The sequence below is a fragment of the Pongo pygmaeus genome, chromosome 2 (genome assembly GCF_028885625.2).
Source record: "Pongo pygmaeus isolate AG05252 chromosome 2, NHGRI_mPonPyg2-v2.0_pri, whole genome shotgun sequence".
Classification (NCBI taxonomy): Eukaryota; Metazoa; Chordata; class Mammalia; order Primates; family Hominidae; genus Pongo; species Pongo pygmaeus.
The window spans coordinates 205,948,740-206,002,307 of NC_085930.1; the positions used below are offsets into that span (position 1 = coordinate 205,948,740).

At 48.9% G+C, this 53,568-nt stretch overlaps 3 protein-coding genes, 1 long non-coding RNA gene and 1 pseudogene across 5 annotated transcripts; all 5 read right to left on the bottom strand.

The window, feature by feature from the left end:
• Positions 1 to 14,009: 14,009 nt before the first annotated feature.
• LOC129032995 (putative uncharacterized protein FLJ44672) lies at positions 14,010 to 15,019 on the bottom strand. Its single transcript, XM_054480886.2, has 2 exons — positions 14,989 to 15,019; positions 14,010 to 14,833 (listed from the first exon to the last, which is right to left on the bottom strand). The coding sequence occupies exons 1-2, from the start codon at positions 15,017 to 15,019 to the stop codon at positions 14,010 to 14,012; spliced, it is 855 nt and encodes a 284-aa protein (XP_054336861.1).
• A 1,920-nt stretch (positions 15,020 to 16,939) lies between these two features.
• LOC129032762 (putative uncharacterized protein FLJ46235) lies at positions 16,940 to 19,550 on the bottom strand (annotated as a pseudogene).
• Positions 19,551 to 20,193: 643 nt separating this feature from the next.
• LOC134737568 (putative uncharacterized protein FLJ44672) lies at positions 20,194 to 20,931 on the bottom strand (the record flags this gene model as incomplete). The annotated part of the gene is made up of 1 exon (XM_063661428.1): positions 20,194 to 20,931. A coding segment is annotated over one exon (738 nt), but the record flags the coding sequence as incomplete, so codon positions are not given.
• LOC134739105 (putative uncharacterized protein FLJ44672) lies at positions 20,928 to 21,579 on the bottom strand. Its single transcript, XM_063661387.1, has one exon. The coding sequence runs from the start codon at positions 21,340 to 21,342 to the stop codon at positions 20,932 to 20,934; it is 411 nt and encodes a 136-aa protein (XP_063517457.1). The 5' UTR covers positions 21,343 to 21,579; the 3' UTR covers positions 20,928 to 20,931.
• A 10,051-nt stretch (positions 21,580 to 31,630) lies between these two features.
• Positions 31,631 to 52,620, bottom strand: LOC134737574 (uncharacterized). 2 transcript variants are annotated; one of them, XR_010125613.1, is made up of 9 exons: positions 52,034 to 52,620; positions 51,131 to 51,195; positions 45,367 to 45,487; positions 44,430 to 44,620; positions 42,214 to 42,856; positions 41,311 to 41,375; positions 35,536 to 35,656; positions 34,599 to 34,789; positions 31,631 to 32,590 (listed from the first exon to the last, which is right to left on the bottom strand). It is a non-coding gene; the product is annotated as an uncharacterized LOC134737574 (long non-coding RNA). The 2 variants fall into 2 exon arrangements; XR_010125612.1 differs by lacking the exon at positions 31,631 to 32,590 and adding an exon at positions 32,875 to 33,025 and having other exon boundaries at positions 42,214 to 42,421.
• Between the last annotated feature and the right edge of the window lie 948 nt (positions 52,621 to 53,568).

Below are 53,568 nucleotides of genomic sequence, written 5' to 3' on the forward strand. Positions count from 1 at the left end.
AAACAAACAAACAAAAAACAAAACAAAAAAAAGACGTTCTTGATCTATAATGTGTTTCGTCTCTTGCTTCTCCAAATTCTTCAGCATTTATCATTATGGTGAATCTAAAAAAAAATCACTAACATAATATACTCATTTTTGATACATATTTGCACTTTATAAAACATAGATTTTCTAACTCTCCTATGTTCACTTTGCTTGTTAGAGTATACCCTCCACCACCATCCCCATCTCAGCTTTTTTTTTTTTCCGGGTGTGGTGTCAGGTGCCTGTAATCCCAGCTACTCAGGAGGCTGAGGCAGGAGGATTGCTTGAACCTGGGAGGCAGAGGCTGCAGTGAACCGAGATCGCGCCACTGCACTCTAGCCTGGCGACAGAACAAGAATCTATCTCAAAATACATAAATAGATAAATAAATAAATACAGTCAACCAAAGGAGTGGGGAAACATTTATTTAAAAACAGAAAAAAGTCTCATGAGACATACAAACGAAGACAGTGTTTCAGAAATTACAGAGATTATGGTTACAACTCTGAGAAAGATAGAGTGTAGGAGGAAAAGAGAGAAAATGTGAAGATAATCCTTGAGAATAGCTTCACTGAGAAAGCAGTAATAAGACCAAGGAAAGGTGCGGCCAGGGAAGCAAGACAAGGTGGAAAGTGAGTAGCGTCATAGAAGCCCATGCAGTGAAAGAAAGCAGGGTCGCTATTTGGAGACTTCAACTATCCTACACTTGCATTAAGAAAAATGAAACGAAAAACCCACTGCTTTTAAAGTTTCTTCCATGACTTCAGAGAGAAATTCTTGTGGACTCTCTGGGAAATGTCATGACTCAAGGCTTGAGCTAATTGATGGAAGAGGATAGCAGCTGGAATAAAATACAAATTATTTTAGAAGTTTTACTGTCAAAGAGAAGGGAATTCAGTGAGGATGGGAGTTACAGAAGATAACAAACATAAGAAAAGTTACTTTATGTAGTTTTTGTGTTTTGTTGTTAATGAGGAAATATTAGCATGTGTGTCAGAAAAATGCTGGTGGAAATTTAGAGATTAAAATGGAAAAAAATAGGAGGGAAAATACTTGGCTTTTTAAGTGGATGTTTTATTTATTTTTGATTGTTCAAAGCCTGATAATGTACACACTTACATGCTTGCCAAATATAGTTCATTTGTTTAAGTAAGAGGGAATAACATTTATTAAACTGTTGAATGTTTACTATATTCCAGCAAAGTTACACAGGTTATCTCATTTGGTGATTGAAAAATTCCTAAGAATATCTGCTTCAAAATGTTGTCATGAGAATGCAATTATCAACATGTAAAATGCTTAAAATAGGTCCTAGCATGTTATAAGCAGTACTACTATAGTTATAATTAATAGCAATTGTAGAAACAATATTTTACACTGCTTTCTTTTATACAAAACTGGAGTTCAAGTAATTTAATAAATGGATCTGCATTAATGAAAGAAAGTAAATTAGAAATTACTTTGAAAGAAACTAAATTAGAATTCTGTCTCAGGTGTGTCTGACTCCAAACCCCACTGTGTTTCAGGAGGAACGGATTCTGTTAAACATCTTAAGGAGAGTGTCACAGTCATAGGCCTAGTTCACGGACAGGGACAGTCTTCTACAGACTTAGTAGAGGAGTTGAGTTTATCAAAAGCAATGAATAATTCAAAACCCAATTCTTAGATAAGGTTATGGTTATTAAAAGAGAATACAAGGTAGGAACAAAATGTCAGCAGCAAAATGGGTAACCAGGATGAGCACAAGTTGGAGTCATTAGTAGTCAGGGTATTGCCTAATATTGGTGAGGTGCTCCTTAAATTTCTTCTGCTAAAATGTTAGATTTTTTTCCTGGAGGCTAGAACTATCCTACACTTGCATATGGGAGGCAAGCAAATTTAACTTTTAGAAAGAATGGCATGCAAATGGTAAGAATCAGGTAAGGCATTTAATACTAAAAACTCAGTTATTCAATCAAGTTAAACAGAATAATCCTAAATTCTTTAAATGTTTATGTAGTGCAGTTTGCAATATACTGAATCACTGATCCTTGGATCTTAGGGCATTATATCAATTTATATATATACAATCAATCAATCCATATATGGTCAATTTTTCATAAAAAAGTAATTGTTATTAACCACAGAAATAAGCACTCAAATAGAAACCACATGTAGTTACTGTATTCTTAATTTTGGAGACTTTAATGACTTTGAAATATTAATTTATGTATTTATTTATCCTTCACTTCACAAACATTTATTATAAAGTACCATTCAGAAGCCAGTATGTTTGGAAATAAATAATGAGCTGGCTCTCACCTGTAATCCCAGCACTTTGGGAGGCCGAGGCAGGCCAGTCACGAGGTCAGGAGATCGAGACCATCCTGGCTAACATGGTGAAACCCCATCTCTATGAAAAATATAAACAATTACCCAGGCGTGGTGGTGGGCGCCTGTAGTCCCAGCTACTCGGGAGGCTGAGGCAGGAGAATGGCGTGAACCTGAGAGGGAGAGCTGGCAGTGAGCCGAGATCGTGCCACTGCACTCCAGCCTCGGCAACAGAGTGAGACTCCATCTCTAATAATAATAATAATAATAATAATAATAATGAGCTGTATACCTGTAAGAAAGATGGAGTATTCCAGAGTGAAAAAGCCATGCACTTCAGAATTAGGAATTATATACCATCACATAACATATAGATTACAAAAGTAATACAAGAAGGATTTGCAAATGAAGTAATGTATTCTTTCACACTGAATCTAAGATTTGTATATATAATTATATAAATAATTATATCCAATTAGAAAGGTTAAAAAAGGCAAATATAACAGTTATTTTAAAATCCCAGGGACTGTGTATATACGTGTTTATTAAAGAAGCTGTCAAAATTAACCTTTTAGAATTGTAACTGAATGCAAGTCCAGCTGCTCACTGCTCGAGGGCCAGAATACAAGAAGCAAAGTGTAGTGAAAGGAAAGCAACTTCATTCAAATGCTAGCAGTTGGGAAATGGTCAGGTTCTTGCCTCCAAAAGACCATTTCAAATGTTAGTCTTGGGAGAAGGGGTTTAAAAGGGAGAGACTTGGTATGGAAACCAGCAGGAGAAACGCAGGGTGCAGGTCTGAATATCTTGTTCCAAAGGCTATCTTGAGTCACCGTCCACCTGGAGTGCTGGCTGGACCATCTCGGTTGTGGCTGGGTTGTAGATTATCTGTCCTGAGGCAATCTCCTTGTTGGGGAGAATTCCGCAGCTGGGCCTCCTTGCCTGGCTTGTTATAAAATTAGACCCTGGAATTTCTTAACAAGCATGCAGTTAGATAAGTGTGTATGGTGCAAGGGACTGTCTGCTGGGAAACAGGGAAGCAGAGTTTCGAAGTACATTTCAAGGCTTTATCTCAAGGCTAAGAAAAAATATTTCTACAATCTGTTTCAAGGTTACATCTTAAGACTTGAGAGGAAAAAAAGGGAAAAAAAAGGTTTAAAATGAATTTCAAAGTTAAAATACTTGGTTACAAAATTAAATAAAATGCATTCACATGGGAACATCATCTTCGATATACGCACAAACACATATGCACATAAATTTTCACTGCTATTGATGTTTACTATCTACTCATTTAGTATAAACGCTTGTTTCAAGAAAGATTAAGTGTTAAAAATCATAACTTTATCTGAGAGATGAATGGGTTAAGGCTAATTAAGTACTTCATTAAAGAAAGAGAACATACTAAAGTATTAATTATATTTAAAGCCTCAAACAATATACTTAAATTATGTGCTGAGCAGTTTTTTTTAAATGAGTAAGTTACAAGGCTTGTTTAGAGTAAAAAATAAGAGTGTTTTATCTATCGAAATCAAATTTTGCTAAGGCAGTTTCTAAAAATGATGAGCCAAGAGGCTGTTATATATTTTAGCAAATGTTATATTTATGAAACAATAACAATGCCAATTTATGTTCTTTTCTGTGCTTAAGTACTAGATATAATGTCATGTAGGTCAGATGAAGGATATTTATATTTAAAGGGTTCTGGCATCTCACTGGTTCTCAGTATAGATAGAAAGATGTTAACTAATTCTAGACTTTTAAAATTAATTCAGGGATAACCAACCATACAACAACTATTGAGTTTATAATTTCCAATTCAGCAGAGAAAAAAAATAATAAACCTAATAATTGGAAATTGACTAAATGTCTTCATAAAGACAGAGATTTGTGGAATTCAATTTTTTAAAAAGTTCAACTATATAGTTGCTTTTTATAAGGAGTATAACTAAAATGTAAGGACATGAAACTCAGCTGCCCACCTGAGCTGCTCATTCCCAGCACATGGCCAGTGAGGACATAGCGAGTGACGAGGAACACATGGTCATCCATGAGGAGGGGGTGATGATGTCATTGCTGATGACGGCTTTAGCACCACTGACACTGATCTCAAGTTCAAGGAGTGGGTGACCGGCTGAGAGTGGGGACAGCTCTGGGGAGGAGCCAGAGGGCAACAAGGGCTTTGGTGGGAAGGTATTTGCACCTGTCATTTTTTCCTCCTTTACTCCTGCCGCCCCTTGCTGGATCCTGAGCCCCCAGGGTCCCCCGATCCACCTGCAGTTTTTGGCAAAGTCTATGGTCCCACCCCGTCCTCCTCCTACACATACTCGGATGCTTCCTCCTCAACCCTGGCACCCACCTCCTTCTTACTGGGCCCAGGAGCCCTCAAGCCCAGGAGTCTGGTCAGGGCAGCAGAGCGGGCCCCCTACGGCCCCTACCCCTGGGGATGGGGGCCCAGGGACGCCTTCCAAGGCGACCTGTTTCCTCCCAATGGATCCTGCCACCTTCTGGTGCAAGAGACCTGAAAGTGTGGGCGACCTGGAGCTACCAGGCCCCTCAGTCATTGCGGTCCCTCCCAACACTAAGGCTTTCCTAGGCAGGAGCTGGGCTGAGCCACCCAGGGGGCAGAGCCTGAAGAGGAGAAACTGACTGGGCTTTGGGGGTCAGGGCAGAGGGAACACCACGGACATGGATCCCACACTGGAGGACCCCACCACGCCCAAATGCAAAATGAGAAGATGCTCCAGCTGCAGCCCAAAGCCCAACACCCCCAAGTGTGCCATGTGTGATGGGGACAGCTTCCCCTTTGTCTGTACAGGTGGAGAAGCTGAGGGCAGGCTCAGGGAACCGGAGACCGAGAAGGCGCTGTCCTCTTCACTGCACACGCCCTGGACCAGTGCCGGCCCTGATCATGCAGCTCTTCCAGGCCCACTGCTTCTTCCGGTCCACTAGGCCACAGCCGCCCTCCAGGCCCACTATGCACACATCTTCCCCTCCAAGGTTTGTTCTGCCCCTGCCCTGACTCCCAGCCCTGCGGGGGTCCTGACCCCACCTCACCTGGCTCAGACTCTTGACGCTGCCCTGGCTGCCCCACCACTGCCTCTGCCCGAGAGTCACGTGAGGCTGACAGTAGGGGCAGGGGCAGCAGTGGTGCCAGTTGGGGGACGGTCCAGTGGGAGAAGCCTCAGCCTCGCGGGCTGCTCTGTGGGATTGATGACTACATGATCTTCTGGGCACCTCACGGATCTTCAACTGCAGATGAAATGGATGCTGGTGGTGGGTGCAGGGCCGCTGGGAGCCACTGCATGGGTCCCAGAGGCTGGACTAGGGCAGGTGCCAACTGAAGCTGCTGGGGCAGCATGGGCAGGATGTTCTGCACACAAACCTTGGAGAAGAAGATGTGTGCATAGCGGGTCCACTGCTGCTGCCCCTGCCCTGACTCCCAGCCCTGCCTGACCCCATCTCACCCTGCTCAGGCTCTGGCGCAACCCTGGCTGCCCTGCCACTGCCTCTGCCCCAGAGTTGGGGCCTGGACAGCCTGGCTGGAAGGGGACACCCCAGCCCTGCCTCAACACCTGGGTCCCTCCATAACTACCACAGGCAGGTGGGTGACCCCAAAGAAGATCCCAGGACTCACAGTACCCCCTGAGAACAGGGACAGTATGTGGGGGTAGCAATGGAGGGCAGGATGGTTATCTTCTGCCGGGTAAAGCCATTTAATCCTTTCAGTTTGGGTGGGATGGAATAAGGCCTGCTTCAATTTTTTTTTTTTTTTTGGAGACACAGTCTTGCTCTGTCGCCCAGGCGGGAGTGCAGTGGTGCAATCTTGGCTCACGGCAACCTCTTCCTGCCAGGTTCATGCCACTCTCCTGCCTCAGCCTTCCGGGTAGCTGGGATTACAGGTGCACGCTACCACATCCGGCTAATTTTTGTATTTTTAGTACAGACAGGGCTTCACCATCTTGGCCAGGCTGATTTTGATCTCCTGACATCGTGATCCGCCTGTCTCCACCTCCCAAAGTGCTGGGATTACAGGCGTGAGCCACCATGCCTGGCCAAGGCCTGCTCCTCTTATATACACCCCCCACCCCTGCAGCTGTGCCAGGGGAAAGCTGGGCAGTTTCCCTCCTCTGAGCCCCTGTACATACCATGAAGTGTGGGACCTTCAGAGCTTTTCACTTTTCGGAAAATAGCTCCTGCTGGGGCTACAAGATGGAGTGTGAAGAGGGCCTTGGGCCACAGGGAGGCACCTGTGGAACAGGGGGAGTTCATGCATCCCTTCTTTCCCCAGAGGGGCTGGACTCAGGTGAGTATGGGGGTGGGGGCTCCTGCACTTTGACACAGGCAGCGGGAGGGTTTTCTCCCCATTCCCTCTGCACTCTCAACTTGAGTTGTACTTTTTAAGAAAGTGATTCACCCTGCCTTTGCCCCCTTCCCCAGAACAGAACACGTTGATCACGGGCGATATTTCTTATTGTGCCAAAAAGTTGCCATGACCGTCATTAAACCTGTTTAACACCAAATAATAAGGAAAATAAAATAAAAAATTCGGGCTTGGGGCAGAAACTCACTCCAAATAAGTTACCTACCAAAATATTTATATAATGGTGGAAATATTCCAAAATTTCATATTTTGGGATTTATACACAAAAGATAAAAAAATTAGAGGCCAAGAGGCTGCCGGAAGGGAAAAACGGGGCCTGGAAAGGCCGTTGTGAGGAATGAGCTGGGCCTAAAGAGGCCACTGGCAGGCGGGAGCTGGGCCTGCCGAAGCGGCCGAAAAGCAGGAGCTTGGGAATGGGGAGGCCGCAGTGAGGCGAGAGCTAGCTGGGCATGGAGAGTCTGCCGTGAGGCCAAGAGCGGGCCCGTGCAGGCCTTTGGGAGGCAGGAGGCCGGGCCTGCAAAGGCCGACTGGAGGTCAAGTTCTGGGCCTGAAGAGGCCGCTGAAAGTCAAAACCAGGGCCTGGGAAGTCCGCCGAGAGCCATGAGCTGGGCTGGGCCGAAAGAGGCCACTGGGAGGCAGGAGGAGCTGGGCCTGGAGAGACTGACTTGAGGAAGTTTTTTTTTCTTTTTAAAAAATTTTTATTTTATAGTGGCAAGAAAATTAGCATGAGGTCTACCCTCAACAAAAATTTAAATGTAAAATACAGTGTTGTTCACTATACGAACAATGTTGGGTAGCAGATGCCTAGAAATTTTTCAATTTGCATAACTGAGATTTTATAACCATTGATCAGCAACTTTCCATTTCCCCTTTCCCTGGCCCTTGAAAACCACCGTTTATTCCATTTTTTTTGACCTAATTGACATTTATAGCATGCTTCATACAACTGCAGAATATACATTCTTTTTTTTTCTTCTTCTTCTTCTTCTTCTTCTTATTATTATACTTTAGGCTCTATGGTACATGTGCGCAACGTGCAGGTAAGTTACATATGTATACATGTGCCATGCTGGTGCGCTGCACCCACCAACTCGTCATCTAGCTTTAGGTATATCTCCCAATGCTATCCATCCACTCTCCCCCCACTCCACAACAGTCCCCAAAGTGTGATGTTCCCCTTCCTGTGTCCATGTGTTCTCATTGTTCAATTCCCACCTATGAGTGAGAATATGCGGTGTTTGGTTTTTTGTTCTTGTGATAGTTTACTGAGAATGATGATTTCCAATTTCATCCATGTCCCTACAAAGGACGTGAACTCATCATTTTTTATGGCTGCATAGTATTCCATGGTGTATATGTGCCGCATTTTCTTAATCCAGTCTACCATTGTTGGACATTTGGGTTGCTTCCAAGTCTTTGCTATTGTGAATAATGCCGCAATAAATATACGTGTGCATGTGTCTTTATAGCAGCATGATTTATAGTCCTTTGGGTATATACCCAGTAATGGGATGGCTGGGTCAAATGGAATTTCTAGTTCTAGATCCCTGAGGAATCGCCACACTGACTTCCACAAGGGTTGAACTAGTTTACAGTCCCACCAACAGTGTAAAAGTGTTCCCATTTCTCCACATCCTCTCCAGCACCTGTTGTTTCCTGACTTTTTAATGATTGCCATTCTAACTGGTGTGAGATGGTATCTCATTGTGGTTTTGATTTGCATTTCTCTGATGGCCAGTGATGGTGAGCATTTTTTCATGTGTTTTTTGGCTGCATAAATGTCTTCTTTTGAGAAGTGTCTGTTCATGTCCTTCGCCCACTTTTTGATGGGGTTGTTTGTTTTTTTCTGGTAAATCTGTTGGAGTTCATGGTAGATTCTGGATATTAGCCCTTTGTCAGATGAGTAGGTTGTGAAAATTTTCTCCCATTTTGTAGGTTGCCTGTTCACTCTGATGGTAGTTTCCTTTGCTGTGCAGAAGCTCTTTAGTTTAATTAGATCCCATTTGTCAATTTTGGCTTTTGTTGCCATTGCTTTTGGTGTTTTAGACATGAAGTCCTTGCCCATGCCTATGTCCTGAATGGTATTGCCTAGGTTTTCTTCTAGGGTTTTTATGGTTTTAGGTCTAACATTTAAGTCTTTAATCCATCTTGAATTGATTTTTGTATAAGGTGTAAGGAAGGGATCCAGTTTCAGCTTTCTACATATGGCTAGCCAGTTTTCCCAGCACCATTTATTAAATAGGGAATCCTTTCCCCATTTCGTGTTTTTGTCAGGTTTGTCAAAGATCAGATAGTTGTAGATATGTGGCATTATTTCTGACGGCTCTGTTCTGTTCCATTGATCTATATCTCTGTTTTGGTACCAGTACCATGCTGTTTTGGTTACTGTAGCCTTGTAGTATAGTTTGAAGTCAGGTAGCGTGATGCCTCCAGCTTTGTTCTTTTGGCTTAGGATTGACTTGGTGATGCGGGCTCTTTTTTGGTTCCATATGAACTATAAAGTAGTTGTTTCCAATTCTGTGAAGAAAGTCATTGGTAACTTGATGGGGATGGCATTGAATCTGTAAATTACCTTGGGAAGGATGGCCATTTTCATGATATTGATTCTTCCTACCCATAAGCATGGAATATTCTTCCATTTGTTTGTATCCTCTTTTATTTCCTTGAGCAGTGGTTTGTAGTTCTCCTTGAAGAGGTCCTTCATGTCCCTTGTAAGTTGGATTCCTAGGTATTTTATTCTCTTTGAAGCAATTGTGAATGGGAGTTCACTCATGATTTGGCTCTCTGTTTGTCTGTTATTGATGTATAAGAATGCTTGTGATTTTTGTACATTGATTTTGTATCCTGAGACTTTGCTGAAGTTGCTTATCAGCTTAAGGAGATTTTGGGCTGAGACAATGGGGTTTTCTAGATATATTATCATGTCATCTGCAAACAGGGACAATTTGACTTCCTCTTTTCCTAATTGAATACCCTTGATTTCCTTCTCTTGCCTAATTGCCCTGGCCAGCACTTCCAAAACTATGTTGAATAGAAGTGGTGAGAGAGGGCATCCCTGTCTTGTGCCAGTTTTCAAAGGGAATGCTTCCAGTTTTTGCCCATTCAGTATGATATTGGCTGTGGGTTTGTCATAAATAGCTCTTATTATTTTGAGATACGACCCATCAATAGCTAATTTATTGAGAGTTTTTAGCATGAAGGGTTGTTGAATTTTGTCAAAGGCCTTTTCTGCATCTATTGAGATAATCATGTGGTTTTTGACTTCGGTTCTGTTTATATGCTGGATTACATTTATTGATTTGCGTATATTGAACCAGCCTTGCATGCCACGGATGAAGCCCACTTGATCATGGTGGATAAGCTTTTTGATGTGCTGCTGGATTCTGTTTGCCAGTATTTTATTGAGGATTTTTGCATCAATGTTCATCAAGGATATTGGTCTAAAATTCTCTTTTTTTGTTGTGTCTCTGCCAGGCTTTGGTATCAGGATGATGCTGGCCTCATAAAATGAATTAGGGGAAGAGCCTCGCTCTTTTGCCCAGGCTGGAGTGCAGTGGCGCTATCTCGGCTCACTGCAAGCTCCGCCTCCCGGGTTCACGCCATTCTCCTGCCTCAGCCTCCCTAGTAGCTGGGACTACAGGCGCCCGCTACCGCACCCGGCTAATTTTTTGTATTTTTAGTAGAAACGGGGTTTCACCATTTTAGCCGGGATGGTCTCGATCTCCTGACCTCATGAAACGCCCGCCTCGACCTCCCAAAGTGCTGGGATTACAGGCGTGAGCCACCACGACCGGCCTTGACTTGAGGAAGTTTTGCACCTGGAGAGGCTGCCGAGAGGACAGAGCTGGGCCCGGGCAGGCTGACTTGCGGCTCTTCCAGGCCCACTTCCAGGCCAACTTGAGGATGACTTGTGCCTGCAGAGGCTGCCGGGAGGCCGGAGCTGGCCCTGGAGAGACCGACTCAAGGGCAGTCTGGGCCTGCAGAGGCCGCCAGGAGGAAGAGCTGGGCCTGGAGAGGCCGACTGGAGGAAGTCCAGTGCCTGGAGCGGATGCAAAGGAGCAAACGCTAGGCCGCGAAATGCCACCGTGACGTCCCAGCTTGGCGTCCGGGAGGTAGGAGCTGGGCCTGCTGAGGCCGCCCCAAGGTGGGAGCCTGGCCCGAGGAGGCCACGGCGCCAGGCAACAGGTGGGCCTGGAGGGCCCACTGTGAGGTAGAGGCCGGGCCTGTAGAGGCCAACGGCAGGCAGGAGCTGGCACCAGAGGGGCCCTCATTGAGGACGCGTTGCGCCTGGAGAGGCCGCCGGGAGGCCAGAGCTGGGCCTGGAGAGGCCGACTTCAGGACGATTTGGGCCTGCAGAGGCCGCTGGGAGGCCCAAGCTGGGCCTAGAGGAGCCCACCAACAGGACGCCGTTTGGGGCCTGGAGACGGTTTCGGAGGGCAGGAGCTGAGCCTGGCGAGGCCACCGTGAGGCCTGAGCTGGGCCTGGGGAGCTTGGCTTCAGGAAGTTGTGGGCCTACCAGGGCCGCCGGGAGCTGGGCGGGAGCTGAGTCCAAAGAGGTTGTTGGGAGGCCGGAATCGGGCCTGGAGACGCAGCCGGGAGGAAGAACTGGGCCCAGAGAGGATGCCGGGAGGCTGCAAGTGGGTCTGGAGAGGCCGACTTGAGGAGGCCCAGCCTCTGCCTCCCTCATGGTGGCCTCTGCAGGCCCAGCTGTTCCTCCTGGCTGCGTCTCCCAGCCCAGCTCCTGACTCCCAGCAAGCAAGCTCTTTTGGCTCAGCTCCTGCTGGCGTTTGTAGGCCCCGAAGTTTCTGCAGCCAAGCTCTTCAGGCCCACGTCCTGCCTCCCGGTGGCCTGTACAGGCCCAGCTCTGGCTGGAGAAGAGCCTCTGCAGGCCCCGCTGTTGCCTCCCAGGGGCCTCTTCAGACCCAGCTGTCGCCCCATGGCAGCCTCCCGGGACCAAGTCCCTGCCTGCCTCCTGGCGGCCCGCGTGCAGCCCAGCTCCTCCCTCACGGTGGCCTGTTCAGGCCCAACTCATGCCTCTGGCACCCTGCCTAGAGGCGTGAGCCCCTGCCTCACACTGCCCTCTCTCACGCTGAGAGAGGTCCTCCATCACGCTGGCCTGTTGAGGCCCAGCTCATGACTCTGGTGGCCTCTCCAGGCCCAGCCCCTGCCTCGCCGAGGCCCTCCAGAGGCCAAGCTCATGCGTCACGGCGGCCTCTCCCGGCCTGGTGTTTGCTCCCTTGCATGCGCTCCAGACCCTGCACTTCCTCCAGTCGGCCTCTCCAGGCCCAGCTCTTCCTCCCAGCCGCCTCTACAGGCCCAAGTCGTCCTCAAGTTGGCCACCCCGGGCCTGCAGAGGCCGCCGGGAGGCAGGACAGGCCGACTTGATGACAGTCTGGGCCTGCAGAGGCTGCCAGGAGGCAGGACAGGCCGACTTGATGACAGTCTGGGCCTGTAGAGGCTGCCGGGAGGAAGAGCTGGGCCTGGAGAGGCCGACTGGAGGAAGTGCAGGGCCTGGAGCACTTGCAAAGGAGCAAAGGCCAGGCTGGGAGAGGCCGCCGTGACGTATGAGCTTGGCCTCCGGAGGGCCTCCGCGAGGCAGGAGCTGGGCCTGCGGAGGCCGTCCCGAGGCGGGAGCCTGGCCCAAGGAGGCCACGGCGAGGCAAGAGATGGGCCTGGAGGGCCCACTGTTGAGGTAGAGGCTGGGCCTCTAGAAGCCGCCAGCCAACAGGCAGGGGCTGGGCCTGGAGAGGCCACCAGAGTCATGAGCTGGGCCTCAACAAGCTAGCGTGAGGGAGGACCTCTGTCAGCGTGAGAGAGGTCCTCTGAGAGGGGTCCTCTCTCACGCTGAGAGAGGTCCTTTCTCACGCTGAAAGAGGTCCTCTCTCACGCTGAGAGAGGTCCTCTGACAGGTCCTCTCTCACGCTGAGGTCCTCTTTCACACTGAGAAGTCCTACCGTGAGAGAGGACCTCTCTCAGCGTGAAAGAGGCCAGTGTGAGGCAGGGGCTCACGCCTCTGGGCAGGGTGCCAGAGGCATGAGTTGGGCCTCAACAGGCCAGCGTGAGAGAGGCCCTCTGAGAGGGGTCCTCTCTCAGACTGAGAGGTCCTCTTAGAGGGGTCCTCTCTCACGCTGAGAGAGGTCCTCTGAGAGGGGTCCTCTCTCACGCTGAGAGAGGTCCTCTGAGAGGGGTCCTCTCTCACGCTGAGAGAGGTCCCTTCTCACGCTGAAAGAGGTCCTCTCTCACACTGAGAGGTCCTCTAACATATCCTCTCTCACACTGAGAGAGGCCAGTGTGAGGCAGGGGCTCATGCCTCTGGGCAGGGTGCCAGAGACATGAATTGGGCCTCAACAGGCCAGCGTGAGGGAGGACCTCTCTCAGCGTGAGAGAGATCCTCTGAGAGGGGTCCTCTCTCAGCGTGAGAGGTCCTCTGAGAGGGCACTCTCTCACGCTGAGAGAGGTCCTCTCACAGGTCCTCTCTCACGCTGAGATCCTCTCTCACACTGAGAGAAGTCCTAGCGTGAGAGAGGCCAGTGTGAGGCAGGGGCTCACGCCTCTGGGCAGGGTGCCAGAGGCATGAGTTGGGCCTCAACAGGCCAGCGTGAGAGAGGCCCTCTGAGAGGGGTCCTCTCTCAGACTGAGAGGTCCTCTTAGAGGGGTCCTCTCTCACGCTGAGAGAGGTCCTCTGAGAGGGGTCCTCTCTCACGCTGAGAGAGGTCCCTTCTCACGCTGAAAGAGGTCCTCTCTCACACTGAGAGGTCCTCTAACATATCCTCTCTCACACTGAGAGAGGCCAGTGTGAGGCAGGGGCCCACGCCTCTGGGCAGGGTGCCAGAGACATGAATTGGGCCTCAACAGGCCAGCGTGAGGGAGGACCTCTCTCAGCGTGAGAGACATCCTCTGAGAGGGGTCCTCTCTCAGCGTGAGAGGTCCTCTGAGAGGGCACTCTCTCACGCTGAGAGAGGTCCTCTCACAGGTCCTCTCTCACGCTGAGAGAGGTCCTCTCACAGGTCCTCTCTCACGCTGAGATCCTCTCTCACACTGAGAGAAGTCCTAGCGTGAGAGAGGCCAGTGTGAGGCAGGGGCTCACGCCTCTGGGCAGGGTGCCAAAAGCATGAGTTGGGCCTCAACAGGCCACCATGAGGGAGGAGCTGGGCCGCTCGCAGGCTGCCGGGAGGCAGGCAGGGAGTTGGCCCCGGGAGGCCGCCGTGGGTCGAGAGCCAGGCCTGGAGAGGCCCCTGGGAGGCAAGAGCGGGGCCTGCAGAGGCTGTTCTCCAGCCAGGATTGGGCCAGTTCAGGCACCAGGAGGCAGGAGGTGGGCCTGAAGAGCTTGGCTGGAGAAAGTTCGGGGCCTACAAAGGCCAGCGGAAGCTGGGCAGGAGCTGAGCCAAAAGAGCTTGCTTGCTGGGAGGCCGGAGCTGGGCCTGGAGAGGCCGACTTCAGGATGACTTGGGCCTGCAGAGGTTGCCGGGAGGCCCAAGCTGGGCCAGGAGGAGCCCACCGACCCGACGCCGTTTGGAGCCTGGAGACGCCGTCGGAGGGCAGGAGCTGAGCCTGGAGAGGCCACCGTGAGGCCTGAGCTGGGCCTGGGGAGCTTGGCTTCAGGAAGTTGTGGGCCTACCAGGGCCGCCGGGAGCTGGGCGGGAGCTGAGTCCAAAGAGGTTGTTGGGAGGCCGGAATTGGGCCTGGAGACGCAGCCGGGAGGAAGAACTGGGCCCAGAGAGGATGCCGGGAGGCTGCAAGTGGGTCTGGAGAGGCCGACTTGAGGAGGCCCAGCCTCTGCCTCCCTCATGGTGGCCTCTGCAGGCCCAGCTGTTCCTCCTGGCTGCGTCTCCCAGCCCAGCTCCTGACTCCCAGCAAGCAAGCTCTTTTGGCTCAGCTCCTGCTGGCGTTTGTAGGCCCCGAAGTTTCTGCAGCCAAGCTCTTCAGGCCCACGTCCTGCCTCCCGGTGGCCTGTACAGGCCCAGCTCTGGCTGGAGAAGAGCCTCTGCAGGCCCCGCTGTTGCCTCCCAGGGGCCTCTTCAGACCCAGCTGTCGCCCCACGGCGGCCTCCCGGGACCAAGTCCCTGCCTGCCTCCTGGCAGCCCGCGTGCAACCCAGCTCCTCCCTCATGGTGGCCTGTTCAGGCCCAACTCATGCCTCTGGCACCCTGCCTAGAGGCGTGAGCCCCTGCCTCACACTGCCCTCTCTCACGCTGAGAGAGGTCCTCCATCACGCTGGCCTGTTGAGGCCCAGCTCATGACTCTGGTGGCCTCTCCAGGCCCAGCCCTTGCCTCGCCGAGGCCCTCCAGAGGCCAAGCTCATGCGTCACGGCGGCCTCTCCCGGCCTGGTGTTTGCTCCCTTGCATGCGCTCCAGACCCTGCACTTCCTCCAGTCGGCCTCTCCAGGCCCAGCTCTTCCTCCCAGCCGCCTCTACAGGCCCAAGTCGTCCTCAAGTTGGCCACCCCGGGCCTGCAGAGGCCGCCGGGAGGCAGCACAGGCCGACTTGATGACAGTCTGGGCCTGCAGAGGCTGCCAGGAGGCAGGACAGGCCGACTTGATGACAGTCTGGGCCTGTAGAGGCTGCCGGGAGGAAGAGCTGGGCCTGGAGAGGCCGACTGGAGGAAGTGCAGGGCCTGGAGCACTTGCAAAGGAGCAAACGCCAGGCTGGGAGAGGCCGCCGTGACGTATGAGCTTGGCCTCCGGAGGGCCTCCGCGAGGCAGGAGCTGGGCCTGCGGAGGCCGTCCCGAGGCGGGAGCCTGGCCCAAGGAGGCCACGGCGAGGCAAGAGATGGGCCTGGAGGGCCCACTGTTGAGGTAGAGGCTGGGCCTCTAGAAGCCGCCAGCCAACAGGCAGGGGCTGGGCCTGGAGAGGCCACCAGAGTCATGAGCTGGGCCTCAACAAGCTAGCGTGAGGGAGGACCTCTGTCAGCGTGAGAGAGGTCCTCTGAGAGGGGTCCTCTCTCACGCTGAGAGAGGTCCTTTCTCACGCTGAAAGAGGTCCTCTCTCACGCTGAGAGAGGTCCTCTGACAGGTCCTCTCTCACGCTGAGGTCCTCTTTCACACTGAGAAGTCCTACCGTGAGAGAGGACCTCTCTCAGCGTGAAAGAGGCCAGTGTGAGGCAGGGGCTCACGCCTCTGGGCAGGGTGCCAGAGGCATGAGTTGGGCCTCAACAGGCCAGCGTGAGAGAGGCCCTCTGAGAGGGGTCCTCTCTCACACTGAGAGGTCCTCTTAGAGGGGTCCTCTCTCACGCTGAGAGAGGTCCTCTGAGAGGGGTCCTCTCTCACGCTGAGAGAGGTCCTCTGAGAGGGGTCCTCTCTCACGCTGAGAGAGGTCCCTTCTCACGCTGAAAGAGGTCCTCTCTCACACTGAGAGGTCCTCTAACATATCCTCTCTCACACTGAGAGAGGCCAGTGTGAGGCAGGGGCTCATGCCTCTGGGCAGGGTGCCAGAGACATGAATTGGGCCTCAACAGGCCAGCGTGAGGGAGGACCTCTCTCAGCGTGAGAGAGATCCTCTGAGAGGGGTCCTCTCTCAGCGTGAGAGGTCCTCTGAGAGGGCACTCTCTCACGCTGAGAGAGGTCCTCTCACAGGTCCTCTCTCACGCTGAGATCCTCTCTCACACTGAGAGAAGTCCTAGCGTGAGAGAGGCCAGTGTGAGGCAGGGGCTCATGCCTCTGGGCAGGGTGCCAGAGGCATGAGTTGGGCCTCAACAGGCCAGCGTGAGAGAGGCCCTCTGAGAGGGGTCCTCTCTCAGACTGAGAGGTCCTCTTAGAGGGGTCCTCTCTCACGCTGAGAGAGGTCCTCTGAGAGGGGTCCTCTCTCACGCTGAGAGAGGTCCTCTGAGAGGGGTCCTCTCTCACGCTGAGAGAGGTCCCTTCTCACGCTGAAAGAGGTCCTCTCTCACACTGAGAGGTCCTCTAACATATCCTCTCTCACACTGAGAGAGGCCAGTGTGAGGCAGGGGCCCACGCCTCTGGGCAGGGTGCCAGAGACATGAATTGGGCCTCAACAGGCCAGCGTGAGGGAGGACCTCTCTCAGCGTGAGAGACATCCTCTGAGAGGGGTCCTCTCTCAGCGTGAGAGGTCCTCTGAGAGGGCACTCTCTCACGCTGAGAGAGGTCCTCTCACAGGTCCTCTCTCACGCTGAGAGAGGTCCTCTCACAGGTCCTCTCTCACGCTGAGATCCTCTCTCACACTGAGAGAAGTCCTAGCGTGAGAGAGGCCAGTGTGAGGCAGGGGCTCACGCCTCTGGGCAGGGTGCCAAAAGCATGAGTTGGGCCTCAACAGGCCACCATGAGGGAGGAGCTGGGCCGCTCGCAGGCTGCCGGGAGGCAGGCAGGGAGTTGGCCCCGGGAGGCCGCCGTGGGTCGAGAGCCAGGCCTGGAGAGGCCCCTGGGAGGCAAGAGCGGGGCCTGCAGAGGCTGTTCTCCAGCCAGGATTGGGCCAGTTCAGGCACCAGGAGGCAGGAGGTGGGCCTGAAGAGCTTGGCTGGAGAAAGTTCGGGGCCTACAAAGGCCAGCGGAAGCTGGGCAGGAGCTGAGCCAAAAGAGCTTGCTTGCTGGGAGGCCGGAGCTGGGCCTGGAGAGGCCGACTTCAGGATGACTTGGGCCTGCAGAGGTTGCCGGGAGGCCCAAGCTGGGCCAGGAGGAGCCCACCGACCCGACGCCGTTTGGAGCCTGGAGACGCCGTCGGAGGGCAGGAGCTGAGCCTGGAGAGGCCACCGTGAGGCCTGAGCTGGGCCTGGGGAGCTTGGCTTCAGGAAGTTGTGGGCCTACCAGGGCCGCCGGGAGCTGGGCGGGAGCTGAGTCCAAAGAGGTTGTTGGGAGGCCGGAATTGGGCCTGGAGACGCAGCCGGGAGGAAGAACTGGGCCCAGAGAGGATGCCGGGAGGCTGCAAGTGGGTCTGGAGAGGCCGACTTGAGGAGGCCCAGCCTCTGCCTCCCTCATGGTGGCCTCTGCAGGCCCAGCTGTTCCTCCTGGCTGCGTCTCCCAGCCCAGCTCCTGACTCCCGGCAAGCAAGCTCTTTTGGCTCAGCTCCTGCTGGCGTTTGTAGGCCCCGAAGTTTCTGCAGCCAAGCTCTTCAGGCCCACGTCCTGCCTCCCGGTGGCCTGTACAGGCCCAGCTCTGGCTGGAGAAGAGCCTCTGCAGGCCCCGCTGTTGCCTCCCAGGGGCCTCTTCAGACCCAGCTGTCACCCCACGGCGGCCTCCCGGGACCAAGTCCCTGCCTGCCTCCTGGCAGCCCGCGTGCAACCCAGCTCCTCCCTCACGGTGGCCTGTTCAGGCCCAACTCATGCCTCTGGCACCCTGCCTAGAGGCGTGAGCCCCTGCCTCACACTGCCCTCTCTCACGCTGAGAGAGGTCCTCCATCACGCTGGCCTGTTGAGGCCCAGCTCATGACTCTGGTGGCCTCTCCAGGCCCAGCCCCTGCCTCGCCGAGGCCCTCCAGAGGCCAAGCTCATGCGTCACGGCGGCCTCTCCCGGCCTGGTGTTTGCTCCCTTGCATGCGCTCCAGACCCTGCACTTCCTCCAGTCGGCCTCTCCAGGCCCAGCTCTTCCTCCCAGCCGCCTCTACAGGCCCAAGTCGTCCTCAAGTTGGCCACCCCGGGCCTGCAGAGGCCGCCGGGAGGCAGCACAGGCCGACTTGATGACAGTCTGGGCCTGCAGAGGCTGCCAGGAGGCAGGACAGGCCGACTTGATGACAGTCTGGGCCTGTAGAGGCTGCCGGGAGGAAGAGCTGGGCCTGGAGAGGCCGACTGGAGGAAGTGCAGGGCCTGGAGCACTTGCAAAGGAGCAAACGCCAGGCTGGGAGAGGCCGCCGTGGCGTATGAGCTTGGCCTCCGGAGGGCCTCCGCGAGGCAGGAGCTGGGCCTGCGGAGGCCGTCCCGAGGCGGGAGCCTGGCCCAAGGAGGCCACGGCGAGGCAAGAGATGGGCCTGGAGGGCCCACTGTTGAGGTAGAGGCTGGGCCTCTAGAAGCCGCCAGCCAACAGGCAGGGACTGGGCCTGGAGAGGCCACCAGAGTCATGAGCTGGGCCTCAACAAGCTAGCGTGAGGGAGGACCTCTCTCAGCGTGAGAGATGCCAGTGTGAGGCAGGGGCTCACGCCTCTGGGCAGGGTGCCAGAGGCATGAGTTGCGCCTCAACAGGCCAGCGTGAGAGAGGCCCTCTGAGAGGGGTCCTCTCTCACGCTGAGAGGTCCTCTGAGAGGGGTCCTCTCTCATGCTGAGAGAGGTCCTCTGAGAGGGGTCCTCTCTCACACTGAGAGAGGTCCCTTCTCACGCTGAAAGAGGTCCTCTCTCACGCTGAGAGGTCCTCTAACATGTCCTCTCTCACGCTGAGAGAGGTAGTCTCTCACGCTGAGAGAAGTCCTAGCGTGAGAGAGGACCTCAGCGTGAGCGAGGCCAGTGTGTGGCAGGGGCTCTCGCCTCTGGGCAGGGTGCCAGAGGCATGAATTGGGCCTCAACAGGCCAGCGTGAGGGAGGTCCTCTGAGAGGGGTCCTCTCTCACACTGAGAGAGGTCCTCTCACAGGTCCTCTCTCACGCTGAGGTCCTCTCTCACGCTGAGGTCCTCTCTCACGCTGAGAGAAGTCCTTGCGTGAGAGAGGACCTCTCTCACTGTAAGAGAGGCCAGTGTGAGGCAGGGGCTCACGCCTCTGGGCAGGGTGCCAGAGGCATGAATTGGGCCTCAACAGGCCAGCGTGAGAGAGGCCCTCTGAGAGGGGTCCTCTCTCACGCTGAGAGGTCCTCTTAGAGGGGTCCTCTCTCACGCTGAGAGAGGTCCTCTGAGAGGGGTCCTCTCTCACGCTGAGAGAGGTCCTCTGAGAGGGGTCCTCTCTCACGTTGAGAGAGGTCCATTCTCACGCTGAAAGAGGTCCTCTCTCACGCTGAGAGGTCCTATAACATGTCCTCTCTCACGCTGAGAGAAGTCCTAGCATGAGAGAGAACCTCAGCGTCAGAGAGGCCAGTGTGAAGCAGGGGCTCACGCCTCTAGGCAGGGTGCCAGAGGCATGAATTGGGCCTCAACAGGCCAGCGTGAGATAGGACCTCTCTCAGTGTGAGAGAGGTCCTCTGAGAGGGGTCCTCTCTCAGCGTGAGACAGGTCCTCTCTCAGCGTGAGAGAGGTCCTCTCTCAGCGTGAGAGAGGTCCTCTGAGAGGGTCCTCTCTCACGCTGAGAGGGGTCCTCTCACCCTGAGAGAGGTCCTCTCACAGGTCCTCTCTCACGCTGAGAGAAGTCCTAGCGTGAGAGAGGACCTCTCTCAGCGTGAGAGAGGCCAGTGTGAGGCAGGGGCTCACGCCTATGGGCAGGGTGCCAAAGGCATGAGTTGGGCCTCAACAGGCCACCATGAGGGAGGAGCTGGGCCGCTCGCAGGCTGCCGGGAGGCAGGCAGGGAGTTGGCCCCGGGAGGCTGCCGTGGGTCGAGAGCCGGGCCTGGAGAGGCCCCTGGGAGGCAAGAGCGGGGCCTGCAGAGGCTGTTCTTCTGCCAGAACTGGGCCAGTTCAGGCACCGGGAGGCAGGAGGTGGGCCTGAAGAGCTTGGCTGGAGAAAGTTCGGGGCCTACAAAGGCCAGCGGGAGCTGGGCAGGAGCTGAGCCAAAAGAGCTTGCTTGCTGGGAGGCCGGAGCTGGGCCTGGAGAGGCCGACTTCAGGACGACCTGGGCCTGCAGAGGTTGCCGGGAGGCCCAAGCTGGGCCAGGAGGAGCCCACCGACCGGACGCCGTTTGGAGCCTGGAGACGCCGTCGGAGGGCAGGAGCTGAGCCTGGAGAGGCCACCGTGAGGCCTGAGCTGGGCCTGGGGAGCTTGGCTTCAGGAAGTTGTGGGCCTACCAGGGCCACCGGGAGCTGGGCGGGAGCTGAGTCCAAAGAGTTGTTGGGAGGCCGGAGTCGGGCCTGGAGACGCAGCCGGGAGGAAGAACTGGGCCTAGAGAGGACGCCAGGAGGCCGCAAGTGGGTCTGGAGAGGCCAACTTGAGGAGGTTCTGGGCCCGCAGAGGCCGCCGGAAGGGAAAAACTGGGCCTGGAAAGGCCATTGTGAGGAATGAGCCCCATGGGCCTGAAGAGGCCACTGGCAGGCGGGAGCTGGGCCTGCCGAAGCGGCTGAGAGGCAGGAGCTTTGGACTGGGGAGGCCGCAGTGAGGCGAGGGCTAGATGGGCGTGGATAGTCTGCTGTGAGGCAGAGGCTGGGCCTGTGTAGGCCTTCGAGAGGCAGGAGGCCGGGCCTGGAGAGGCTGACTGGAGGTCAAATTCGGGCCTGCAGAGGCCGCCAAAAGTCAAAAGTGGGGCCTGGGAAGGCCACCAGGAGGCATGAGCTGGGCTGGGCTGAAAGAGGCCACTGGGAGGCAGGAGGAGCTGGGTCTGGAGAGGCTGACTCGAGGAACTTTTGCACCCGGAGAGGCCGCCAAGAGGCTGGAGCTGGGCCTGGGGAGGCCGACTTGAGGACGACCTGGGCCTGCAGAGGCCGCCGGGAAGCAGGAGCTGACCCTGGATAGGCCGACTTGACAACAGTCTGGGCCTGCAGAGGCCACTGGGAGGAAAAGCGGGGCCTGGAGAGGCCCACTTGAGGAAGTTCTGGTTCTGGAGATGCTGCCAAAAGGCAAAAGCTGGGCCAGAATGGCCACTGTGAGGCATAAGTTTGCCCTAGAGAGGCCATTGAGGTAGGAGTGGGGCCTGTAGAGGCTGCTGAAAGGCAGGAGCTTGGCCTAGGGGGTTGCGGTGAGGCACATGCTGGGCTGGGAAAATGTGCTGTGAGGCAGAGGTTGAGCCTGTAGATGCTGACGGAAGGCACGAGTTGGGTCTGGAATGGCAGACTTGAGAAAGTTCTCGGTCTAGAGAAGGTGCTGGGATGCAGGAGCTGGGCCTGGAGAGGCCACCAAGGCACGAGCTGTGCCTAAAGAGGCCAATGTTAGGCAGGAGCTGTGCCTCGAGAGGCCGACTTGAGGAAGTTTCGGGCATGGACAGCCTGTCGAGGGGCAGGAGCTGGGCCTGGACAGGTCACGGTGAGGTATGAGCTGGGCCTAATGAGATTAGTGTGAAGCAGGATCTGGGCCTGTTGAGGCTGCTGGGAGGCAGGTAGGACCTTGTTTGGGGAAGGCTTCTGTGAGGCAAAAACTGGGCCTGGAGAGGCCATTGTCACGCAGGAGCTGGGCCTGTCCAGGCCATTGGGAGGCAAAAGGTGGGCCTGGAAAGCTTGACTTGAGGCAGTTTTGGGCCTACAAAGGCCACTAGGAGCTGGGCAGGAGCTGAGCCAAAAGAGGTTGTTCTGAGGCAGGAGTTGGACCTCCAGACACAGTCAGAAGAAAGAGCACGGCCTGTAGAGGCCATCTGGGGGCAGCAGCTGGGCCTGGAGATGCCAACGAAAGGCAGGAGCTGGGCCTTGAGAGGCCGACTTGTGGACATTTTGGCCCTGGATTTTGTGGCCTGGACTTGAGGACATTTGGGCCTCCTGCAAAGAGGCAGGAGCTGGGACTAAAGAGGCCATTGTAAGGCAGGAGCTGGGCCTGTACAGGCTGCCCGGAGTCAGAAGATGGGCCTCAAGAGGCCACTGTACAACAGGAGCTGGGTCTTGGAAGGTGGCCGTGAGGCAAAAGCTGGCCCTTGGGAGGCCAACGAGCGGCAGGAGCTGGGCCTGGTGAGGTCGACTTGAGAAAGTTCAGGGCCTGGAGAGAAGCCTGGGAGGCAGGAACTGGGTCTAAAGAGGCCATTGTAACGATGGAGCTGTGCCTGTGGAGGCTGTTGTGAGGCAGTAGCCTCATCTGCGGAGACTGCTGTGAGGTAGGGTATGGGCCTAAATAGGCCATTGTGAGTCATGAGCTTGGTCTGTAGAGGCTGACTGGAGAAAGTTCTGGGCCTGGAGAGGCTGCCGGGAGGTAGGAGCTGGGCCAAGAGATTTAAGCACATTACATGTATTAGGCACTTTATTTCCATTATTACACTGTAATATATAATAAAATAATTATAGAACTCACCATAATGTAGAATCAGTGGGCGTGTTAAGCTTGTTTTCCTGCAACTAGATGGTCCCACCTGAGCGTGATGGGAGAAAGTGACAGATCAATAGGTATTAGATTCTCATAAGGACAGCGCAACCTAGATCCCTCACATGCACGGCTCACAACAGGGTGCGTTCTCCTATGAGAATCTAATGCTGCTGCTGATCTGAGAAGGTGGAGCTCAGGCAGGAATGTGAGCAAAGGGGAGTGGCTGTAAATACAGACCAAGCTTCCCTCACTCCCTCACTTGGCACCACTCACCTCCTGCTGTGTGGCTCCTTACGGCTCCACGGCTCAGGGGTTGGGGACCCCTGCTCAAGTGCATCCAAAACGACCCTTCCCACACCAGTCTTCATAGTGGTCAAGTGCAGCAACCACTTAGCTCCCAAGGCATGTGCCTCAGCTGCCATTTTGTCACAATCAACAGTAAGTGGTAGCTTGAGTCATTGTGAGGTCACTTCCTGGAAATCACCAGCATCCCATTTCCCACTGGCAAAGAGCTCAGCACTGCCCCCTGGGAAACCAAACCTATGTCCAAATCCCATCTGTGTGGGTTTATCTCCTGGGACCCTTCCTAGCATATTAGTCAGAGTCCAATCAGGAAGCACAAACCACTCAAAAGTTTAAAGTGGTAAAATTTAATACAGAGAATTATTCATTATAACAGGTGAACAGCATAATGAGAGATTGGCTAGCACAAAGTAAAGAGAACTCTAGAGAATATAGGACTAGCCCAGGCCAGGCATGGTGGCTCATGCCTGAAATTCCAGCAATTTCAGAAGCTAATGCAGGAGGATTGCTTAAGGCCAGGAGCTAGAGACTGGTCTGGACAACACAGTGAGACCCTGTCTCTATCCAAAAAAAGAAAAAAATTAGCTGGGAGTGGTGGTACACACTTGTAGTCCCAGCTACTCAGAATGCTGAAGTTTGAGCCTGGCAGGTCAAGGCTGCAGTGAGGCATGATTATGCCACTACAGTCCAGCCTGGTGACAGAGCAAGACCCTGTCTCAAAGAACAAAACAACAACAACCATTTACAGACAGAAAAGAAATAGAGCTAATAAGCTAAGGAAAGATGTTGAAATGTGACAAGTAAAGTAATATGAGATCTTTTATCTATTTAAAATAATCAAACAAAAAATGACTTACTAAATTATAATACCCTGTGCTGGCAAAGGTGCAGTGAAATGGGCACTTTCTTATACTATAAGGGGTGTTTAAATTGTGTATAAGCCTTCCAGGGTAAAGCTTGTCAATTTTTTAAAATAATAGAGACAGGGTCTCACCATACTGCCATACTGCCTCCTCCAACTCTTGGCCTCAAGCAATCCTCCTGTCTTAGCCTCCCAAAGTGCTAAGATTATAGCTGGGAGGCACCCAAAACCTTGTCAATTTACATCAAGGGTAATGAGAACGTCCATTCACCGTGACTCACAGTAATCTTACTTCTGGGGAGACAATTCAATCTAAACAAAAGGTCATCTGTACAAACACAGTAAAAATCTGGGAGTAACTGAAGACAGAGTTGGTAAGTGAAATAAGAAACAGTTATAAGAAATTAAACTATGGTATTAATAGGTACCTGGTAAAAGGTCAGTTGATGTTAGCTGCTACTTTTTTGTCGTTTTGAGACAGGGTCTCACTCTGTCACCCAGGCTGGAGTGCAGAGGCCTGATCATGACTCACTGCAGTCTCAGCCTCCCTGGGCTCAAGTGATCCTCCCACCTCAGCCTACCAAGGAGCTGGGACTACAGGAACATGCCACCACACTAGGCTAATTCATGTATTTTTCTGTAGGGATGGTGACTCCCTTTGTTTCCAAGGCCTATCGCAAACTCTTGGCCTCAAGCCATCCTCCTGCCTCAGCCTCCCAAAGTGTTGCGATTACCAGTGGGAGCCACCACACCTGGCCAGCTGCTACTTTTATCAATATTATTATTATTCCACTCGATTAAAAATTATTATTTTCAAGGCTATGCAACAGTATGTATCCTACAGCATAATTGTAAAAACATATACAGTCGTCCCTCAGTATACAGAATTAGTTCCAGCCCCCCATCTCTGCATATACCAAAATCCATGCTTACTCACGTTTCACTGTCACCCCTCTGGAATCCACGTATAGGAAAATTCCGAATATTAGTTGGGCATAGTGGCAAGCACCTATAGTCTCAGCCACGTGGGAGGTTGAGATGGGAGGATCGCTTCAGCCTGGAAGGTTGAGGCTGCAGTCAGCTGGGATAGCACTACTACACTCCAGCCTTGGACAACAGAGGGAGACTCTGTCTCAGAAAAAAAACAAAATAAAACAGGTTAGAAATTGTAATGAGGTCTGTTGGGCAAAATTCCACATAAGCAAAGTACAAATTAATAAAGCAAATGGTGATAAATTAGTACGATTGACTTTCTGGAGTTTCTGACAATAAAAGTAAGAAAAATGCAAAACACAAAGACAGAGGGTAAAAAGAGAAATTAGGAAAGCATTCTACATGTTTAACAGGAAGACACTGGCCATGTTCGTGCAGCAGCAGTATGTCATGATATGACATACCTTGGAGAGAAGTTAACAGATGAGGAAGTTGATAAAAATCATCAGAGAAGCAAAATACTGGTAACGACACTCAAGTAAACAACGAAATTTCCATAACTTATGTCAGCAAAATGGGAATATTGTACGGTGTGTGTTGAAGTTCGTATACAACATTGTTTATCTGCCTTTTGTTTGTAAGGAATGTATATACTAAAAGTTCTTCTTGCTGTCAAAAGAATATGTGTGAATAAGTCATTTTAACTTATTCTTCTGTTTTTCTTTGATCTTCCTGCCATCATCCCACAGCCTTACTTTAGAAATTTGTTTTTTAGAACATTGAACAAGTGCTCCTTGTGGTGGCACACACCTCTAGGATGGGAGGCAGGGGTGGAAGGGTCACTTGAGGCCATGAGTTTGACACCAGCCTGGCCAACAAAGTGAGACCCCACGTCTACAAAACAATTTAAAAATTAGCCAAGTATCGTCATGTATACCTACAGTCCCAGCTACTCAGGAGGCTCAGGTAGGAGGATCCTTAGCCCAGGAGTTCAAGGCTGCAGCGAGCTGATAGCACTACTGTACTCAAGCCTGGGTGACAGGGTGAGACCCCATCTCCTAAAATAAAAATCAAAGAAAAAAAATTGTTCAAGTAGCAAGTAGTATGTGGCTTACTCTGAATATTTCTAAACTAGAAATTCTCAATCTTTTGGGATCTAACATCCCTTTACATTTTTTAACTTTATTGAAGATCTCTAAGACTATTTCTTTCTGTAGATAATTATATTAAAACTAGAAAATAAGACACAAGTTCTTAAATATTATTCATCACATATTAAAGCCATTACACGTTAATATAATACAAGATTTTAAAAATATTTAATATTCATTACATATTAATAATAAAACCATTACATGTTGATATAATACTTTCTTTTTTTCTTTCAGACAAAGTCTTGTTCTTTTGCCCAGGCTGGAGTGAAGTGGTGCAGTCTCAGCTCATTGCAACCTCCGCCCCGCAGGTTCAAGCGATTCTCCTACCTCAGCCTCCCAAGTAGCTGGGATTACAGGGGCCCACTACCATGTCCAGCTAATTATTGTATTTTCTTAGTAGAGAAGGAGTTTCGCCATGTTGGCAAGGCTGGTCTTGAACTCTTGACCTCAGGTGATCCACCCGCCTGGGTCTCCCTAAGTGCTGGGATTACAGGTGTGAGCCACCGCGCCCACCCCGATTAATATATGTTTTAAAACACTGATTAGTCAGGCAACAACACCGGGCAGGGGTCTCCTCATTCCCAGTGACGCAAACCCCACTGCACGGCTGAGGGGTTGCAAGGGCTGCAGAGCCAAAAGGCTCTGACTTGAGATTTCATTATTTTACTTGTATTTTTATTTGTATTGTGAGACAGGTCCTGCTCTGTCACCCAGACTGGAGTGCAGCTGTGCACTTACAGCTCACTGCAGCCTCGACCTCCTGGGCTCAAGCCATCTTCCTGCCTCAGCTCCCCAGTAGCTGGTAGTACAGTTGAGTGCCACCATGCCTGGTTAGTTTTTTAATTTTTTTGTAGAGTGAGGGGTCTTGCTATGTTGCCCAAGCTGGCCTCAAACTCCTGACCTCAAGAGATCTGCCCACTTCAGCCTCCTGAGTAGCTGAAACTACAAGTACACATCACCACGCCTAGCTACATTTATTTAATTTTGAAAAATATTTTTGTAAAGAGCAGATCTTGCTGTGTTGTCCAGGCTGGTCTTGAACACCTGCCCTTAAAAGATACTCCCACCTCTGCTTACCAAACAGCTGGGACTACAGGCATGAGCCACCGCAATGAGCCTGAAGAGATGTCTTTAATCTAGCATCCCATACTTGGTAGGATTGGGAAAGGCAGTAGTGTTTTTTAAAATTACTTCATAATTTCAGTAACAATCAAACTCAACCTTGACCCCTGCCTTCTCTCACACCCCATATCCAGTCTGTCAGGAAATCCTGTTGACTGTCTTCGGCATGTACTAAAGATCCCCACCCAGCAACTCCCTGGCCTCCTCCCCTACCTCTCCCCTCTGACCATCTCTCAACACCACATGACCCTGGTCAGGACCACCATCATCTCCCGCCTGGATGTTGCCAAAGCTTGGCCCCCATGCTTCTACCCACATCTTCCCATAGTCTTTCTCAACTCAGCAGCCAGAGAATGCTTTTAAATCAGGAGACAGACCACGTCGTCGCTCTGCTCAGAACCCTCCCGCAGTTCCCATCTGAGTCAGAGTAAAAGCCAAAGCCCCAGCAATAACCTCCCGGGGCTTAAGTGATTTGTACTGATCCCCACCCAGCAACTCCCTGGCCCCCTCCCCTAATTCTCTCCCTCTCTCCGTCTGCTCCATGGGCCTCCTTCCAGAGCCTCAGACACACCTCAGACACTTTATTCTATTGTTTCTGCCTACAGTTCTCTTCCCTCAGCACCTTGGCCAGCTCCTTCCCCTCCTTCAAGTCTTTACTCAATTTTCACTTAGGAGGCCACCCCTGACCATTCTATTTAACATTGCCATCTGTCCCCATGCCCACCGTGCTCATTTCTTCTATCTTTACTTTCTTCTTTTTTTCAAGATCTCACTGTCACCAAGGCTGGAGTGCAGTGGCACAATCACAGCTCACTGCAACCTCAAATTTCCAGGCTCAAGCGATCCTCCCACCTCAGCCTCCCCAGTAGCTGGGACTCCAGGTTCATGCCATCATGCCTGGCTAAATTTTTTAGTATTTTATTTTATTTTATTTTGAGACAGAGCTTCACTCTTCTTGCCCAGGCTGTAGTGTAATGGTCTGATACCGGCTCACTACAACCTCCACCTCCCAGATTCAAGTGATTCTCCTGCCTCAGCCTTCCAAGTAGCTGGGATTACAGGGGCGTGCCACCACACCCAGCTAATTTTTGTATTTTTAGTAGAGCCGGGGTTTCGCAATGTTGGCCAGGCTGGTCGCGAACTCCTGACCTCAGGTAATCTGCCCGCTTCGGCCTCCCAAAGTGCTGGAGTTACAGGCGTGAGCCACCACGCCTGGCCAATTTTTTCATTTTTTGTAGAGACAAGGTCTTACTATGTTGCCCAGACTGGTCTTGAACTCCTGGCCTCAAGTGATCCTCCTGCCTAAATTCCTAAAGTGCTGGGATTACCGGCATGAGCCATCATGCCTGGCTTCATGTTCATTTCTTCTTGCCGCTGCAACATAGTTTGCAGTTTCCTACATTTAGTGGCTTAAAACACCACAAAACTACCATCTTACGGTTCTAGGGGCCAGAAACCCAAACTAGGTCTATTAAGGCTAAAGTCAAGGTGTCAGCAGGGCTGCATTCCTTCTGGAGACCCTAAAGTGTTCCCTTGGCTTTTCCAGCTTCTAGAAGCCACCCCCATTCCTTGGATCATGGCCCCTGACTCCATCTTCAAAGCCAGAAGTGAAGCATCTTCAAATCTCCCTCTCTCACCTCTGCTTTCGTCACCACATCTCCTGCTCCAATTCTGAATCTCCTACTCTCTTTCTTTTATGAAGACCCCTGTGATTGCTGGGCATGATGGCTCCCACCCAGAATCCCAACATTTTGGGAGGTCAAGGCAGGAGGAACACTTGAGGCCCGAAGTTTGAAACTAGCATGAACAACATAGTGAGACCCCCACCTCTAGAAAAAAAATAAAAACAAATATTAGCCCGACATGGTGGTATGCGCCTGTAGTCCTAGCTACTTGAGAGGCTGAAGTGAGACAATCGATTTAGCCCAGGAGTTTGAGATCAGCCTGGACGACATAACTAAATCGCATCTCTACAAGGAAGAGGTGGGAGGATCACTTGAGCCCAGGAATTTGCGGCCAGCCTGGGCAACAAAAGAAGACCCCATCTGGCCAACACGGCCAACCTGGCCACCATGGTGAAACTCCGACTCTACAAAAATGAGCTGGGCATGGGTGACATGCATGTGTAGTCCTACCTACTTGGGAGGTTGAGATGGGAGGATCGCTTGATCTCAGAAGGCCAAAGCTATAGTGAGCTATGATCACATCACTGCACTCCAGTCTGGATGACACAGGGAGATTCTGTCTCAAAAAAAAAAAAGAAAAGAAATATATATTTCATCTCTGTCCCTGGTTCCTGGCACAGAGCTTCTAAAGCTCTTAGAAAGACCTCAGTGATAGATGTGACAAGAACATCTTTTGTTTTAATATTTGGTCTTGGTCCCAGGTTTCTAACACAAGAGCCTCTAAGAACTTTGGGATCTCCAGCATGGTAAGAATGCATTTGGGGATGTTGTTGAGATGACTGGGTGACTGCAAGCTCCTACATTTCTTCAAGAGGAGGGCTGATTACCATGCAACCACATGGTAAGAGGCTTGGAACTTTCAGCCTCATGCACTGAACTCCAGGAGGAAGAGGGGCTGGAGACTGACTTAATCACCAACAGCCAAAGATTTTATCAATCATGCTTGCATAATAAAGCCTCCATAAACACCCTGAATGGGGTTTGCAGAGCTTTCAGGGTTGCTGGACACAGGAGATGCTGGGAGGGTCGCATGTTCAACAGAGGGCATGGGAGCTCTGTGCTCCTCCGAACTTAACTTGCCCTGGGTATCTTTCTTTTTTTTTGAGACAGGATCAGGCTCTTTTGTCCAAGCTAGAGTGCAGTGGCACAATCTCAGCTTACTGTAACCTAAGCCTCCCCAGTCCCCAGCTCAAGGCATCCTCTCATCTCAGCTTCCCTAGAAGTTGGAACTCTAGGTGCACAACACCACACCGGTTATTATTATTATTTTTTTTTAATTTTTTATAGAGACAGGTTTTCACCATGTTGCCCAGGCTGGTCTCAAACTCCTGAGTTTAAGCGATCCTCCCACCTTGTCCTCCCAAAGTGCTGAGATTACAGGCATGAACCACTGCATCCAGCATGCACGTCTCTTTCATTGACTGTTTCTGAGATGTATCCTTCACAATGAACCAGTAATAGGAAATGAACTGGCCAGATGTGGCGGCTCACATCTGTAATCCCAGCACTTTCAGAGGCTGAGGTGGGAGGATCACTTGAGACCAGGAATTTGTGGCCAGCCTGGCCAACACAACAAGACCCCATCTATACAAAAAATAAAAGAAACTAGCCAGATGTGGTGTTGCAGGCATGTAGTCTCAGCTACTAGGGAGGCTGAGATGGGAGAACCACTGGGGCCCAGACAATCAAGGCTGCAATGAGCTATGACTGCACCATTGCACACCAGCCTGGGCAACAAAATAAGACCCTCTCTCTCAGAAAAAAAGAAAATAAACTGTTTTTCTGAGTTCCATGAACTGTTCTAGCAAATTATTAAACCCAAGAAAACAGTTATGGGAACCCCCGATTTGTAACAGGTTGGTCAAAAGTACAGGTGACAACTTACGACTTGCCATTGGCATCTGAAGTCAGGATGGTCTCGTGGGACTGAGGCCCTAACTTGTAGGGTCTGTGCTAACTCCAGGTAGTGTCAGAATAAAGTCATGGGACACCCAGTTAATATCCAGAGCACTGAAGAATTTGGTGTAGAAACTCCATACATACATTCAGTCACAAGTGTGTGAGTAGAGACAAACATGGGCTTTTCTGTCACCTGTCTACCGCTTAACTGCATAGGAGAGGCAATACGTGGTGCTCATGAACAAAGCAAACATTAAAGTCACACCAGACCCAACATTTGACTCAGTCTTAATATCCAGGTGAGCTTGGGCAAATCATTCATTATTCCCAAGGCTTCATCACTCCATTCATCAAATAGGGATAACTGTGGCACCTACCTGTGATTCTGTGAGAATTAACGAAATATTATACTTGGGGTTATTGTCATCATTATACCCATTCCAAACTATTTGACAAGGACAGTGATGGATGATGACATCAAAAAATCAGAAACTGCAATGAGGTCTCTCAGGCAAAATTCCATACAAGCAAATTACTGTCTCTACAAAGCATTCCTGCCACACTTAATTCACCATTCCCTGAACAAAATATGCCATCCTCGTTGTTCAGGTCTGTACAGTGCTGGTTTCCCTTCCTGGGCAGTTTGCTCCATCCCATCCCAGCCCATTCCCCATCCTGCCACCTCCCCCTTTCCTCCCCACTCTCATACAACTCTTCCTCATCTTTCAGGACTTGGCTTCAATGTCACCTTAACTGGAAGCTTTTCTCACTCTCCAGAAGAGCTTCCCATTGCACTTGATGCATGCACTATCATTTGATCATTTTTGAGTTACAGTCCAAATCTTTTTGTACCTGAATAACATGTTGCCCAGTCAGTCTCTCTTCCTGGATTCAGAAGTTGTTCATGGTAGATCCAGCTGGAAGTGACAAAAAGACATCTTTTGACATAAAGGGATGACACAGACAGACATAAGTTCTTAAATGTCTTAAATGTTATGTGAAAATTAAACAGAATTCAAAGATTTGTGGGGAACACTTAGGAGGGAAAGTTACTGGGAACGTCATAAAGGGTTAATTTGTATTTTATTTTATTTTTTGAGACAGTCTCACTCCGTCACCTAGGCTGGAGTGCAGTGGTGCAATCAGGCTCACTGCAGCCTTGACCACCTGGGCTCAAGTAATCTCACTTAATTTTTATTTGGTTTAAGAAAGTCTTGGTTGAGGGTGGTGGCTTATGCCTGTAATCTCAGCACTTTGGGAGGCTGAGAGAGGTCTATTACTTGAGGCCAGGAGTTTGAGATCAGCCTGGGCAATATATTAAGACCCTGCCTCTACCATAAAACAGAGTGAATGTGTGGAAGACAATTTTTCCACAGACTGGGAGTGAGGGAATAATTTCAGGATGATTCAAGTGCATTACATATATTGTGCACTTTATTTCTATTATTACTACATAGTAATATATAATGAAATGATTCTACAACTCACTATAACGTAGACTCAGTGGGATCTCTGAGCTTGTTTTCCTGCAACTAGACTGTCCATCTGGGGTGATGGGAGACAGTAACAGAATATCAGGCATTAGAGTCTCTTAAGGCGTACACAACCTAGATCCCTCGCATGCACACTTCACAACAGAGTTTGTGTTCCTATGAGAATCTAATGCTGCTGCTGATCTGACAGGACATGGAGCTCAGGTGGTCATGCAAGCGATGGGAGGGGCTAGAAATACAGATGAAGTTTCCCTTCACTCACCTGCTGCTCACCTCCAGCTCTGTGGCCCTGTGGTTGGAGACCGCTGCTCAAGTGCATTCGAAAGGATCCATCCCATGCCATTCTTCAGAGTCATCTTTACTGCTGCAGTGGTCAACCTGTAGCAGCCCTAAGCTCACAGGACATATGCTTCAACTGGCATTTCACAATCAACAGTATATGGTAGCTTGAGTCATTGTGAAGTCACTTCCTGGAAATCACCAGCATCCCATATCCCATTAGCAAGGAGCTCAGCACTGCTCCTTGGATAACCAAACCTACTCCCAAATCCCATCTGTGTGTGTCTATCTCCTGGTACCCTTCCTAGCATCGACTCTGTACTTGTAGGAGTCCAATCGGGAGACACAAACCATTCAAAAGTTTAAACTAGAATGAGCAAGGTGGCTCACACCTGTAATCCCAGCACTTTAGGAGGCCAAGATGGGTGGACTGCTTTGAGCTCAGGAGTTTGAGAACAGTCTGGGAAACATGGCGAAACCTCATCTCTACAAAAAACACAAACATCAGCTGGGTGTGGTGGCACTTACCTGTAATCCCAGCTACTCGGGAGGCTGAGGCAGGAGAATTGCTTGAGCCTGGCAGGTGGAGGCTGCAGTGAGCAGAGGTTGTGCCACTGTACTCCAGCCTGGGTGACAGTGCGAGACCCGGTATCAAAAAGAAAAAATGTATATATATGTAAATTTAATATAAAAAGTATTAATTTTGGCCAGGCACAATGGCTCATGCCTGTAATCCCAGCACTTTGGGAGGCCAAGGCACACAGATCACCTGAGGTCAGGAGTTCGAGACCAGCCTGACCAGCATGGAGCAACCCCATCTCTACTAAAAATAGAAAACTAGCCCAGGCCAGGCATGGTGGCTCATGCCTGAAATTCCAGCAATTTCAGAAGCTAATGCAGGAGGATTGCTTAAGGCCAGGAGCTAGAGACTGGTCTGGACAACACAGTGAGACCCTGTCTCTATCCAAAAAAAGAAAAAAATTAGCTGGGAGTGGTGGTGCACACTTGTAGTCCCAGCTACTCAGAATGCTGAAGTTTCAGCCTGGCAGGTCAAGGCTGCAGTGAGGCATGATTATGCCACTACAGTCCAGCCTGGTGACAGAGCAAGACCCTGTCTCAAAGAACAAAACAACAACAACCATTTACAGACAGAAAAGAAACAGAGCTAATAAGCTAAGGAAAGATGTTGAAATGTGACAAGTAAAGTAATATGAGATCTTTTATCTATTTAAAATAATCAAACAAAAAATGACTTACTAAATTATAATACCCTGTGCTGGCAAAGGTGCAGTGAAATGGGCACTTTCTTATACTATAAGGGGTGTTTAAATTGTGTATAAGCCTTCCAGGGTAAAGCTTGTCAATTTTTTAAAATAATAGAGACAGGGTCTCACCATACTGCCATACTGCCTCCTCCAACTCTTGGCCTCAAGCAATCCTCCTGTCTTAGCCTCCCAAAGTGCTAAGATTATAGCTGGGAGGCACCCAAAACCTTGTCAATTTACATGAAGGGTAATGAGAACGTCCATTCACCGTGACTCACAGTAATCTTACTTCTGGGGAGACAATTCAATCTAAACAAAAGGTCATCTGTACAAACACAGTAAAAATCTGGGAGTAACTGAAGACAGAGTTGGTAAGTGAAATAAGAAACAGTTATAAGAAATTAAACTATGGTATTAATAGGTACCTGGTAAAAGGTCAGTTGATGTTAGCTGCTACTTTTTTGTCGTTTTGAGACAGGGTCTCACTCTGTCACCCAGGCTGGAGTGCAGAGGCCTGATCATGACTCACTGCAGTCTCAGCCTCCCTGGGCTCAAGTGATCCTCCCACCTCAGCCTACCAAGGAGCTGGGACTACAGGAACATGCCACCACACTAGGCTAATTCATGTATTTTTCTGTAGGGATGGTGACTCCCTTTGTTTCCAAGGCCTATCGCAAACTCTTGGCCTCAAGCCATCCTCCTGCCTCAGCCTCCCAAAGTGTTGCGATTACCAGTGGGAGCCACCACACCTGGCCAGCTGCTACTTTTATCAATATTATTATTATTCCACTCGATTAAAAATTATTATTTTCAAGGCTATGCAACAGTATGTATCCTACAGCATAATTGTAAAAACATATACAGTCGTCCCTCAGTATACAGAATTAGTTCCAGCCCCCCATCTCTGCATATACCAAAATCCATGCTTACTCACGTTTCACTGTCACCCCTCTGGAATCCACGTATAGGAAAATTCCGAATATTAGTTGGGCATAGTGGCAAGCACCTATAGTCTCAGCCACGTGGGAGGTTGAGATGGGAGGATCGCTTCAGCCTGGAAGGTTGAGGCTGCAGTCAGCTGGGATAGCACTACTACACTCCAGCCTTGGACAACAGAGGGAGACTCTGTCTCAGAAGAAAAACAAAATAAAACAGGTTAGAAATTGTAATGAGGTCTGTTGGGCAAAATTCCATATAAGCAAAGTATAAATTAATAAAGCAAATGGTGATAAATTAGTACGACTGACTTTCTGGAGTTTCTGACAATAAGAGTAAGAAAAATGCAAAACACAAAGACAGAGGGTAAAAAGAGAAATTAGGAAAGCATTCTACATGTTTAACAGGAAGACACTGGCCATGTTCGTGCAGCAGCAGTATGTCATGATATGACATACCTTGGAGAGAAGTTAACAGATGAGGAAGTTGATAAAAATCATCAGAGAAGCAAAATACTGGTAGCGACACTCAAGTAAACAACGAAATTTCCATAACTTATGTCAGCAAAATGGGAATATTGTACGGTGTGTGTTGAAGTTCGTATACAACATTGTTTATCTGCCTTTTGTTTGTTTGTAAGGAATGTATATACTAAAAGTTCTTCTTGCTGTCAAAAGAATATGTGTGAATAAGTCATTTTAACTTATTCTTCTGTTTTTCTTTGATCTTCCTGCCATCATCCCACAGCCTTACTTTAGAAATTTGTTTTTTAGAACATTGAACAAGTGCTCCTTGTGGTGGCACACACCTCTAGGATGGGAGGCAGGGGTGGAAGGGTCACTTGAGGCCATGAGTTTGACACCAGCCTGGCCAACAAAGTGAGACCCCACGTCTACAAAACAATTTAAAAATTAGCCAAGTATCGTCATGTATACCTACAGTCCCAGCTACTCAGGAGGCTCAGGTAGGAGGATCCTTAGCCCAGGAGTTCAAGGCTGCAGCGAGCTGATAGCACTACTGTACTCAAGCCTGGGTGACAGGGTGAGACCCCATCTCCTAAAATAAAAATCAAAGAAAAAAAATAGTTCAAGTAGCAAGTAGTATGTGGCTTACTCTGAATATTTCTAAACTAGAAATTCTCAATCTTTTGGGATCTAACATCCCTTTACATTTTTTAACTTTATTGAAGATCTCTAAGACTATTTCTTTCTGTAGATAATTATATTAAAACTAGAAAATAAGACACAAGTTCTTAAATATTATTCATCACATATTAAAGCCATTACACGTTAATATAATACAAGATTTTAAAAATATTTAATATTCATTACATATTAATAATAAAACCATTACATGTTGATATAATACTTTCTTTTTTTCTTTCAGACAAAGTCTTGTTCTTTTGCCCAGGCTGGAGTGAAGTGGTGCAGTCTCAGCTCATTGCAACCTCCGCCCCGCAGGTTCAAGCGATTCTCCTACCTCAGCCTCCCAAGTAGCTGGGATTACAGGGGCCCACTACCATGTCCAGCTAATTATTGTATTTTCTTAGTAGAGAAGGAGTTTCGCCATGTTGGCAAGGCTGGTCTTGAACTCTTGACCTCAGGTGATCCACCCGCCTGGGTCTCCCTAAGTGCTGGGATTACAGGTGTGAGCCACCGCGCCCACCCCGATTAATATATGTTTTAAAACACTGATTAGTCAGGCAACAACACCGGGCAGGGGTCTCCTCATTCCCAGTGACGCAAACCCCACTGCACGGCTGAGGGGTTGCAAGGGCTGCAGAGCCAAAAGGCTCTGACTTGAGATTTCATTATTTTACTTGTATTTTTATTTGTATTGTGAGACAGGTCCTGCTCTGTCACCCAGACTGGAGTGCAGCTGTGCACTTACAGCTCACTGCAGCCTCGACCTCCTGGGCTCAAGCCATCTTCCTGCCTCAGCTCCCCAGTAGCTGGTAGTACAGTTGAGTGCCACCATGCCTGGTTAGTTTTTTAATTTTTTTGTAGAGTGAGGGGTCTTGCTATGTTGCCCAAGCTGGCCTCAAACTCCTGACCTCAAGAGATCTGCCCACTTCAGCCTCCTGAGTAGCTGAAACTACAAGTACACATCACCACGCCTAGCTACATTAATTTAATTTTGAAAAATATTTTTGTAAAGAGCAGATCTTGCTGTGTTGTCCAGGCTGGTCTTGAACACCTGCCCTTAAAAGATACTCCCACCTCTGCTTACCAAACAGCTGGGACTACAGGCATGAGCCACCGCAATGAGCCTGAAGAGATGTCTTTAATCTAGCATCCCATACTTGGTAGGATTGGGAAAGGCAGTAGTGTTTTTTAAAATTACTTCATAATTTCAGTAACAATCAAACTCAACCTTGACCCCTGCCTTCTCTCACACCCCATATCCAGTCTGTCAGGAAATCCTGTTGACTGTCTTCGGCATGTACTAAAGATCCCCACCCAGCAACTCCCTGGCCTCCTCCCCTACCTCTCCCCTCTGACCATCTCTCAACACCACATGACCCTGGTCAGGACCACCATCATCTCCCGCCTGGATGTTGCCAAAGCTTGGCCCCCATGCTTCTACCCACATCTTCCCATAGTCTTTCTCAACTCAGCAGCCAGAGAATGCTTTTAAATCAGGAGACAGACCACGTCGTCGCTCTGCTCAGAACCCTCCCGCAGTTCCCATCTGAGTCAGAGTAAAAGCCAAAGCCCCAGCAATAACCTCCCGGGGCTTAAGTGATTTGTACTGATCCCCACCCAGCAACTCCCTGGCCCCCTCCCCTAATTCTCTCCCTCTCTCCGTCTGCTCCATGGGCCTCCTTCCAGAGCCTCAGACACACCTCAGACACTTTATTCTATTGTTTCTGCCTACAGTTCTCTTCCCTCAGCACCTTGGCCAGCTCCTTCCCCTCCTTCAAGTCTTTACTCAATTTTCACTTAGGAGGCCACCCCTGACCATTCTATTTAACATTGCCATCTGTCCCCATGCCCACCGTGCTCATTTCTTCTATCTTTACTTTCTTCTTTTTTTCAAGATCTCACTGTCACCAAGGCTGGAGTGCAGTGGCACAATCACAGCTCACTGCAACCTCAAATTTCCAGGCTCAAGCGATCCTCCCACCTCAGCCTCCCCAGTAGCTGGGACTCCAGGTTCATGCCATCATGCCTGGCTAAATTTTTTAGTATTTTATTTTATTTTATTTTGAGACAGAGCTTCACTCTTCTTGCCCAGGCTGTAGTGTAATGGTCTGATACCGGCTCACTACAACCTCCACCTCCCAGATTCAAGTGATTCTCCTGCCTCAGCCTTCCAAGTAGCTGGGATTACAGGTGCGTGCCACCACACCCAGCTAATTTTTGTATTTTTAGTAGAGCCGGGGTTTCGCAATGTTGGCCAGGCTGGTCGCGAACTCCTGACCTCAGGTAATCTGCCCGCTTCGGCCTCCCAAAGTGCTGGAGTTACAGGCGTGAGCCACCACGCCTGGCCAATTTTTTCATTTTTTGTAGAGACAAGGTCTTACTATGTTGCCCAGACTGGTCTTGAACTCCTGGCCTCAAGTGATCCTCCTGCCTAAATTCCTAAAGTGCTGGGATTACCGGCATGAGCCATCATGCCTGGCTTCATGTTCATTTCTTCTTGCCGCTGCAACATAGTTTGCAGTTTCCTACATTTAGTGGCTTAAAACACCACAAAACTACCATCTTACGGTTCTAGGGGCCAGAAACCCAAACTAGGTCTATTAAGGCTAAAGTCAAGGTGTCAGCAGGGCTGCATTCCTTCTGGAGACCCTAAAGTGTTCCCTTGGCTTTTCCAGCTTCTAGAAGCCACCCCCATTCCTTGGATCATGGCCCCTGACTCCATCTTCAAAGCCAGAAGTGAAGCATCTTCAAATCTCCCTCTCTCACCTCTGCTTTCGTCACCACATCTCCTGCTCCAATTCTGAATCTCCTACTCTCTTTCTTTTATGAAGACCCCTGTGATTGCTGGGCATGATGGCTCCCACCCAGAATCCCAACATTTTGGGAGGTCAAGGCAGGAGGAACACTTGAGGCCCGAAGTTTGAAACTAGCATGAACAACATAGTGAGACCCCCACCTCTAGAAAAAAAATAAAAACAAATATTAGCCCGACATGGTGGTATGCGCCTGTAGTCCTAGCTACTTGAGAGGCTGAAGTGAGACAATCGATTTAGCCCAGGAGTTTGAGATCAGCCTGGACGACATAACTAAATCGCATCTCTACAAGGAAGAGGTGGGAGGATCACTTGAGCCCAGGAATTTGCGGCCAGCCTGGGCAACAAAAGAAGACCCCATCTGGCCAACACGGCCAACCTGGCCACCATGGTGAAACTCCGACTCTACAAAAATGAGCTGGGCATGGGTGACATGCATGTGTAGTCCTACCTACTTGGGAGGTTGAGATGGGAGGATCGCTTGATCTCAGAAGGCCAAAGCTATAGTGAGCTATGATCACATCACTGCACTCCAGCCTGGATGACACAGGGAGATTCTGTCTCAAAAAAAAAAAAGAAAAGAAATATATATTTCATCTCTGTCCCTGGTTCCTGGCACAGAGCTTCTAAAGCTCTTAGAAAGACCTCAGTGATAGATGTGACAAGAACATCTTTTGTTTTAATATTTGGTCTTGGTCCCAGGTTTCTAACACAAGAGCCTCTAAGAACTTTGGGATCTCCAGCATGGTAAGAATGCATTTGGGGATGTTGTTGAGATGACTGGGTGACTGCAAGCTCCTACATGTCTTCAAGAGGAGGGCTGATTACCATGCAACCACATGGTAAGAGGCTTGGAACTTTCAGCCTCATGCACTGAACTCCAGGAGGAAGAGGGGCTGGAGACTGACTTAATCACCAACAGCCAAAGATTTTATCAATCATGCTTGCATAATAAAGCCTCCATAAACACCCTGAATGGGGTTTGCAGAGCTTTCAGGGTTGCTGGACACAGGAGATGCTGGGAGGGTCGCATGTTCAACAGAGGGCATGGGAGCTCTGTGCTCCTCCGAACTTAACTTGCCCTGGGTATCTTTCTTTTTTTTTGAGACAGGATCAGGCTCTTTTGTCCAAGCTAGAGTGCAGTGGCACAATCTCAGCTTACTGTAACCTAAGCCTCCCCAGTCCCCAGCTCAAGGCATCCTCTCATCTCAGCTTCCCTAGAAGTTGGAACTCTAGGTGCACAACACCACACCGGTTATTATTATTTTTTTTTTTTAATTTTTTATAGAGACAGGTTTTCACCATGTTGCCCAGGCTGGTCTCAAACTCCTGAGTTTAAGCGATCCTCCCACCTTGTCCTCCCAAAGTGCTGAGATTACAGGCATGAACCACTGCATCCAGCATGCACGTCTCTTTCATTGACTGTTTCTGAGATGTATCCTTCACAATGAACCAGTAATAGGAAATGAACTGGCCAGATGTGGCGGCTCACATCTGTAATCCCAGCACTTTCAGAGGCTGAGGTGGGAGGATCACTTGAGACCAGGAATTTGTGGCCAGCCTGGCCAACACAACAAGACCCCATCTATACAAAAAATAAAAGAAACTAGCCAGATGTGGTGTTGCAGGCATGTAGTCTCAGCTACTAGGGAGGCTGAGATGGGAGAACCACTGGGGCCCAGACAATCAAGGCTGCAATGAGCTATGACTGCACCATTGCACACCAGCCTGGGCAACAAAATAAGACCCTCTCTCTCAGAAAAAAAGAAAATAAACTGTTTTTCTGAGTTCCATGAACTGTTCTAGCAAATTATTAAACCCAAGAAAACAGTTATGGGAACCCCCGATTTGTAACAGGTTGGTCAAAAGTACAGGTGACAACTTACGACTTGCCATTGGCATCTGAAGTCAGGATGGTCTCGTGGGACTGAGGCCCTAACTTGTAGGGTCTGTGCTAACTCCAGGTAGTGTCAGAATAAAGTCATGGGACACCCAGTTAATATCCAGAGCACTGAAGAATTTGGTGTAGAAACTCCATACATACATTCAGTCACAAGTGTGTGAGTAGAGACAAACATGGGCTTTTCTGTCACCTGTCTACCGCTTAACTGCATAGGAGAGGCAATACGTGGTGCTCATGAACAAAGCAAACATTAAAGTCACACCAGACCCAACATTTGACTCAGTCTTAATATCCAGGTGAGCTTGGGCAAATCATTCATTATTCCCAAGGCTTCATCACTCCATTCATCAAATAGGGATAACTGTGGCACCTACCTGTGATTCTGTGAGAATTAACGAAATATTATACTTGGGGTTATTGTCATCATTATACCCATTCCAAACTATTTGACAAGGACAGTGATGGATGATGACATCAAAAAATCAGAAACTGCAATGAGGTCTCTCAGGCAAAATTCCATACAAGCAAATTACTGTCTCTACAAAGCATTCCTGCCACACTTAATTCACCATTCCCTGAACAAAATATGCCATCCTCGTTGTTCAGGTCTGTACAGTGCTGGTTTCCCTTCCTGGGCAGTTTGCTCCATCCCATCCCAGCCCATTCCCCATCCTGCCACCTCCCCCTTTCCTCCCCACTCTCATACAACTCTTCCTCATCTTTCAGGACTTGGCTTCAATGTCACCTTAACTGGAAGCTTTTCTCACTCTCCAGAAGAGCTTCCCATTGCACTTGATGCATGCACTATCATTTGATCATTTTTGAGTTACAGTCCAAATCTTTTTGTACCTGAATAACATGTTGCCCAGTCAGTCTCTCTTCCTGGATTCAGAAGTCGTTCATGGTAGATCCAGCTGGAAGTGACAAAAAGACATCTTTTGACATAAAGGGATGACACAGACAGACATAAGTTCTTAAATGTCTTAAATGTTATGTGAAAATTAAACAGAATTCAAAGATTTGTGGGGAACACTTAGGAGGGAAAGTTACTGGGAACGTCATAAAGGGTTAATTTGTATTTTATTTTATTTTTTGAGACAGTCTCACTCCGTCACCTAGGCTGGAGTGCAGTGGTGCAATCAGGCTCACTGCAGCCTTGACCACCTGGGCTCAAGTAATCTCACTTAATTTTTATTTGGTTTAAGAAAGTCTTGGTTGAGGGTGGTGGCTTATGCCTGTAATCTCAGCACTTTGGGAGGCTGAGAGAGGTCTATTACTTGAGGCCAGGAGTTTGAGATCAGCCTGGGCAATATATTAAGACCCTGCCTCTACCATAAAACAGAGTGAATGTGTGGAAGACAATTTTTCCACAGACTGGGAGTGAGGGAATAATTTCAGGATGATTCAAGTGCATTACATATATTGTGCACTTTATTTCTATTATTACTACATAGTAATATATAATGAAATGATTCTACAACTCACTATAACGTAGACTCAGTGGGATCTCTGAGCTTGTTTTCCTGCAACTAGACTGTCCATCTGGGGTGATGGGAGACAGTAACAGAATATCAGGCATTAGAGTCTCTTAAGGCGTACACAACCTAGATCCCTCGCATGCACACTTCACAACAGAGTTTGTGTTCCTATGAGAATCTAATGCTGCTGCTGATCTGACAGGACATGGAGCTCAGGTGGTCATGCAAGCGATGGGAGGGGCTAGAAATACAGATGAAGTTTCCCTTCACTCACCTGCTGCTCACCTCCAGCTCTGTGGCCCTGTGGTTGGAGACCGCTGCTCAAGTGCATTCGAAAGGATCCATCCCATGCCATTCTTCAGAGTCATCTTTACTGCTGCAGTGGTCAACCTGTAGCAGCCCTAAGCTCACAGGACATATGCTTCAACTGGCATTTCACAATCAACAGTATATGGTAGCTTGAGTCATTGTGAAGTCACTTCCTGGAAATCACCAGCATCCCATATCCCATTAGCAAGGAGCTCAGCACTGCTCCTTGGATAACCAAACCTACTCCCAAATCCCATCTGTGTGTGTCTATCTCCTGGTACCCTTCCTAGCATCGACTCTGTACTTGTAGGAGTCCAATCGGGAGACACAAACCATTCAAAAGTTTAAACTAGAATGAGCAAGGTGGCTCACACCTGTAATCCCAGCACTTTAGGAGGCCAAGATGGGTGGACTGCTTTGAGCTCAGGAGTTTGAGAACAGTCTGGGAAACATGGCGAAACCTCGTCTCTACAAAAAACACAAACATCAGCTGGGTGTGGTGGCACTTACCTGTAATCCCAGCTACTCGGGAGGCTGAGGCAGGAGAATTGCTTGAGCCTGGCAGGTGGAGGCTGCAGTGAGCAGAGGTTGTGCCACTGTACTCCAGCCTGGGTGACAGTGCGAGACCCGGTATCAAAAAGAAAAAATGTATATATATGTAAATTTAATATAAAAAGTATTAATTTTGGCCAGGCACAATGGCTCATGCCTGTAATCCCAGCACTTTGGGAGGCCAAGGCACACAGATCACCTGAGGTCAGGAGTTCGAGACCAGCCTGACCAGCATGGAGCAACCCCATCTCTACTAAAAATAGAAAACTAGCCCAGGCCAGGCATGGTGGCTCATGCCTGAAATTCCAGCAATTTCAGAAGCTAATGCAGGAGGATTGCTTAAGGCCAGGAGCTAGAGACTGGTCTGGACAACACAGTGAGACCCTGTCTCTATCCAAAAAAAGAAAAAAATTAGCTGGGAGTGGTGGTGCACACTTGTAGTCCCAGCTACTCAGAATGCTGAAGTTTCAGCCTGGCAGGTCAAGGCTGCAGTGAGGCATGATTATGCCACTACAGTCCAGCCTGGTGACAGAGCAAGACCCTGTCTCAAAGAACAAAACAACAACAACCATTTACAGACAGAAAAGAAACAGAGCTAATAAGCTAAGGAAAGATGTTGAAATGTGACAAGTAAAGTAATATGAGATCTTTTATCTATTTAAAATAATCAAACAAAAAATGACTTACTAAATTATAATACCCTGTGCTGGCAAAGGTGCAGTGAAATGGGCACTTTCTTATACTATAAGGGGTGTTTAAATTGTGTATAAGCCTTCCAGGGTAAAGCTTGTCAATTTTTTAAAATAATAGAGACAGGGTCTCACCATACTGCCATACTGCCTCCTCCAACTCTTGGCCTCAAGCAATCCTCCTGTCTTAGCCTCCCAAAGTGCTAAGATTATAGCTGGGAGGCACCCAAAACCTTGTCAATTTACATGAAGGGTAATGAGAACGTCCATTCACCGTGACTCACAGTAATCTTACTTCTGGGGAGACAATTCAATCTAAACAAAAGGTCATCTGTACAAACACAGTAAAAATCTGGGAGTAACTGAAGACAGAGTTGGTAAGTGAAATAAGAAACAGTTATAAGAAATTAAACTATGGTATTAATAGGTACCTGGTAAAAGGTCAGTTGATGTTAGCTGCTACTTTTTTGTCGTTTTGAGACAGGGTCTCACTCTGTCACCCAGGCTGGAGTGCAGAGGCCTGATCATGACTCACTGCAGTCTCAGCCTCCCTGGGCTCAAGTGATCCTCCCACCTCAGCCTACCAAGGAGCTGGGACTACAGGAACATGCCACCACACTAGGCTAATTCATGTATTTTTCTGTAGGGATGGTGACTCCCTTTGTTTCCAAGGCCTATCGCAAACTCTTGGCCTCAAGCCATCCTCCTGCCTCAGCCTCCCAAAGTGTTGCGATTACCAGTGGGAGCCACCACACCTGGCCAGCTGCTACTTTTATCAATATTATTATTATTCCACTCGATTAAAAATTATTATTTTCAAGGCTATGCAACAGTATGTATCCTACAGCATAATTGTAAAAACATATACAGTCGTCCCTCAGTATACAGAATTAGTTCCAGCCCCCCATCTCTGCATATACCAAAATCCATGCTTACTCACGTTTCACTGTCACCCCTCTGGAATCCACGTATAGGAAAATTCCGAATATTAGTTGGGCATAGTGGCAAGCACCTATAGTCTCAGCCACGTGGGAGGTTGAGATGGGAGGATCGCTTCAGCCTGGAAGGTTGAGGCTGCAGTCAGCTGGGATAGCACTACTACACTCCAGCCTTGGACAACAGAGGGAGACTCTGTCTCAGAAGAAAAACAAAATAAAACAGGTTAGAAATTGTAATGAGGTCTGTTGGGCAAAATTCCATATAAGCAAAGTATAAATTAATAAAGCAAATGGTGATAAATTAGTACGACTGACTTTCTGGAGTTTCTGACAATAAGAGTAAGAAAAATGCAAAACACAAAGACAGAGGGTAAAAAGAGAAATTAGGAAAGCATTCTACATGTTTAACAGGAAGACACTGGCCATGTTCGTGCAGCAGCAGTATGTCATGATATGACATACCTTGGAGAGAAGTTAACAGATGAGGAAGTTGATAAAAATCATCAGAGAAGCAAAATACTGGTAGCGACACTCAAGTAAACAACGAAATTTCCATAACTTATGTCAGCAAAATGGGAATATTGTACGGTGTGTGTTGAAGTTCGTATACAACATTGTTTATCTGCCTTTTGTTTGTTTGTAAGGAATGTATATACTAAAAGTTCTTCTTGCTGTCAAAAGAATATGTGTGAATAAGTCATTTTAACTTATTCTTCTGTTTTTCTTTGATCTTCCTGCCATCATCCCACAGCCTTACTTTAGAAATTTGTTTTTTAGAACATTGAACAAGTGCTCCTTGTGGTGGCACACACCTCTAGGATGGGAGGCAGGGGTGGAAGGGTCACTTGAGGCCATGAGTTTGACACCAGCCTGGCCAACAAAGTGAGACCCCACGTCTACAAAACAATTTAAAAATTAGCCAAGTATCGTCATGTATACCTACAGTCCCAGCTACTCAGGAGGCTCAGGTAGGAGGATCCTTAGCCCAGGAGTTCAAGGCTGCAGCGAGCTGATAGCACTACTGTACTCAAGCCTGGGTGACAGGGTGAGACCCCATCTCCTAAAATAAAAATCAAAGAAAAAAAATTGTTCAAGTAGCAAGTAGTATGTGGCTTACTCTGAATATTTCTAAACTAGAAATTCTCAATCTTTTGGGATCTAACATCCCTTTACATTTTTTAACTTTATTGAAGATCTCTAAGACTATTTCTTTCTGTAGATAATTATATTAAAACTAGAAAATAAGACACAAGTTCTTAAATATTATTCATCACATATTAAAGCCATTACATGTTAATATAATACAAGATTTTAAAAATATTTAATATTCATTACATATTAAAAATAAAACCATTACATAATACTTTCTTTTTTTCTTTGAGACAAAGTCTTGTTCTTTTGCCCAGGCTGGAGTGAAGTGGTGCAGTCTCAGCTCATTGCAACCTCCGCCCCACAGGTTCAAGCGATTCTCCTACCTCAGCCTCCCAAGTAGCTGGGATTACAGGGGCCCACTACCATGTCCAGCTAATTATTGTATTTTCTTAGTAGAGAAGGAGTTTTGCCATGTTGGCAAGGCTGGTCTTGAACTCTTGACCTCAGGTGATCCACCCGCCTGGGTCTCCCTAAGTGCTGGGATTACAGGTGTGAGCCACCGCGCCCACCCCGATTAATATATGTTTTAAAACACTGATTAGTCAGGCAACAACACCGGGCAGGGGTCTCCTCATTCCCAGTGATGCAAACCCCACTGCACGGCTGAGGGGTTGCAAGGGCTGCAGAGCCAAAAGGCTCTGACTTGAGATTTCATTATTTTACTTGTATTTTTATTTGTATTGTGAGACAGGTCCTGCTCTGTCACCCAGACTGGAGTGCAGCTGTGCACTTACAGCTCACTGCAGCCTCGACCTCCTGGGCTCAAGCCATCTTCCTGCCTCAGCTCCCCAGTAGCTGGTAGTACAGTTGAGTGCCACCATGCCTGGTTAGTTTTTTAATTTTTTTGTAGAGTGAGGGGTCTTGCTATGTTGCCCAAGCTGGCCTCAAACTCCTGACCTCAAGAGATCTGCCCACTTCAGCCTCCTGAGTAGCTGAAACTACAAGTACACATCACCACGCCTAGCTACATTTATTTAATTTTGAAAAATATTTTTGTAAAGAGCAGATCTTGCTGTGTTGTCCAGGCTGGTCTTGAACACCTGCCCTTAAAAGATACTCCCACCTCTGCTTACCAAACAGCTGGGACTACAGGCATGAGCCACCGCAATGAGCCTGAAGAGATGTCTTTAATCTAGCATCCCATACTTGGTAGGATTGGGAAAGGCAGTAGTGTTTTTTAAAATTACTTCATAATTTCAGTAACAATCAAACTCAACCTTGACCCCTGCCTTCTCTCACACCCCATATCCAGTCTGTCAGGAAATCCTGTTGACTGTCTTCGGCATGTACTAAAGATCCCCACCCAGCAACTCCCTGGCCTCCTCCCCTACCTCTCCCCTCTGACCATCTCTCAACACCACATGACCCTGGTCAGGACCACCATCATCTCCCGCCTGGATGTTGCCAAAGCTTGGCCCCCATGCTTCTACCCACATCTTCCCATAGTCTTTCTCAACTCAGCAGCCAGAGAATGCTTTTAAATCAGGAGACAGACCACGTCGTCGCTCTGCTCAGAACCCTCCCGCAGTTCCCATCTGAGTCAGAGTAAAAGCCAAAGCCCCAGCAATAACCTCCCGGGGCTTAAGTGATTTGTACTGATCCCCACCCAGCAACTCCCTGGCCCCCTCCCCTAATTCTCTCCCTCTCTCCGTCTGCTCCATGGGCCTCCTTCCAGAGCCTCAGACACACCTCAGACACTTTATTCTATTGTTTCTGCCTACAGTTCTCTTCCCTCAGCACCTTGGCCAGCTCCTTCCCCTCCTTCAAGTCTTTACTCAATTTTCACTTAGGAGGCCACCCCTGACCATTCTATTTAACATTGCCATCTGTCCCCATGCCCACCGTGCTCATTTCTTCTATCTTTACTTTCTTCTTTTTTTCAAGATCTCACTGTCACCAAGGCTGGAGTGCAGTGGCACAATCACAGCTCACTGCAACCTCAAATTTCCAGGCTCAAGCGATCCTCCCACCTCAGCCTCCCCAGTAGCTGGGACTCCAGGTTCATGCCATCATGCCTGGCTAAATTTTTTAGTATTTTATTTTATTTTATTTTGAGACAGAGCTTCACTCTTCTTGCCCAGGCTGTAGTGTAATGGTCTGATACCGGCTCACTACAACCTCCACCTCCCAGATTCAAGTGATTCTCCTGCCTCAGCCTTCCAAGTAGCTGGGATTACAGGGGCGTGCCACCACACCCAGCTAATTTTTGTATTTTTAGTAGAGCCGGGGTTTCGCAATGTTGGCCAGGCTGGTCGCGAACTCCTGACCTCAGGTAATCTGCCCGCTTCGGCCTCCCAAAGTGCTGGAGTTACAGGCGTGAGCCACCACGCCTGGCCAATTTTTTCATTTTTTGTAGAGACAAGGTCTTACTATGTTGCCCAGACTGGTCTTGAACTCCTGGCCTCAAGTGATCCTCCTGCCTAAATTCCTAAAGTGCTGGGATTACCGGCATGAGCCATCATGCCTGGCTTCATGTTCATTTCTTCTTGCCGCTGCAACATAGTTTGCAGTTTCCTACATTTAGTGGCTTAAAACACCACAAAACTACCATCTTACGGTTCTAGGGGCCAGAAACCCAAACTAGGTCTATTAAGGCTAAAGTCAAGGTGTCAGCAGGGCTGCATTCCTTCTGGAGACTCTAAAGTGTTCCCTTGGCTTTTCCAGCTTCTAGAAGCCACCCCCATTCCTTGGATCATGGCCCCTGATTCCATCTTCAAAGCCAGAAGTGAAGCATCTTCAAATCTCCCTCTCTCACCTCTGCTTTCGTCACCACATCTCCTGCTCCAATTCTGAATCTCCTACTCTCTTTCTTTTATAAAGACCCTTGTGATTGCTGGGCATGATGGCTCCCACCCAGAATCCCAACATTTTGGGAGGTCAAGGCAGGAGGAACACTTGAGGCCCGAAGTTTGAAACTAGCATGAACAACATAGTGAGACCCCCACCTCTAGAAAAAAAATAAAAACAAATATTAGCCCGACATGGTGGTATGCGCCTGTAGTCCTAGCTACTTGAGAGGCTGAAGTGAGACAATCGATTTAGCCCAGGAGTTTGAGATCAGCCTGGACGACATAACTAAATCGCATCTCTACAAGGAAGAGGTGGGAGGATCACTTGAGCCCAGGAATTTGCGGCCAGCCTGGGCAACAAAAGAAGACCCCATCTGGCCAACACGGCCAACCTGGCCACCATGGTGAAACTCCGACTCTACAAAAATGAGCTGGGCATGGGTGACATGCATGTGTAGTCCTACCTACTTGGGAGGTTGAGATGGGAGGATCGCTTGATCTCAGAAGGCCAAAGCTATAGTGAGCTATGATCACATCACTGCACTCCAGCCTGGATGACACAGGGAGATTCTGTCTCAAAAAAAAAAAAGAAAAGAAATATATATTTCATCTCTGTCCCTGGTTCCTGGCACAGAGCTTCTAAAGCTCTTAGAAAGACCTCAGTGATAGATGTGACAAGAACATCTTTTGTTTTAATATTTGGTCTTGGTCCCAGGTTTCTAACACAAGAGCCTCTAAGAACTTTGGGATCTCCAGCATGGTAAGAATGCATTTAGGGATGTTGTTGAGATGATTGGGTGACTGCAAGCTCCTACATTTCTTCAAGAGGAGGGCTGATTACCATGCAACCACATGGTAAGAGGCTTGGAACTTTCAGCCTCATGCACTGAACTCCAGGAGGAAGAGGGGCTGGAGACTGACTTAATCACCAACAGCCAAAGATTTTATCAATCATGCTTGCATAATAAAGCCTCCATAAACACCCTGAATGGGGTTTGCAGAGCTTTCAGGGTTGCTGGACACAGGAGATGCTGGGAGGGTCGCATGTTCAACAGAGGGCATGGGAGCTCTGTGCTCCTCCGAACTTAACTTGCCCTGGGTATCTTTCTTTTTTTTTGAGACAGGATCAGGCTCTTTTGTCCAAGCTAGAGTGCAGTGGCACAATCTCAGCTTACTGTAACCTAAGCCTCCCCAGTCCCCAGCTCAAGGCATCCTCTCATCTCAGCTTCCCTAGAAGTTGGAACTCTAGGTGCACAACACCACACCGGTTATTTATTTTTTTTTTTTTAATTTTTTATAGAGACAGGTTTTCACCATGTTGCCCAGGCTGGTCTCAAACTCCTGAGTTTAAGCGATCCTCCCACCTTGTCCTCCCAAAGTGCTGAGATTACAGGCATGAACCACTGCATCCAGCATGCACGTCTCTTTCATTGACTGTTTCTGAGATGTATCCTTCACAATGAACCAGTAATAGGAAATGAACTGGCCAGATGTGGTGGCTCACATCTGTAATCCCAGCACTTTCAGAGGCTGAGGTGGGAGGATCACTTGAGACCAGGAATTTGTGGCCAGCCTGGCCAACACAACAAGACCCCATCTATACAAAAAATAAAAGGAACTAGCCAGATGTGGTGTTGCAGGCATGTAGTCTCAGCTACTAGGGAGGCTGAGATGGGAGAACCACTGGGGCCCAGACAATCAAGGCTGCAATGAGCTATGACTGCACCATTGCACACCAGCCTGGGCAACAAAATAAGACCCTCTCTCTCAGAAAAAAAGAAAATAAACTTTTTCTGAGTTCCATAAACTGTTCTAGCAAATTATTAAACCCAAGAAAACAGTTATGGGAACCCCCGATTTGTAACAGGTTGGTCAAAAGTACAGGTGACAACTTAGGACTTGCCATTGGCATCTGAAGTCAGGATGGTCTCGTGGGACTGAGGCCCTAACTTATAGGGTCTGTGCTAACTCCAGGTAGTGTCAGAATAAAGTCATGGGACACCCAGTTAATATCCAGAGCACTGAAGAATTTGGTGTAGAAACTCCATACATACATTCAGTCACAAGTGTGTGAGTAGAGACAAACATGGGCTTTTCTGTCACCTGTCTACCGCTTAACTGCATAGGAGAGGCAATACGTGGTGCTCATGAACAAAGCAAACATTAAAGTCACACCAGACCCAACATTTGACTCAGTCTTAATATCCAGGTGAGCTTGGGCAAATCATTCATTATTCCCAAGGCTTCATCACTCCATTCATCAAATAGGGATAACTGTGGCACCTACCTGTGATTCTGTGAGAATTAACGAAATATTATACTTGGGGTTATTGTCATCATTATACCCATTCCAAACTATTTGACAAGGACAGTGATGGATGATGACATCAAAAAATCAGAAACTGCAATGAGGTCTCTCAGGCAAAATTCCATACAAGCAAATTACTGTCTCTACAAAGCATTCCTGCCACACTTAATTCACCATTCCCTGAACAAAATATGCCATCCTCGTTGTTCAGGTCTGTACAGTGCTGGTTTCCCTTCCTGGGCAGTTTGCTCCATCCCATCCCAGCCCATTCCCCATCCTGCCACCTCCCCCTTTCCTCCCCACTCTCATACAACTCTTCCTCATCTTTCAGGACTTGGCTTCAATGTCACCTTAACTGGAAGCTTTTCTCACTCTCCAGAAGAGCTTCCCATTGCACTTGATGCATGCACTATCATTTGATCATTTTTGAGTTACAGTCCAAATCTTTTTGTACCTGAATAACATGTTGCCCAGTCAGTCTCTCTTCCTGGATTCAGAAGTCGTTCATGGTAGATCCAGCTGGAAGTGACAAAAAGACATCTTTTGACATAAAGGGATGACACAGACAGACATAAGTTCTTAAATGTCTTAAATGTTATGTGAAAATTAAACAGAATTCAAAGATTTGTGGGGAACACTTAGGAGGGAAAGTTACTGGGAACGTCATAAAGGGTTAATTTGTATTTTATTTTATTTTTTGAGACAGTCTCACTCCGTCACCTAGGCTGGAGTGCAGTGGTGCAATCAGGCTCACTGCAGCCTTGACCACCTGGGCTCAAGTAATCTCACTTAATTTTTATTTGGTTTAAGAAAGTCTTGGTTGAGGGTGGTGGCTTATGCCTGTAATCTCAGCACTTTGGGAGGCTGAGAGAGGTCTATTACTTGAGGCCAGGAGTTTGAGATCAGCCTGGGCAATATATTAAGACCCTGCCTCTACCATAAAACAGAGTGAATGTGTGGAAGACAATTTTTCCACAGACTGGGAGTGAGGGAATAATTTCAGGATGATTCAAGTGCATTACATATATTGTGCACTTTATTTCTATTATTACTACATAGTAATATATAATGAAATGATTCTACAACTCACTATAACGTAGACTCAGTGGGATCTCTGAGCTTGTTTTCCTGCAACTAGACTGTCCATCTGGGGTGATGGGAGACAGTAACAGAATATCAGGCATTAGAGTCTCTTAAGGCGTACACAACCTAGATCCCTCGCATGCACACTTCACAACAGAGTTTGTGTTCCTATGAGAATCTAATGCTGCTGCTGATCTGACAGGACATGGAGCTCAGGTGGTCATGCAAGCGATGGGAGGGGCTAGAAATACAGATGAAGTTTCCCTTCACTCACCTGCTGCTCACCTCCAGCTCTGTGGCCCTGTGGTTGGAGACCGCTGCTCAAGTGCATTCGAAAGGATCCATCCCATGCCATTCTTCAGAGTCATCTTTACTGCTGCAGTGGTCAACCCGTAGCAGCCCTAAGCTCACAGGACATATGCTTCAACTGGCATTTCACAATCAACAGTATATGGTAGCTTGAGTCATTGTGAAGTCACTTCCTGGAAATCACCAGCATCCCATATCCCATTAGCAAGGAGCTCAGCACTGCTCCTTGGATAACCAAACCTACTCCCAAATCCCATCTGTGTGTGTCTATCTCCTGGTACCCTTCCTAGCATCGACTCTGTACTTGTAGGAGTCCAATCGGGAGACACAAACCATTCAAAAGTTTAAACTAGAATGAGCAAGGTGGCTCACACCTGTAATCCCAGCACTTTAGGAGGCCAAGATGGGTGGACTGCTTTGAGCTCAGGAGTTTGAGAACAGTCTGGGAAACATGGCGAAACCTCGTCTCTACAAAAAACACAAACATCAGCTGGGTGTGGTGGCACTTACCTGTAATCCCAGCTACTCGGGAGGCTGAGGCAGGAGAATTGCTTGAGCCTGGCAGATGGAGGCTGCAGTGAGCAGAGGTTGTGCCACTGTACTCCAGCCTGGGTGACAGTGCGAGACCCGGTATCAAAAAGAAAAAATGTATATATATGTAAATTTAATATAAAAAGTATTAATTTTGGCCAGGCACAATGGCTCATGCCTGTAATCCCAGCACTTTGGGAGGCCAAGGCACACAGATCACCTGAGGTCAGGAGTTCGAGACCAGCCTGACCAGCATGGAGCAACCCCATCTCTACTAAAAATACAAAATTAGCTGGGCATGGTGGCACATGCCTGTAATCCCAACTACTCGGGAGGCCGAGGCAGGAGAATCGCTTGAACCAGGCAGGTGGAGGTTGCGCTGAGCCAAGATAGCACCATTGCACTCCAGCCTGGGCAACAAGAGTGAAACTCCATCTTGAAAAAAAGAAAAGGTATTAATTTTTACAGAGGATTAGCACAATGAGGTACACACTAGCACAAAGTAAAGACAACTCTAGAGAATACAGAACTATCAGAGGCCAGGCATTGTGGCTCATGCCTGTAATCCCAGCAATTTGGGAAGCCTAGGCAGGAGGATCACTTGAGGCCAGGAGTTGGAGACCAATCAGCACAAAATAGTGAGACTCTGTGTCTACCAAAAAAAGAAACATTAGCCAGGTGTGGTGGTGGTGCACACCCGTAGTTCCAGCTACTTGGGAGTCTGGGGTGGGAGAACCCCTTAAGCCTGGGAAGTCTGCACTACAATGAGCCAAGATTGTGCCACTGCACTCCAGCCTGGGTGACAGAGTGAGACTCTGTCTCAGAAAGAAAAAAGAAAAGAAAGTGTTAATCCCCCTGTGAGAATCTCCTCTTCTCCTGCCCTCTCTGGAACCTCACTTGTCAGTTCTTCCTCCCACTTTCCTGTATCTTTAACCTATCCCCCACTTTTAGCTCCTTCCCATCATCATT

Excerpts from the sequence above, each read along its gene's own strand:
- LOC129032995 (XM_054480886.2), bottom strand. The coding sequence starts at position 15,019 with ATGAGCTTGGCCTCTGGAGGGCCTCGGCGAG. Across the intron at positions 14,834-14,988 it reads CTCTGGAGGGCCTCGGCGAG|GCCACCATGAGGGAGGAGCT; the intron begins GCAAGGGCTGGG and ends GGGCCTGAACAG.
- LOC134739105 (XM_063661387.1), bottom strand. The coding sequence starts at position 21,342 with ATGGCCTCTCTAGGGCAAACTTATGCCTCACAGTGGCCATTCTGGCCC.